Genomic DNA, 72089 nt, shown 5'->3' on the forward strand with positions numbered 1-72089 from the left:
TGCATGGAAAAGGGGGGAGGAGAGGGGAGACCTTTTGTTTTTTTGGCTCGGGGGAGTCCCATGGTCAGTCTAGGGATGGTTGTCCCCTCCAAAACGAAGGCTGGAAGTCTTGTCAGGGTATCAGGAGCACCAGGAACGAATTCAGGAGCCTCCTGTGGCAAGGGCTGCCAGCTGCCCTACCTGCTGATTGCATGGGCTGATGGAGTAATTGTTGCATGGAGATAGTTTTATGATTGCTTTGAGAGGCTGAATGAGATCATGCATGAGTTAGCACACTAAGTGCAATAAAAATGATTTTATTTGCATGTCCCAAAGCCTTTCCTTATTCCTTTACTGCTTTCACAGGCAACGTCTTCCCAGTGAAATCAAGCCAACATTAATAAAACATCCCTTCCATGCATCTCCACTCCTCTCCTCCCACATACTCTACGCTTTCATTACCATCTCTGGGAAAAAACTAACATTAAAGAAAATTCATCTGATCTTATCTGTAATTAATTTGTATTTTGATAATATAGAAGAAGAATTTTTGCATGTAATGACTTACCTGTTCATTATTTCTCTCCTTTGAACTCCTGTGACCGCTTAATAACTCATGCCAAAGCAGAACTGATTATGACATTTTCCCCACCCACCATCCAGGAAGGTTGAAGGTGTTGCCTCTCATACTTAGACAAATTGCTCCAAATAATGACTTTGTGCAAAATTAGTCATACATAATTGAGAAATTCTATAGATGAATAGGAAAGTAACTCGAGATGAAGTTATCATTTTAATGTTTTTAGTTAACGTGGGATTCGCCGCGCTGGTTCGGGCCAGCAGTCCACCCTGAAGATCCTTTTGTGGGAATGGGATCACAGCCCCCTCCTGCTGGGAGCAAGGACAGCTCCTGGTGGCACCAGGAAGGTCTGGGGGATCCCCTGGATGGCACCAAGGACCTTGCCAAGGATGGCACCAGGAGCATCCAAGGGATTTGCCCCTGGCTGGTCTTGGCTCTCAGGTGCTGTCCCTGCTCTGCCTGTGACAGTCTGGCTGTCCCAGCCTGGTGGCACTGAGACCCCACAGCCAGTGGTCATTTCTCACATAATTTGTGTTCATGTGAAAAGGTGACGTGGCACAAAGTGTCCACCCAACACATTGAGACACTCTCAGCACCAATCAAAATTTGTTATTTGGCTTAAAAATCATCCCTGAGCTTCCTGTGTACATAGAAATGGTGGTTTCAAACTCCCTTTTGCCGTGATTTATTTTATTTTTAGAAATTCCTGTCCTTCTTTCTCATCCCTGGGAGAAATTCAGCCTCCTTTGTGCAACTGTCAGATCCAATCAGCAGGTCTGTTATGAAAGACAGATCACATTTCATGATAAAAGTGTCATGGGCAGCACCAGAGGAATCAAATCTAAGAGAAATAAGAATCAGGTCCCAATCCTCCCATAAGAAGTGCAAACAAAACCTACAATATTGCATCAAAGGGGAGACACAGCTTCCTCTTTCCCCAGGGAAATCCCACATTACACCATGAAAGCTCTGCCTTTCCAACTGCCCAGGCCTGAACAGCAAGACAAGTGCTCAGTGATCAAAAAATTATCCAGTGCCTCTCTTTAAGAGCTGCAGGAGAAAGGAGGAGAACGAAATCAAAGTCCCAGCAATGTAAATGGGATTATTTATAGCTTTTTCTCTGCTACAGGAGGAGAACTATAAAGCCTAGGAGGAGGTTTGGGTTCCTCACACAGGGGTGAAGCTCAGGCTCTGGGGTTTCTGCTGCAGCCCTTGTAAAGCCCTGGGTCAGAGGAACAGGTCAACATCTGGAGGTGTTCAGGTTTCAGGAGTCTGGTTCTGGCTCTCCCCTTCACCTTCCACTGCTGGATTATCAGAGTGTGGCCTGGAGTTTGCCACACTTCAAACCCAAACACGCTCACTCCTTTTTCATTACATTTATGACTCACTCCGTGCCTCGGCTTCATTCATCAAAGGCCAATATATTAAACAAAGCAGTTCTTTAGCCTAATTTACATCTATTTTGTATGATCAGGGTTGCTGCCTCTCTCCTCTCCCTTGCTCAGATTATTGAACATTGCCTGTACCCCAGTATGACCCCTGGGGTCATCCTGAGGCAGGAAAACTGGGAAAGGGCAACACATTCAAGAAAAATCATGTTTAAAACCGAAAAAGTTGTGTGTTCAACGTGCCTCAAAGCTGCCAAGAGTGGTTTGTGGGATATTAGCCCAAGTCCTGCTGCAAATGGAAAGCCTCAGAGAGATTTTATTGAACTATCTGTGTTTATTGCAGTGTAACACTTAAAAGGTGCCTGCTTGCTGCCCGCAGTGCCTTTGGTTTTATTTAATTAGAAGGAGATAACAAAGATCAAACTATCATCTCCCCACCTGCCAATCTCTAATCCCAGCAGGGCTGCCCTCAGCAGTTTTTTAAACAAATGCTTCACCATCAGGTATTATCCTTACACCTCCTTAGGGTGATTTAACAGGTTGCACACAGAGAGTGGAACCAAAGTGCACCATAAATCAAACCAGGACAAAACACAGGACATATGAGCTTTTAATTCTTTGCCTCCATAGGATATTTTTTAACATAGGATGAGGGAAGCCATGAGCAAGGCCAAGTCTGTGGTTAAAACCTTTAATAAACAACCCAGGCCTTCTAATGATATTCAGATTTTTGGCTGGCCTTTATCAGTCATGGCCTGCATTGCCCATATGCAGCCTGGTGAAGGGAAGGAAATGGTGCAGGGGTTTTGAGGAGAAAATCCCTCAAATCTTCTTCACTGAAGCACCTTCTCACCATATTTTCTCACTTTATTCCCCCTGTGGCTGCCAGGAGGGAACGGATTCATCCAGCTGAGTGGGTGGATGGCCAGGTCCGGTGAGAAATCAGAGATTCATTGCTCTGCTGTTCCATCAGGCGTGTTCTCTGAGAAAACCTGTGTTTCTGATGCAATTTGTTGCACAAGTTCTGCTTTCCCGAGCAGAAATTCTCCCTTTCCACAAACTGAGCTGAGCAGAAATTCTCCTTTTCCACAGTTTGAGGTGACTGTGGGAGAGGTGATGCTGTGGTGAGGCAACACTTCCAGGGGTGTCAGTGCTGGTGTTGCAGTGGGGATCCAGAGCTCCTCACATCTTGGAACCCATTCTGGGGAGCTTGGAATCATCCCTGGGATTTGTAAAAGGCTCCTTCTTCCCCACAGCTCCCTGATGGGCAGCAAATTGGATGCCTGGAATTAACAGAGTCCACTCATAAATGCTTGTCCCACCTGCCTACAAAGCCACAGAGGGTTTTAGGCCTCAGTTTTCACCATCAGCGCGGGCAAAGGTGGGATTAAATGTTCTGTTAGAAAGGCAGAAAGGCCCTGTCCTGCTGCACAGCAGCACTGAATCACCTGCTACAATAAATTCCATGACATCAATGGCATCAGTGACACGTCTCTCCCTCTAAAACCAAAGGATCATCTGCAAATCTGTCCCAATGAGACCTCTGCAGACTGAAATCCTCTCAGTGCACAGGCAGTCAGGACAGCTCAGGTGATTTTCCAACCATTCAGGCACCAGCTCCATCTGCAAGAGCCACATCAGGGGGTGAAGGAATGAAACCTGGGTGCTGCTGTTCTGTGGGGTGGGACAGGGAGAAGAGAGCAGAGGAGGCCACACAATTATGTAAATTTTTCCTTCCTCTGTGGCTGGGGAAAGTACATGAGGTCCAAACTGATGCAATTGTGTTAATATTTGGCCCCTTGTCTTCTCTGAAGACGCAGCCCTGCAGTGAATGATTTCTTTGGGATCATTTCTGGGACTTGAAAGAAGCATGGCATGGATGGCAACTGTTCTTCAGTGTTGGCAGCTATAAAATTTGATTGAAATGATCAAAGCCAAGCCAATAAAAGGCCAGCAAAGACTAACTGGCTGCTTTTAGAGAAAGCTCTAAGACATTTTGTAAATTTAAAAAGGCCGCCTGTAGAACACAAAGGGCCTCTGTGTTGGTTTTCTCTCCCACTTGCTGCTGCAATTTGCTCACTTCCAGTCCCAGGGACGGCCATGCAGCCCCAGGGACAGAACAGTGGTTTCAGTGTGGTGGTTTCAGTGACACAAAAGCAGCTCCGGGTGCCCAGTGTGAGCCCTCAGCCCCTTCCAGCTCCGTGACTCAGCTGCACAGATCAAGAAGGAGTGGAAAAAAAAAAAAAAAAAAACAGAAAAAAAAAAAATTCCCACAAAAGGCTTCTGTAAAAATTGACAACAATTATTTTGCAATGATTAGAAGCTCCTGGGGGTGCTCTAATTGTCACCCTCTGGTGCAAGGTGGGGAAGGGGGTGACCTTTATTTGAGGTGCTGTGATCTCTGCAAGCACAGGGGGGAAAACTGGGAGAAAAAGGAACTGCTCAGACTTCTGAGGCTTCTCCCTTTCTCACTGGCAATGACCTCATCTATTTACACGAGGTGAGGAGACACTTGGTGTGCTCTAAGTACAGGTGCTGCTCAGGTCTTTGGCATCACCTTCTTTTTAGATCCTTTAATCCTGGCTGGGCTCAGGCCCTGCCTCTCCTGCTGCAGGGCACTGCTTCCCTCCATCCATCCTGCATGGAAAACATCTCTTTGGAGGGACTCCCTTCATTTCCATCTGCAGCTGGAGGACAGCCACGGTGTCCTGATGAGTATCTGTGCTCCAAGGTTCCTCCCAATGACAGCTATTAAGGACTGAGCTTTGTATTTCCTCAGAGCACAGCAGTCATTAAAAGCGCTCGTAATGAGCTGCATCCCAAATTAGACCATGCTCCTAATTGGAGATTTGAAGAAATATGGCCAAAGCACCTTGTAAAATAATTAGCTTTGAATGCTGTGTTCTGTGGAGTGGAAGTTCTTCCAGCCATCCCCATCACCATCACTCCAGACTCTAAGGTATCCATGATGTTTTTGATGCCACCTGAAAAAACCCCAAACTAAGCAGAAAGAGAGAAAGGGCCAAGGTTTTTCTTTATGCAGACAGGAAGGCAATGCAGAGCATCAGAACTAAGGAAGGGAATCCTGCTGAGCAAATGATTTGTGGCTATTTGTCGGGAAAAGTTTTCTTTTCTTATTTGCTTGTTGTCTTTTTCCCCCCTAAATTATCCAGGACTTTTTTTCACCACTTTTTAAAACAAATTTGTGCATTGTTTGATGATTAGAAACACATGCTCCCAGCAAATGTCATCCTGGATCAATCAGAAGCCCAGCAGACCCAGGGGGTGGGATTTCAGAAGTGCCTATGTGAGCTAAAACACAAATCCCAGAGAATTCCCACTGTACAAAACTCTCTCCAAACCCTTATTAGTTAGAAGTTCACATAAACCCTGAAGAATGTTAGGTTTATAGCTCTCTGAAAAGTTTTATTTATTTTTTTAACCTTGATTATTATACCTGGCTATTCTTGTTCCTGATACAAATATCTGATACCTTTTGGAATCCTCCAGAACTTCTGGCCTTGGGAAGACCTTGAGGGAAGGAGTTCCCCTGGGCTAAAGGTGCATTTGCTCTATGGATCCTGGTGGGATTTCACTTCTAGGGCCAGAAGAATGTGATGGACAAGAAGATGTCAAGGGAATGGGTGCAGCTGGGCAGTCTGGACTCAGCCAGGGACAGAAAAAGAAGATTAAAGAGATGAATGGCACAATGTCAATGTTTAAATTCTCTTTGGAGGCATCTTTGTCTCCCTCTTGGCTATAAAGGAAAGTCAGGAGCAGCTGGGCTCCTGATTTAAGAGCCTAAATTTAGGTAAGAGAATTCAAGTCAAGAATTCTCTTCTACGTTCAGAGTCCCTGAAGTGTCAGGACAGCATTCTCTGCTTTCAGGTAGAGGAATGAATAAATAAGAAGCAGCTCTACAAAGCTTTGCAAGCCTGGTGGGATTCCTCAAAAAATAAACCAAGGTTGCCTCCCTGGCTCCTGTTGTCCCTCCAGAGGTTCTCCAGGAAAAACCTCTTCCCCTCTTCTTTTGCCACCATCCTGCCATAGCCCAGTGTTCACCTTTAGAGATTTTATTCCTCTTAAAATAACCCCAAACTGCGACTTTCCCTTGCTGAGATGAAAGCTGAACCTGACTGGCATGGGGATTAGGAGCAGAGGTTAAACCCATGTCAGACTGAAGATAAAGATGCAAAAGGAACAAATGACTTGACCAAACTTCCTTCTTTCAAGTGTTCCTCAGCAGCAATTAAGCTGAACTGTTCATTTAGCATGAGCTGAGGAGCTCCTGCAGTTCAAATGAGATGTAAAGAAGAGGTTTTCCCCTGTTGGCAACTAAAAACCAGGAAAATGATTATTCTTTTTCTGACCATTTAACTGTGCTTTGCCTTGCACCAGGCTCTTTTTTTGTTTTGTTTTGGTATTGGGAGTCCTTGTGATTTAGGCAACTGGCCTCAAGGTAAAAAAACCAATTTATAACAGAGAGAAAGAAAACTTTTGAATATACAAACCCTCTTTCATTTCTCATTTTCCATAATGTTCCTAAACCAAATAATTATACATTTTATATTTGAAGTTTCCCCTCGTACCCAATGGCGAAAAAGGAAAGACAAAACCAAATTACTTGACTACGAAAATAAGAGACGTAAAACAATTTAGGCTGAAAACAGAAAGAAACAGAATGTCTGACTTGGGAACAATGGATCAAAGATAAGTAAATAACAGAACTCCCCTAAGCTCCAGCAGCAGTGAAAATAACCTTGAAAACAAATGAAACTGGAATATACAAGGTGAAAGTTTCCTCTAGGGTTGGGGAGGGTTGAGTTTTGACTCCAGTTGGCAGAAGAACCTTGCCTAGTGAGGTGTTTTTTGAGGTCAGGGCTCTCAGATTTGGTGTTTGGAGAAAGAAGATCCAGTAAAGGGAAGGATGGGAGACCTCAAGGAATATGGCAATTTTTCCTATGTTTGAAGTCTCTGACTGCTGGCAAGATGCTTTTAAGTTGAGTTGACACTGAAAACATGTTGAGATTTGACCATCATTAGCCCTAAAAAAGGATCCCTTTGGCTGTGTGTTAAAGCTTTGATACGGTATCTGACTGGAAAAGAGAGGGGATTTCTCCTGGGCTGCTCTTCCTCAGCCCTGTACCCCAGCAAGCTCAGGGCAAGGATGAGATTGTCCCCCTGGATTCATCCTGGTCTCATCCCAGCTCAGTCTGGGGACTCCCATTCCTCTTCCTGGGCACAGAGGGACAGCTGCTCCAGGTTGTTGTGCTTGGCTTTGTGTGAGTCAGAGCTACAGCCAAGGGCTAATTTTCTTCACAAGAAAGAACCTTTTACTTTGAGGAGCCACCCCCGGCCCTGCTGTCCTGACCAAACAGAATTCCAGCTCTGCAAACGACTTAATGAAGCTTGAAAGCATCCCTGCCTGCTACTGATGTGAATTCCCCTCTTCTTTTTCACCTCCCCTGTTTCTGCATGTTGAAAAATCCACATTTTCCAAACAATGGAGAGTTCTGCTCCTGCATTTTCCTTCCCACTGGTTCTGTGGAGTGATTCTGTCTCCATCCATCCATCCATCATCCATCCATCCATCCATCCATCCATCCATCCATCCATCCATCCATCCATCCATCCTTCATCCATCCATCCATCCATCCATCCATCCATCCATCCATCCATCCATCCATCCATCATCTCTTCAGCGTGCTGAAATGATGCCTCATTCTGTTTGCCACAACTATTTGAGCATTTATTTTGCACCCTTTCCATGATACCCTGCAGATCAAGGACTATTTTCTGCCTCTACAGAACCTGCCTTTGATTTGGAATAATTGTACCAGAGCTCATCAATGTGTGTGGGAAGTACAGAGCAATCACTTTACTTTTTTCTGGAATAAAATCACTTTTTGGGTGCAACCTCGGAGCACCTTTCAGCAATGGAAGTGCATCACACCCAGGGGGAGCAGGACAGGCAGAATGCAATTTCATTCTGATGAAAATGTCAAACTCTCCTCCTCTCCCTCCTCCAGGGCTCCCATTAGGAGGCTACTGAAGAAACTCATGGAAGTTTAAAGAACTTTAATGGCCAAGCTTTAGTTTGATTTCATTCAAAAATGCCTTCATCTCTGCCATGCTTTTAAAACACAAACACAGCTGATCAGACCTGAATTGATCCCAGGAGAAGTCCACTTGGGAAAAGCAATCCAAACTCTAAACTTAGTCAAAATTTCAGTGGTCTTTGTGCCCAACTGGGTGAATTTTACTCCTGGAAAGGAGCAATAGCAGAAGCTGTGCCTTTGTTGCTGGATTTGCCAGCCTGGCTCTGCCCATCATCCCCTTTTCTTCCTCAGCTGAAGAACTGACAAGGAAAGAAATTCCCTCATCCCTCATCTAACCTGTGCACTCTGGAGAGGGCACCATAAAGGTGTTTTTAGACTGTTTTATTGAAGTCTGATCACCGAGGAAGCACAATCCCTCCACCACACCCCTGCCCACCCCAGGGTGATGCATCCCCATGGAGAGGCATCATGTCAGAAGGAAGATGTGACATTCACCAGATAATGGATCTGCCTGGGAAATCAAAAAACTGCACTGACAGGGAAAAAAAAAGAGAGAGATGGAAACCTTATTACAGGGAGAGGGAAAAGAGAGATTATTTGCAACAGGAGTTTTGTTTCCAGAGACCTGCCTGGCTGAGAAAACAACTCCACCAAGTGCTGCTTAATGTACAAAATGATTTGTAGCTGCCATGGAGGGCAAAACAAGCCTTGTTTACCACCATTTATCAGCACTTATGACTTGTAGCAAATTCAGCACTTAAAAAGCAAGTCTGGGAAGTGAACTTCATGGCACACCTGTGTTGGATAAAGCCCTGCCTGGCTATAAATAGACACAGTCCCAATGGAATGGGTGAGTTTAGACTCTTCTTGCTTCACAGAGAGACAGGAGCTGGTCCAGCATGTTTGACCAAGCAGCTGGGACCAGCCCTGGCAAAACAAACCTGCTCCAAAGCAAACGTATTCCAGGATTCCCCATTCCACCTACTTTCTCCTCTCCTGTGTCACTGCCATGTCCCCTTTGCCTTCCCTTTTTATTTCCCACGTAGGAAAGAGAGTAATTACATATTTCATCACTCTTCATCTAGATTTGTGACCCTCAGCAAAAGATAAATTCTTCCTCCAGCGTGTTTTTAAATTATTTGGATTTACACAGGTTAGACAGAGGTCTAAATTACATCATCTAACCCTTTAGATAATTTGGGTTCTTTAAGACGCCTTAATGTATTCTGATTTGTTTTTAAACAGTTGGTCCTAACAATAGCCATGCTTAACAAAAAAAATTTTATTGGCAGGAATGAGAACTGAAACACATCATGCTGCCAACCTGAATGGTGAATAGAAACATCTTGAGTAACCCTAATTTAGTGTTGCCACTTGCTTTTTTTCCTTCCTCTTTCCCTTCAAACAAAATGCTACCCTTTGAAAACCTATTAGAGAGATGAAGATGACATCTTCCCATGACACAAACAAATCCAGAACTACATCTCCAGGCTGGAGATCAATGGGAGACCCAGGCAGAGCTGCTCAAAGCAGCCCAGCTGGCCTGGGATCCTCCGCAGGATGGGCCAAACAGGCTTGAGCATCTCCAGAAAATTGTCCCAGCCCAAGGGACGCCTCTGGGCACTGCCCTGCCCTCAGTGTGATGTGGAGATCCACTGTGGGGAGAAATCAGCCTGTGCCATCTCCCCAAGGGCATCAGCACCCACCTCCTGCAGAAACAGAGATGGGAGGACAAAATAACTGGGATTCAAAATGAATATTTGCCTCATAATTGGTACTCGATTGCTCTGCTCCCTGCAGGGCTCTCCAGCCCCCATCTGGATTCCTTCCTGGCCTCTCCACACAAACAAGTCATTAATGCCTCTGCTTTCCCTGCTTTGACTTGATTTTTAAATAAAGTTTATATGTTTAAAGTATAAACTCCATTCAATCTCACAGGTACAAATCTGGAGGTGCCCGTTAAAGGATTGCAGAATTTCTTACTCAGGAAAAGTTCTGGCAGTGCCTCAGTGCCTGCAGGAAAAAGCTGTGGCCTGCCTGCCCCCTGCCCCAGCTCATCAGACCCTTCCTATTTTGTTGATTTTTGACTCCACCTCAAGCAAACCTCAGAGCCTCACTTCTGATATTTCCTATTTTCAGTTTTTCACGTGAGAGTTCTCACAACTCTGCTCACACAGACAAGACACTGATTTTGCAGTCAAACAGAAAGAAGTAGAATTTTTCATCACAAATACATGAAGTTTTCATTCTGTTTTTTTGGCTGTGACAGAGGAGCTGTGTCCAGGGCCACACTGACTGCCTTGATCCTGTGTGGGTCACAGAGAACAGCTCCTGTCAGGATGGGCTGTGGTGGGAGGACTTTCTCCAGGTGAATTTTTTTAGTGGTTGGAGCTCTGTCTTAGAGCAGGAGGAGCTGTGGGGAGCCCTGTTCTGCTGCAGGAGTTTTGACCATGAGCATGAGAATCTCCTGTCAAAACCTGAACCTCCTTGTGCAATGTAGGACTGGACAGATACAACTTTAGTGCCCCAGAAGAACTGCTCAGCAAAATATTCCAGTATTTCACTCCCAGCTCCAGAGGCCATTTCCCCTCTATCTTTTTCCAGTTGTAGGATTATTTGGCTTGGTTGTTTCCATTTGAAAGACACAGAAAATCCGTGGATAAAGGGGGGAAAAAGGAACTTTCCAAAGCAGTAATGGCTCAATCCCTTATAAAAACAAAGCACAGCTTCCCATTTCTAACTGCAGCTCTTCCACCGAGGACCACGGTGACTTCACCTCCCAGAATTTTGGAAAACAACCTTTTGGGACCAAATCTTTGCTGGAAGAGCTGCAGTTTGCAGGCAGCCAGGAACACTCCAGCAGAGAAAGGCTGGAAACGGTGGGAAGGAGCCAAATTTGCCCGTGGAGCACCGGGATCCTTGCAGCCCTCGCACCAACAGGTGATGGTTGCACAGCAGCACCACAACACTTTTATTTCCTCATTAATGGCATTTCGGTGCGAGCTGCAGAGCACTCCCAGCCCCTTGAGATGCTAATGGAAATATTTGAATATGTTGTTCTCCTGACAGCACTCTCGGGGAGGGTTTAAAGCTGCCCAGCCGTCTGCCTGCTGCCCATAAATCACTGGCCTTGCCCTAGCGGTCCATTTTTCTTCTCTTTCGTGTCTATTTGCTGTTTGACACAGGAGCCTGTGCTGGAAGTGCTCATTTCATGCCAGACACTGTAATACCCCCGCAGCCTGCCGTGATTGTCAGGTTGATTTCATTAGCACGATAAGATGCATAGGCTCCTTTTTATCTCTTGTATTCTCCTTCTCTCTCTCCCTTTCTCTGTAATTTGGGTCTTTAAAGTCCCTGCTGTCTCCTGATCTACAGATAATTGTTTACTGTAATACTAGCCAGGAAAAGAGCTGATAAACTCCAGATGTAGCGAGGTCTTCGAATTCACTTTCCTTGCTCCATGCCCATGGCTATGGACCTCAGATAATATTTTGTTGCTGTCTGGGGTCCTTTAAACCTGCTAATAAAAAGAGGTTATTTAAGATGGACAATGATTGTATCATGTAAGATCTCATTAAGGTTTCTTTTCTGTTTGGGGGGTTGTTTTGTGGGTTTTTTTTGTTGTTTTTTTTTTTTTTTTTTTTTTTACAAGCTTCTTATTAGCCCCAGTTCTTGTTGCCTGCCTGTATCTGCTCTGCACTGTACTCTTTGAAGTCTTATCGTGCTTCTTAGTGACAGGAGCCAGGATGCTGTGTGTTAACCCCCATAGAGAAAAGAGATGAGACTTCTTTTCCCTTTTTATAAAAAAAAAAAACTAAGAAAAATACAACCACTCTTTATTGCTGTGCAGCGGTTTGTGGTTCATTTTTAATCTTTGCACAGCAAAATTTAGATTTCAATGGTCAGGGGTTCACAAAGAGCCAAATTACTTCCTCCAGCTTCAACAGCTCATGAAACAATTCCTTTTAGAGGTTTGATAGCAGTTCTCCAGTTGATTTTTTAATGACTCCTCCTGAGTTTTTACATAGCTCTGAACTTCTCCCTTCTCCCAGCACTGGAAGGCAAGGAGCTGTCAAAGAGGCTCCTATCTCCAGCCTCATTGTAAGGCCCAAAAATAGCCCCAAAGGCCCTGCCTACCTTTCCCTGTGAACCCAGTTTACAGCCAGTTCATGAAAAGGTTGCCTATAAATATTTGCTGTGCCCACACAGAGCGTGGTGGTTGTGACATCCCGGCCTGGCACAGGAGATCTTCCCCTGAACTGGTTTGGCACTTCTTTAATTCCTGCGGGGAATTGGAGACCACCTCGCCCTGCCAGTGGAACCAGTTGGGCTGGCTGCTCCGTGCTGGGCGTGGCAGGACATCCCTGGCTGCTGGGGCAGCCCAAGGTGGAAGTATTGGAGGGTTCTGGTTTGTGTTCGAGGGCTGTGGGGTGTGAGCCTCAGGAGATGTCCCTTGGACACAGCAGTGTGCAGCCCATACACCCTACAAACACCTCGTGCTCTCTCCCTGGACAAGCTGCCATGAGAGCGTAAGGAAATCTGTGCTTGTGGCACAGGAGAGGATCAAATCCTCAAGAACTATATTAAAAAAATAATCACAAAAAACTCAAATGAAAAAACCCAATGTGATCAGACTCACCCTCTAGTCAGAACCTGGGCTGTTCTGACCTGAAAGTTCTGTCTTAATTTTGAAAACATCAAAACTGGATTTGGAGCTGCCCGTTCCCAGTTCCTGGGAGAAGGCTGGAAACCTGAAGTTGGATATAAAATTTATGAAGGTGTGTTAGTAGAATTTATTTACCCATTTACATCCATCAGACCAAATTCCTTGTGTCTGACTCCCTCTGTAGCCCGAGATTTTGGGAGGCTCCAATATCCGAGGCCAGAGAAGGAGGCAGAGCATCCTCCAGAGGATGCCCCTTGCTCCTCTGCCCCAGAGGGAGCGAGATCAGCATCCAGCTGCCCTGCCCTGACAGGGCAGAGCCATGGAAGGGGGATTTTTCAGGAACAAGGAAGGAGCATTAATCTGCAGATCTAATCTGGGAGGTGCCGACTCTTATTTCTCCCTGCTCTTCATGTTTTGGATTCCCCCAAACTCCTCCTTGTTGCAGGCAGCATTATCAGACTCCACATCCCCATTACATTCCCGGAATTCTTACACAAATATTTTGTTTTCACTTGGTCACAAAGGTGATCAGACTTTATTATCTGAATGAAGCTTTTACTTTCTCTGGAAAACACCTTTTCCTCGCTTTTTCCGGGGGCTCTTGAATTTCTCTTCAGTCTTTCTCAAGGCAAGGAAATCCTGCTGGGGTGGAGGTCCTACCTGGATACTTCCAAGAGGAAAGACCTTTCCTCAAAAATCCAGATTTTGTTACCACCATGGACATCAGCAGAGCTTTTCAAGACCCACCTTCCCTACCCCATTATCACTGAACCCCGCGGATTAGCCATCAAATTAAAAAGAAATGGATTGGTGTAACTCTTCCCTCATAACAATGCTGTTTCATTGCCTTGTAATCCACTTTTAATTGGCATTTGCTTCCTGGCAACTGCGTGTAAACAAGGAGATGGTCAAAGGCAGCAGGGGGAGGGCAGGGAAAAGGCAGGAGTGAGTCCCCCCTCAGCCCAGCTTCCCCTCTATAAAATTCCACAGTCTGGGTCGCTTCCACCATCATTTTGGAAAACACCTTTCCTTTCCCTCCTCTTCCCCAGGTTTAAAAAGGGTCTGTTCTCCTTCCCTCTCCGTGTAAACATCACTTATCTTGTTCTATAGGCAGCATGACTAGCAAGAGCAAGTACTCACAAAGTGCAAATTAGCCGGTGACAATAAATTGTCAGATTGCCTCTGAGGCAGAAACAAATGAATAGCTCCGTTTATTAATCACATGGCACCTTCACCTTTGATGTCTTGATGTTCCAGTTTTGGTGCTCCATTAAGCAACCCCGAGTGACTGCTGCAGCAGCTTCCACTAAACCAGAAATTTTGTTGGCAGCACATTTCAGGACTTCAAAGGCGGTAAATTACCTCGAGATTGTTTCATTAAAGAGCCCTTCCCAGTGTGAACAGCAATAACAGGAGAATCGAGATCAAAGAGCATCCATCTTTCTAGATTTGTTACATAGAAAATTACATGCTGAGGGTGTCTTTTTCACAAATCATGTCGCCTCCCATTTCAGCAAGAATGGTTCTAATTAGAGCAGAAGCCTCCCTGGCTGTGCAGAGAGTTATGATTGTCATTAATACACCACTGCAAGCTTTTTCCTCTCTGCACTCCCCAGACCCCATCCTCTGTTGGTGAGGTGCCTCTGGAAGGAACCTAATTAGAAACAATTATGCTGATTAACTGATTGCAGGCAGTTCTTTACACATTCTTGGGAAGAGCTTTTCCTGGGATGTATATTTGTTTATTTGAAATGTGCTTTCATTTCCCTTCCCTCTCCACCCCCACGGCTGCCTGGCTTCGCACAGTGCTGGGCTTTGCTTTCTTCTGTGCAGCCAGCAGGGATGCAGTCCCTGCTGGAGCTGGGACATCTCCTGTTTGGTGGGATGGACCAGGCACTAGGCAGAAAGGACCAGGATCTATAACCCTGGTGCCTGGTTTGGTTTAATTTCCAGACACTCAAAGTTTGCTTCAGCCTCCAAGTCATGGGAAGGTTCTGTACCAGTAAAACCCCAGCAGTTCCAGCTGTAAAGGATAAAAAAACCAGAGACATCACCTGTGGATCTGGTAGCTCCTCAGAGCACGTGTGGAGAAGCAGAGGATGGAGGAGCCAGAGGCACAATCCCATGCTGGAAGTGCCTCTTCCCTTCTCCCTGGCTGGGCACCACTCCACAGCCAGGACAATCCTTGTGCATCCTGAATCATCACCTCACCAGAAATCCCTTTATCAGCAGCCTGAGGAACTTGTCCTCCCATCTCCGCTTCCTTTTCTGTGTCTTCTCCAACACCAAGGCGTGGCAGGGGCTCCCTGATTCCACAGAAATAACTCCAGCACATGGAAAATCCAACCCCTCCTTATCATGGCAACCCAGGCTGCTCCAGAGGAAAGCAGGAGAAACCCAGGAATTGAGGCATTCCCAGAGAAATCTCTCACAAAAAGGTTATTCCACAGAAATGTTCATCCCCCCCAGACATTTGGAAGCTGATGACTGCACCCAGACACAGCATTTTACATCTGCCCACTCTTTGATTTTATTCCCAGGATTTCCTTATTAAATCTGATGTTCTTGCCACCTAAGACACCTATCACGACACAGGGCTGGGAAAAAAACCTTAAAATGACCCAAGAGGAGTTCTCCTGGAAAGGGTTTCTCTTTCAATGGTGTTGCACTCATGTACTGCCTGGTTTTTACCATGAGAAGTGGAGACATCAGGTTGGTCAGAGTGTTTCAGGAAATTTCTACCTCTCTCACTAATGTCTTCTTTCAGTAAACAACTAAGAAACATAGGAAATTCATATTAGTTCTGGGAAAAAAAAAACCCAAAAAACCAAGGGAAATGCATCCATTTTCCTACAGATTAAGTTTTTAGAAAGTGAAAGATGGTTTCAAAATGCAGAGTTTGAGAGATGTGGTCATGTCATTTCACTCTTGTGTTTTATGAGACCTTATTGTCAAAGAGCACAGGGGAAGCAGAACACGAGGAGCAGAGAGCCGTGGGAAAAAGAGCCATGAAGATTTTGGTGTGAAATCTGGTGGAATCTCTGTCTCCAGCCCTGCTGCACTCTGAACCCAATCTGCTGGATACTGTTCCTCAGAGGAAGGATTGAGAAGAAAAAGCAGCATGCAATGATTTGTTGGGCTCTGGTGAAGACACACCACGCCTAATTTCATTGTAAAAGGAACCTACCCTGCCATTGATCAAAATATCTTTGTCAGTGCTGGCACTGAGCCAGAACTGTCCTGGTATTTCCAGAAGGATTCGTGTTGCTTTCTGTGATATGAGGTCAGAATAAATTAAGCAGGGCCTCTGACAGCTGATTTTCCATGATAATCTTTATGTTAGGATTGACCTGTTTATTCAACCCAGTCAATCTCTCATCAAAATGACAGCTCGAGAGCACCATAGATCATTATCCCCAAGGATGCATAAAGATCCTGTCACTTGAGACAATAAAAGCTTATTAGTACAAAATTAGACAACAAGGCTGATGGAGAAGAAAGCCAAAAAAGATCAGACTCTCTACCTCTGCCACATCTCAGAACATGTTGAAACCCAAACTGCAGATGTTTTGTGCTGTAAAAGGCTTTTTTATTGCTCTGCAGATTTGGGATATGGAACTATCCTGACGATGGGATGGGGTTTTTGTCCTCGTAGGGCTCTGTGCTGGGTGGATGGGCACTGGCTCCACCTGAAGATGATAAAATTGCACTCTAATAAATCATTTCTGTGTAGAGGCAACAGAAAAGGCTCAGAGCTGATGCCTGGGAGATGGAGCAGTGGGACAAGGCTGCAAGGCAGAGCATGAGCTCTGTGTGTAGGGTTAGAACAGCTGGCAGCTGCTGTCCTGTGGTTGGGGAAGTATTTCGGCACAGCTGTCGGTAGTAAAGTCTGAAGAGTGCTTGTCTGAACAGCTCCTGTAGAGACTGATTTTTGTTTATCACTCCTCTGAGTACAAATTTACACATGAAACTCAAAGGAAAAAGGGTAGTCTTTCTAATTGTGGTTGAATAGACATACTGCTAATAAGTGCACAATATAACTGTAAACAGATCACAAATCTGGAAACATATTCATTTATGTTACCTTTGTTCTCCTTCCAGGAAATACAAGGATTTGATAAGTTGACATTGATTTAATAGTCTGAAAACTGGAATCAATCTTTCTTTTCAGTCTTTTATTTTCCCTCCTGTTGCAAATTACAAACACATTTCTGCTTCCTGAAAGCCGTGCATGTATTTCTTGAAGACCTCTCCCCCTCCTGCCCCCTCTCCTGCCTAAGCAAGAAATATCTTGTTAATTGAGGCTGGGATTCAATGTTTAGAGAAGGAAAGGAACGCAAAGCACTTCAGGAAATTCAGCTTCACTCTGAGTTCATTCTGCAGGGGCTATTACTGGTGTGATGATGATGGTGATGATGATGATGATGATGAGATGTTGTTTGAGAGCTGAGAGAGACAGTGATTGGTTTTGATAACCTGAAATTAACAGCTGGATTTATAGCTTGTAAATATTGCTGGTGCTGGATTCTCGCATTGCCAGCATAATCCCCTCTTCCTGTGCAGACCCCGTTCATGAATCCCAAACCAGTGACATTATCCCCAGGGTGTAAGACAGGAGCCTCTCCTGGAGTGCACACTGCCTGTGCTGAGGACTCAATAAAGTGACATTCCCAGACTTTCTATGTGCATTTCAATTGTACATGAGTGTGACAGTTAAATTTACACCCCCGACCCACTGCTCCCTCATAAAACTGCGGGCTCCTACTTTGCCCAGGCTTTCTCCTGCTGTGTTTCTCCTTCACTTCCCCCTCTGTGGCAAGGAAAGAGCTCTTCTTTGGGGCTTTGGGATGTGGCACAGACACCCAGTGCCAGCCTGGTGCCATTTGCCTGGAATGCAGGGGTGGGATCACCCTTTTTTGGGGTGGGATCACCCTTTTTTGGGGTGTTCTCCATCAGCACTGAGTCAGAGTGCAGAGTGACATCCCTGACCCTCTGATGGCCTGGAAAAGTCAAGGATCCCTCAGGCTCCTTCATCCCAGCCTTGTGGGAATGGCTCTTCTGGGCTGCAGGCAGAAAAGGGCATGGAAAGATGAGAACACCTCACACACAGCTCCACCAGCCCCTTTGGAGCTCCTTTTCTGTTTACCAGCAACTCTTCCTGGAGCACAGGAATTGTCAGAGAAGGAGAAATATCCTCTCTTCACAGGATGATTCAGGGCAGGGGGACTGGATCCAGGTGATCTCTAAGGTCCCTTCCAACCCAGACTGTTCTATTATTAGATTATTTCATGTTTCCATGATAATGCAGATTCGTATTTCATTCTGTTGAAGAATATATTTAAATTCTGCTTCAGTTTTTGTGGCCACACTGAAATGAGAGTGCTAAACCAGACAGTGATGGAGCTGTCCTGGGGCTGGGCTCCCAAAATGATGGAGGGAAATCTGTGGTAGTGACTTTTGGAAGCATTTAGGCCAACATTTACAGCTTTATTCAGTAAAGTGCAAGTATGATTTGAATAAATAGTTCCATGGGTTTTGGACCATTGTGGGTCTCAAAGACCTGTTTTCCACATGGTCAAAGCAGATTCGTGGAAGCTTTTCCTGGATAGGCAGTAAGGAGTGAAATCTTCCATGATCCCTCTGTCCTCAAAGAGTTGGTCCTGCTTTCTAAATAGGCAACATGTTATTAATATTTTGCCTCGTTATCTATGGCTGTTCATACACAAATTAACTTGGCACAATCCTCACCAGGAAATGATGTAACAGAAGGGTATTTTTATAGGAGATGGAGGAACCCACAAGTCTGATACACTCAGTGGACCTGCAAATTAGCATGACAATAAATTTATCATCTGTGGAGGTAAACAGAAACCAAAGCCCACAGAGACATTTCTGTGTGGTGAGACCAGTTTGCCAAAACAAAGTTGGTCACATTCTTGGAGAATCTGAATACTGAAAGAGGTCTAGGACACAGTGAGGGGAATTTCCAGACAAGATAAATACAGACAGAAATATGAGAGTGAAGAATAGGGCTACTGTAGGAATTCTTGCCCTCAAAAATGGAGCGGGTTGGGGGAGGCACACCCAGTTGGGATTCTGGTTTTCACAGGCTCTTTGCTTGTCAGACTTAATATCAAGTAAAATAACCTAATTTGACTTGGCAAAGGCACAGAGTGTAGAGCCTTGATAGCTGTGACAGAGGCTTTTGAAGCTTCTTATAAACAGAGTTTCCCTTGCTTTGGAAGAGATGGTTGAATAATAAACAACTTTCCAAATCCTGACTCCAACTACTGAAAAGCACAAATTTAAGGAGGAGTTCATAAGGAGCTCGTCGGCCAAGGAAATCCCTCTGCACAGCCCATCTGCCAAAAAGGGCCTTAGCAGAGTGCTCAGACTTAGGCCTGGGTTAGGGAATGTCCCATTTTTGGGCTTTCTGGCACTTTGTTTCTGATCCATGATCTCATGGAAGCGTGTTACAAGACCAAATATTTGTTTTTGCTCTCCTGGATCTTGTTCTTAATCTCTCATGCGGGTTGGTGTGAAATCTGAATGTAAAAGGGTGAAAGGAGAAAGTATTTACCCATTTATTAAAATTATTCTTATTATTACTACTACTACTACTACTATAAGGAAACAAGCAGAAATAAGTTGCAGAAAGGATGGCAAGTTCAAATTGGAAGAAAACTTAGATCCAAGGCAGAAAGTATGAATATGTTTGAGATGCAGCATGGGATCCTTGGAAATGGAGCAGATTTAGCTATTGGTAAAAAAAAAAACATTAACTGGAGGGTGGTGATGGGGAAAACTCTCCACAAGAGCCGGATTCTGTCTTCTTCCATGTTGTCCCTGTTTTTTCCCTGGGTCAGATTCAGCACTGAATACAGAGGTACTGTTCTCACTGGAATTCATTTTCCAGTGAAAATTACTTTTGAATTTTCATTTATTGGGCATCAGAGCAAAATAGGAGTGGCACCAAAACAATGATGTAAACAAATGGTTCAAGAAAATCCCCCTCACCCCCAAAAGCTGTTTTTTCCCCCTCATATCTTCTGAAAAGTGGCACATCTCCACTCCTCCCAACTAGGAATAAATCATCCCCTTCTTGTTTCTTTCCAGAGTGCTGTCTCCTGTCATACTCTGGGCTTATTTTTCTCTTCTTCTGCCAGTCTGTAAATGGAATTTTGCTCAAAATAAGAGAGCTCCGAGTCCCCTTTTGAATCCCAACATCCAACTCCTTGCTTTGCACACTTTAATTCGCTCGATTCCTGCAGCTTCTCTCCTATTGATAATTGATAGACTGTTCCTTCCTCCCCAATTTCCTTTATTAGCCCCACCAGGAAGTTTATTGGTGTTCCTTGCGTGTAACTCAAGCCGACGGGCCAGTGCCACGCTTGTTTCCAGCCCTATGTAAATTAATCCTGCCCAGAAGTCTGAAGGCAAAGATCAGGGAGCCCTAAAGCAGGGCTGAGATCTGGTTACACGCCAGAGGCCTCCTGGCAGATGCAATGACAGGAATTTGGGGCTGCAGCACTTCCGCTGCCTCCTAATGACCTGGGGAGGCTCCTGCAATACCAACAGCTCCTCACCCGCCAGCCAGGCCTGCAGCTCGCAGTTTATTCTTCTTTTAGTCTTCATTTTTTATCCTTTTCAGCGTCTTCTGGTTGCTCTGCAAACATAAAAGGATGCTGGGGTTATAAACTGCCCACGGATGCTGCTGCTGGTGGCAGAAGTGTCTTTTTGCCAGAGTGGAAGCACAAATTGTGATCCCCTAAATCTGGTGTGTGTGTGTGTGTGTGTGGACAGCTTCAGCTGATTTACTTTTATGAACAGAACTCAGGAGGACTCCTGGGCTGGCACAGCTGGATTGGAGAGCTTTCCCTTGATCACCGAATCCAAACATTTTTCTCTTGACATTCCTGCTTTGCTGGAGCCAAGATGCTGATAAATGTGTGTGCCTTTGTACAGATAATAAATGTCCACAAAATTTTGTGATCATTTATCCGCTGTCCCCGGTCCTCTGCTGATAGCTATGTGAATGGAAATATTGATTGAGGAATACTACAGGGAATTTAAAGCCAGGCTGTCAAAAGCAGCGTTATGAGAGGTTCCCCTCTCCAAATGTGGGGGTGTGGAAGTCTGTCAGGTGTGACAATTAAATGCTAACATGGTGTAACACCATAATATGGGCACAGAGTGTCTCATTCCAGTGGCAATCCTAATTATAACACTACTTAGGACAGGAAATTGCCTCTTGGACTGCTCTGCCTGAAAACCTTAACAGAAAACTCTGCCTCTATTTGCTTACACAGTGAAATAAATGCACTGACCCCAAACAGCAAACCTTGAGCTCCCCTTCTTTCCTTCAAACCTCCAAAACCCTTCCAAACCTGCACATGGCAAAGGGAAATTCTGATTTATTGGCAGCATGAGAGTGAGGCAAGAGAGGTTACAAAAGCCATACAATAAAATGATGGCTCAATCAAGTGGCCACAACAGGCTCAAAAGCTGGCTGGAAGGGCTGTGCTCCAGAGGCAGCAGAAAAAGAGATTCCCTGGGAATAACCAAGTTTGGGAGCTGGAAGGGAGCTGCTCTACCTGGGTTTGCCAGTGTGGTTTTAAACTTGGAGCTCCCTGCCCTCTCTGGATTCTCAGGCAGCTTCCAGAAAAAAAAGAACCCAGATATTTATGAATTAAAATGCTTTCAATTCCATCTCTCCCAAGAGGGAGATAAATATCATTTTGATGTTCTTCCATGCTAAAGAAAAAAAACAATTTGTGCCTTTTATTTTGTTCCCAGAGAATGGACTGAAACAGACTTGTTTTCATGTCTAATGTAACACATTATTTACCCTTCAAATTGTGCAGTTTTCTAGGTAGTGAAACATCTGCAGGCCTCCAGCTTGGACTTGGGGCAATGGGATGCACTTTTCTGGACTCTTTCTTAATTCCTTCCCCTCCACCAGAGAAAAATCCTGATAACCACCAAAACCTCAGCTGCATAGTAACAAATCGAGGCACCAGCTCAGGAAAATCTTAAACCATGTATTAAACCTGTTTAATCGTGGCCAAAAAGAGCAGGCAAAGCACACAAAGAGAATAATCATGGACTTGTGAGATTCTCTGCTTTGGTGTCTCAGCTGTGAGTGTGCTCCTGTCACTGTGCTGACCTTCAGCACCCACAGAAATGCAGTTTGATTTATCAGAGATGCTGTACGAGGCTCTGCTGGGACTGGGAGTTCTTCATGACAAAAAATGCAGAGCTGAGGCAGCAGCTGGGCTCTGCTGCAGGAGGGGAGAGCCTGGCTGTGCCTCTGACAGCTTTATACCCAAAAGCATCCCAGCCAAAAAGAACCAACTTTTAAACACTCTTTAAAACCACTGTTCGAATAGGGCTGGGGACACCATATCCTTGTTCTGTGGCACCACTCTCAGGGTTTCATTGTCCTTTCCTACCACTCTGGTTCTTAAACCCTCTAGCAGCCATTTACTGACATTTGATTGTAATTTAAGCACTCCAGTCTACTCAAACACTTTGTAGTAGGGAGAAAAGCTACTGGCACTTGTCTAGGACATCAAACCTTGAGGTTTGCTTCCGTTTTACAGCTCTGCTGGCACTTCTTTCTGTTGATCTGATTGTGCCAAAGGTTAACAGTGCCCAGTAATGAACCATATCCATTTAATTGGGCAGATTAGCCCCGGGGAAAACTCTCACTTGTGGTGCCACAGGAGCAGGATCATCCTCCAGTGTGGCCACGCCAGGCTTTGTCCTTTGCAGAGGTGATGGAAGCTGAGGAATCTGGGGCACTTTGAAACTCTGCCACAGACAAACTTCCACTCACCCAAAACCAGTCAAAAAAATCAAGCGTTAAAGAATCTCATCAATACGTGCAGAAGGCTTAAAAGAAACGTTGTATTTTATTTGCTTTCAGTGTTGTCAGAGCATATCTTGTTTAGAGCACTCAGAATTTCACTCCCAGCTCAGAACCTCCAGGACAGATCATCCTGTTGGTGCTACGAGCACAGCTGAGGTGCTGAAAAGGGACGGGAGAGAATGATTTTCCTGTTGTTTCTTAGGGCAGTTTTATGCCTCTGTGACCTCTTTGAGAAAGAGATGGGAGTTTAAGGACATGGTTACACAGGAATGGCTGTGTGTAAATCCCATTTCTAGTGGTAAGAGATGAAATGAAACACCCTTGCCAGGGATAGAGCAGTCTGGATATGCACATTCTGTCTTATGCCTAATTACATTTTTTATGTACACAACTATTTCTCTTTAATCATCTCTGTCTCCTCCTTGCCTCTGCTCTCAATTGTCACAGTTCTGTTTCTTTAGCCTGCATCAGCCCTGCTAAATATGAGCCACGGCTTTGTTTATGGATATATTTTACTAATTCTTATTTATTAAAATAATTGCCTTAATTAATCCTAATTGTCCATTGTTAATCACTCAGTAATACGCTTCCATTTGCTTGTACATATATTTTGGTATTAGTCATTAGAAAAGCAAGACATAAAGCAAATGGTGTAATTACTCACAGAGCACTGGGAGCTCAACCAATAAAAATCAAAGGGGAGAAAATAAAATGCTTTCAACATTCCTATATAGTAACTGGGACATCCTGTGTCACAAATGACTTTATGAGCTGTCTGGAGGTGGGATTCCCTCCTAGAGCCTCAGGAGGCTGAGAAATGAAATGAGAAACCCTCTTAGAGCTGGGATGACGTGTCCAAATTTCCCTCTTGTTGTTTGCCAGCAAGAGCAGGACAGAAGGTGAAATACCCCACTGAACTGTGACAGACTCCCCAGGGAGAAGCAAAACGGGAATAAAAACAGCAAGAAACCTCAGAGCTTTCTATCTTCCATTTTTTGAATGGGAAAAGTAAAATCCCAAGCAGTTCCTATTCTCAGGCAAAAGCTCAGCCAGGTTTTCATGGGGGTGGCGACCCAAAATCACGACATGTCTGGTTCTGTTTGCACTGAGAGCCAGCCAGGGTCGGGACAGGAGCGTGGGGGCGAGGGAGGAGAGAGCCTTGGGAAGAGGGAATCCTGCTGGGAGCAGGGCAGAGCCATTGGGTTTGTGTCTCCTGCACCCCTGGCCTTCCCCTGCAGCCAAATATCAAAGTACAGGCAGCTGGGAGGGAGCAGTGGAGGCTCTGCACAGCCACAGGGAGGAGAAATGTGGCCCCAGGGCAGTCCTGGGTTGGCAAAGAGACTCTGCCAGCACAACCAGGAACTCCTGGGGCTGTCAGGACGTGGTGGTGCCTCCTCCCTGCCAGGGCCTGGCTCCTGGGGGAGAGCTCTTGCTGTTCCCATCAGCTCAAAAGGAACTTTTACATCCTTCAGAACTGGTCTCTGCTCCACTAAATAACTCTGATGCACAGATCAAAACAGAAAATGAACTCCCCAAGTGCTTGTTCTACTTCCCCAGCCCAAAGTGACAGAGGAACGTGGCCTTCAGAGCATTAAGGATGCCCTAAACAGTGCAAGGCTGATCCAGGCCTCTGAATATTGCAGGGCACCCTTTGAGCATCACAGGACACTCCCAAAAAGGGCTCTGAGCATCTCAGGACCCCTCCTGAGCATTGCAGAACATCTTTTGAACAGGGCTTTGAGCATAAAGGGTGCCCTGAGCAGTGCAGGATACCCTGGTCCAGGGCTCTGAGCACCACAAAAAGGGTTCTGAGCAATAAAGGATGCCCTGAGAATTTCAGGACTCTCTGGTCCAGGGCTCTGAGCATTGAGTTCAAAGTTTCAGTGAAGCCTTGCTCTGCTCTCAGCTGAGAGCCTGATCTGTGTTTATCTGGAACATTCTGATCTCTATTGCTTTGGGATATTATAATTGTCCTTAGTTAAATGAGATTCATGAATGATTTATTCAACAGTTGCAGTTCCCACAGTTCCAGAGCTTGTTGACTTCATATTCTCTGGGTAAATTATTTGTGGCTTAAGCTGCTGGCAAAGTCCCAGCAGTTTTAAGGAAGTTATATTTTGTCCTGAGTAAGTGGATTTTCCTCTCTGGCTGGCAAGGTTTAAACATCTGTTGATGCAGGGACAATCTCTTTTCTATAAGGAAATGATCCATTTCTCAACTCCAAACATGGATCTTCTGTGGCCAGGGAAGACCCTCTGCAAGAAATAGGAGCATTTTCTCCACACATCTCTACTTACTTTTGTCTCTGAGCCCATCAAGACTTCCAACAAAAGATGTTTAGTGACAATTTTTAGTGGCTCCTGTGACCTGGGAATCTGATTTGAACAAATCCATTTCGGGCACGTCTGTGGAGTCACACCACACGAAGGATTTCAGTGCTGTGTCTTCTCCTTCCCTTTTGGCCGTGGTTTTCCATGTCCTGAGAGACTCACGTTGCCTGTCCCAGTCAGGGAGGGCACAGCTGGTTTGGACAGCCCCCACGGGCAGTGAAATCCTGATGTCCCCTTGTTTGGGCACTGGTGGCAGAAAAGTCCCTGCAGGTGAAGGGCAGATCCCTGCCAGGGATCTGTGTTGGGAATGTGCCCCCTGAGGGCACCTTTCCCTGGAGCCACCCCTGGAGCCACCAGCCCACCCACCCAGCTGTCCCTGCAGCTGCAGAGGGTGGGCAGACCCCCAGGCTGGAGGGACACACATTGCCACCCCCAAAATCACTGCTCCCATCCCAGGATGTAATTCTCAACTTCCCTGTTTCTTATGGATCCTGTGTGATGGAGAGCTCTGCACTCTGATTTTAAACCTACAGCCCAGCTGCTGCTGAACGTGCCAGATGGAGGAAAAGACAGGAAAGGGGAAATTTGAAAGGAGTGAATTAATGGTTAAATTAATGCTGCAGCTCCTCCTCCAAATCCTCACTCACAAGCTCAGCAGGTTTTTCTTGTTCATCCACCCAGCCTGTCCTGGAAAAGCACCTCCCACCTCCTTCTTCTCTATTGCTGTTGCTATTAAGAGAGATTTTTGTAGTATACAAAAGCTCTGATTGTCCTCTCACTTATACTAATTTTGCAATTGTGTAAATCCATTGACCTGAGCAGAATTATTTTTGATTGACACTAATACATGCTGGAGGAGAAGCATGTTTTAAATATCTTTGAAGGCAGGCAAGCTTGGAGAAAATAGTTTTAAGCTTCATAATCATGACAATGTTGTTTTTGTGCTGTGCTGTTCGTTTGTTATTTGAATTATATTTGTGAAATGTTCATTCAGGTCAGATATTTGTTTGTCTGTTTTGTACTGCTGTCTGAATTTAACTTAGTTTGTTTTTTAAATTTTTAATAAATAACCTCACTTCAAAGCTATTTGAGAGATTTTAAAGACCATGAAGCCAAAGTGAACGCATATGAGTGGCTCCTAAAACTTCAATTTCATCCAGGATTTCTCTTACCATGGAATTAAATGAGTAATTTCTATCTTGCTGTGGAATGTGATCATTCTGTTACATGAGGTAGTCAGACAAGAGCCCTGTCAGTGATTTACAGCCACATGGGCTCCCCATAAATCCAGTTTCATATGGATCCTCTTCAGCTTAATCTCTTTTATGAAGCAGTCAGCTCAGCTGAGCTGTGGAAGTACTTAGTAACCACCAAATACAGTGCTAGAATTGCTCTTTTATATTTATTTCTATTTTCTTGTTGCCATCAGGGGCCTTGGGGCTTTTACAGCAACAGAGACCCCTCCCCTCTGAAACCTCTGGCTTTGAACTCCCCAGTGTGGCACTGGGCAAAGCCAAACACTCAGGAGATTTAATCTTGAGTTATTGAAGCAGCTTCCTGAAAATCCTTCAATAACATTACTTTTGTGGGTGAATTTTGGCCCCATGACTGGCCTGGCTTTGGGCAGGGTGACAGCAGGAATTGCAACATTTCTTTTTCCCTGTGCTGTTTGTGACAAGGATGGATTTCCAAGCCTGTCCAAGGCTGGGGAACCTTTTGCACCCTTCAGAGGCTGTGGGCTCTGAAAGAATGTGCCAAAATCCTTACTGATGAGCCCATGGATTCGTATATTGTGCATTACTCACATGAATTCTGTGTCACCTGGAAAACCCAAATGAAAATTCCCAAGCTGTGCTGCTCCTGTGACCTGCACTTCAAAAAGGAGCAGCTCACTTGCTCAGCCCTGTTAATTTTTTTGTCTGACCACTGCCCTTTCCTGCCAAACTACAAAGTCAGAGATTTCTTCTCTTGAGAATAATGGATGTTCTCACCTTGAAAAATAATGTGGCTTTAGCTGGTGTGAAACTATTAGCAGGGTTGACTTAGTGCTCACTGTAGTTAGAAGAGATTATGTTAAATGTGGCATCATCCCCTGGAAAAACACACCAGGGAGCATTTGGGGCTGTTCCAGCCCTGTGCTCGCCCAGCTGAACTTGCATTTAGCCAATATTATACATCAGTCTAAAATAACTGTGCAAATTAGGTGCATAATTACATCCATAAATTGTTGGAAAATTTGGCTTTTAAATTGCACGTCATAAACAATAATAACCCACTGAGGTGATGGTTGTCAGTTCACCTCACCTAAACTGCATTTCTCCTTGTCCAGCAGAAGAATTGAGGGACAATCTCTAAACTTAGCAGGGAACAACCTTCAAATCAGCAAGAAAAGTGCTCACAAAAAATGTCAGCAGGCTCTGGGTGTCACCGCTGTGAGGATGGCAGGGCCCAAGTCGTAAAAGTGACATTTTTGGTGGTCTGAGTCCATTAGCTGCTCCGAACCACCTATATTCAAATAACACCTATTATTATTTCTTATTATTACTGTTTATTATTATTATTGTTTTTTGAATTTCCATACCTAGAAATGTGTATTATAATTCCTTTTATTATTAGCCTGAAACGTTCAGAATGGGAAACTGATACAGGGAACAACAGGGAATCTCGCTGGGATACTCCCTTCAGCTCAGTGATAAATGTCAATGAAATAAAAAGAAACAATTTAAAATTTAACTGGAATATCAGAATCCAGCTGCTAATGATCCAGAATAGATAGCAATTAATTTAATCATTCATATAGAATCCACTTTGGAGGAAATTTGTCAGGGAGGGGCAAGAACAGATAGCTCTGATCACCCAGAGGAGTGATAGAGGATAAAAACAGCACTTAAAACACTCACCTCCAATTAGTGTAATATTGTCTATCTTTTAATAATGAGAACAACACACCAGGGAGGTACAGGAGCTTTTAATGACACTCAGTAAATGAGCTGCCTTGCAAAACACTGCTCATCCTTTTGTGCCTCTAATGCCTCAACAACATTTTGTCCAGAGGGCTGTGAAGTTTTCCTGGCCCGTTAATCTTAAAGGCAAATGTTGCTTTTCAGCCAGAAAACTGCTCAGAGAGAGTCTCCCTGCACTGCCACAGCCTGAGACGAGGGCTGGGGCAAGGGCTGCCAGAGCCCTGCAGCAAGTCACCCATTAAAATGAAAATGGAAATTGAAATTCATGGATCTCAGCAGCTCCTGAAAAGCCCAGCCTTGGTCAGGTGTGGATCTCTGGGGGTTTTGCTGTTCAGGAATTTGAGGATCCTCTGTGAAGCATCATCTGATACAAAGCTCACACTCAGGGTTTCTCTGTTCCACTTGCAGACTGTGCAGTGATTTTCTCCTTCACGGGTGGCGCTGGCTGTAGAGAAGGTTTTTTTGAGAAATTAAAAAAACCGAGGCCCCATTTGCAGAGAAAATTCCAGTTCTAGATAGGCTTTAGAGATTTAAACATGCACTGCTAGATCTGGGCTCCGAGGCCAAATCATGATTCATATGTATTCATGGGAAAGCCCATAATAGCATTGCCCTGGGTGTGTTCAGACTGATAGAAATTCTAATGTATTTTAAAATTAAACCTGACCTACAATCCTACTCCAATCTCAGATCTGTACAAAGGCATTAATTGGACTTATTCAACTAATTACTCGTTATTAAACCAGTGTAGAGACTGTAAAGACTTGGACAGGCAATTACTTTATAGAGACGACAGCCTGAGTTTTGGCAATATTATCTGAACTGGGATAAAAGTTCTGAAACCTTCAGAAGCTGAGCCTGGGGCAGCCAAGCCCGTGGAGCCAAGAGATCATGCCAGTGTTCTCATGGGGTTCATTTTGTTGTGCAGGATGAAATGAAGGCAGAATTTTGTGATGCTGGATCAGGAGCTGTGTGTATTTTCTGCGTATGGAAATACGAGGTTGCAGCAGCCCCTCCAAACCTGGGCTGCACTCCTCACTCTGTAACACAAATGCTGAAAGAGATGAGGACTCTGAGAGCTCCAGAAAAAGATTTAATTAACAGCAAAAGATTTAATTTATCTAGGGAATGGAAAAAAATTTAAAAAAAACCACCCAGTGTTTCCAGCTCAGGAACAAGGCAGAAATGTTAATTCCTTATTTTAACACGTGCTCACCGTAAGCTGCTGACAGCACTCCCAGGTGTAAAATAAAGTTGGTGATTTTGTGTTCAGATAATGCCTCTGCCTTTGGGGGGCTGTGACCACTCAAAGGGATGAGGACAAAACCTTTGGTCTGTTTTGGGGGTTAGTGACGGTCCTTTTGTCCAGGAAAAAAATCACATTTTCTTTTCAAGTGAAGCAGTATTTTAAAAGTGAAGTTTCAGCAGCTTTCCGGGATGCCTAATGGTCTGCACAAGGATTAAAAAGCTGAAGGACTTGGCTCTGATAAGATCAACACTGCCCTGACTGGTACAGCTGATAAATAAATGAGACATTTAACTGCACTGATACAATCTTGAAGTGTCTCAAAGCAAAATCTTTGGCAGATTTTCCATCATAACACAACAAAATCACTTCTCCACCAAACCTTTTTGGTTCCAGAGAAGCAGAATTTCTGAGAGGAGCCCATCCCAGCCGAAGGTTCTTGGGCTGCAGGGAGGAACACGAGTTGCACCTGCTGGTGATAAAGCCCTGCATTTCTGCAGCTCCATCCCTCCCTGCGTGCTCAGAAGGTGTTTTCTCATTTGGCAGTGAGGAAACTGAGTCACAAAGGTGCTCAGGGATTTTCCTGAGGGGAACAGGAAGTCTGTGAAAGGGGTAGGAACCGAATCCTGCCTTCCCAAGCTCATTAACTTTGCTCTTCAGAGGTAATGACTTCTTACTAAGTGGACTCAAAACAATTTCTGCCTCTCCAAGCTGAAACTTTGCTTTGAAAAACTTCAGAACTCTCTGACGGGAGTTTTAGACCCTTAAAAATACAAAAATCAGAACATTTAAAAGTGGAAAGCTTTTTTTTCCCTTTGTAGCCTCTCTTTCCTTTTTTTTTCCCTTCTGGAATTTAACAAGTTCCAAATGTTCTGGGGTGTCTATTTTTGTTGAGTTTTGGATTGAAAGTGTTGTTCTTGTACATTGCTACAGTAAAAGTGTTTACACAGAAAACAGACTTGTCTGGAAAAGTAACAATTTGTTCACAGGATCATATAACATATTTTCCCAAATGGGCTCTGGGGAACGAGAGCAACCAATCCGTCTTCTCCCTGCAGTGAATTTGCAATGTCTGATTTCTCTTTTCACCCATGAAATCTTCATCCTGCTCCCAGTGCCAGCTATAGCCTTGCCCTGCTATTAACAGCAACAGCAATAAAGGCAAAATAAACTCCTTTTAGTGAGCAGGGCCTGTGGAGAGCAGTGCAGAGCAAACAGCTCATTATGTTTGAGCGTCAGCTTCTGAAGGGAAACGTTGGCAGCCCAGGGAAAGAAGGAAGAATCAAAATCCCATCAGAAAAATATTCCTCGCTCTGTATAATCCTTCTTTGCAACTCCTGAATTTAGGCTCCTTTATTAAAGGGAAGGAGCAGAGCCCATGCAAAGCTGCCCGTGGTTTCCCTGTTTGTGCATCCAAGGTATGACACAATAAGGACAAATATCCGGAGGCAGCTTCAGAGACATTGAGTCTAGATCTTTAATTAATAGCTGGGCATCAATTACATAATACCTGAGCAAATAGACACGTGCATTTATTATCTGAAAACAAGAACTCTGCAATTATGGTCATCAAGAAAATGTCAGAAAACAAGAAGCAACAAATACCCATTGTGGAATTAATAAGAACAGTAGTTCCCCTCCAGTGGTCACTGAGTAAGCAAACATTCTGGTTAAATAAACTGAAATGGAGCATATCTGGGCAACACACTCAGGTGCTGGGTCAAAGCAGAGGTTAAATAAAAATTTGTTTTAAAAAGACCCAGAAGAACAGCCTGTGAGTCCCTGCCCCACGCAGCACGTGTTGTCCGAGCTTCCCCGGCCTGGGTGGCTTTGAGGTGGAGCTGTGTGGAAAGCAGGGAGCCCTCGTGTTTCCCCGAGCTCCTAGCAACTGCCCTGCTCACAATTCATCCCTGGCACCGAGGAGGGCTCGCTGCTGGGCAGCCAAACACCAGGGAGCCCTGCCAGCACCATGGTGATGGGTGACCCTGGCACAACACGCCGGCGCTGGCCGCTCCACCAGGGCAGCTTGGCGAGGGCTGTGCTTGTGCTTCTTGTGCTCCCTGTAAATCAGCCACCTGAGGTTTCTGAGGTGCTGATCCTTAATTGGTCATTACAATAAAAACAGGGCAGTAATTCCATATTAAACTGATGCCTCAGCAGGTATCCCCAATTTAGGTCACTTTGTGATGTTTGCGACTTCAAATGCGCGCTTGGGTGGTTGCTGCATAGTGAGGTGCAGCCAGCCACTTCTGAGGAGTTCTTGTTGCTGCATTTTAATAAAAAAAAAACCAACACAAACCGACCTCTAGCAGCTGAGTTGGGAAGATTTACAGCTCATCCTCTGCCAGCTCTGTGTGATTAATACAGAGAGAGATTTTGGGGGTCGCTTGTGCTCATGCGAGGAGGAGCCACATCTTGACTCTAGGTGCCCTCAGCAGGAATTATTCACAGAGGTTAAAAAAAGGGGGGTTTGTCACTCTAAAAAGGGCTCTGCCCAACCTGAGTGCCTGCTGAGGCTGAAGGGAGCCCAGCTGCACGCAGAGGTGTAAATTCAGGTGATCAGCCCTGAAATCAGCTGTTCTTTACACAGATTTCCCTCTGGATACTCACAGACATCCTGCACACATTAACAGACACTGAACCTCTCCTAACTCCACATCTCTTTACATTTCCAATATACTTAACTAATCCAGTAATTAACCATAAAAATAAATGACTTGTATAGATTATGTAACAATAACAAGGCAGCATGAGTCACTTTGCTTTGTTCTCGCTCACTAGCGAGCAACAACCCGGGCTCATTAAGTAGGTACCAGAAGTTCAATATGGAGAAAACTCAGATCTCAAGGCGAGATAATTTGGCCTCCATTTGTTTGCCTTTGTTCTCTTTTGTTTCCAGATTAAAAGGGCACCACGTACTTTTAGTTTCTGCAGGTAAAACAGACAGGGAGCTGCTCCTTCAGTGACAGCTGAGCAGAGATGGGCGAGAGCCACACAATAGCTGCTCGCCCCGTGTTTGCAGTCTCGTTTGGATGGCAGAGCTGGAATTTAATTTGCCTCAGGACAATTAAGAATCTGACCCCACTGACATGCAGACAATGAGAAACTAAGTCACCAATCCTTTGCCACAAACATCCCAAAGCTTTCATGAGCAATCAGGAACTCATTGTGCAAAGGGCACAATCTCAGGCTCTGTGACCACGCAATCAGGGCGATGGGCACTCCCAGCTCCGGGGTGATCTGACCAGCCTGTGGCTCCTCGGGATCTCTGGGCATGGCCCAGACCTGGATCCTTCATCCCTCACACAATCCTGAGTCCAGGTGGGTGGAAGCAGCTGCATGGACACAGCTGATCCTTCTGTTGGATCTTCTTTGAGCTCTTGAAGTGCTTCCAAGTCCTTTAGGACTTGGATCTGTCCTAAAATCTCCCGTTTGTGGATGAATGCAAGATTGCACAGCCTCAGGAAAACCTAAAACCTCCAAAGCCTGGGATATTTCTGGCCATGTCTGGCTGGTGTTGGGGAGAACTGTTGGACAGCAGTGGGACCCTGCAGAGTTCAGCACCAGGAACAGTATAGGCATTAACTCCTGTCCTTCCTCTTCCATCCCATTCCTCTTTCCCATCCTGTGAGTATCACCTTCCTCACTGTGCCAGAGCAGGTATTTTGGGACTTGGTGATGGAATTGGCAGACCAGGGAATTCCCTTGAATTAGGGCAAAACTGGGAAAGAATGGCCTTTTTATTTATTCTAGTCAAATATTTTCAGTTTCATGGGAGACATAACTGAGGAAGCTGCAGGGCAAAGGGATGAGTGTCTGAAGAAAAAGAAGAAGAAGAAAAGGTGTTCTAAGCCAGGATTTCCACTCAACCCTTTTTTCATGGTCTGAGGAGCCCTAATGGAGGTTGAAGCTCTGAACATTCCCAGTAAACCTGGCTGTGATTTGACTGCAATTTATATTTGTCTCTCTGTAGATGCTACTCCCTCAAGTGTTGCTGAGAAGGAGCCTATTAAAGCATAAATCCTGTTTCGAAATGAAAATTCCCAACAAAAAACAATCCCAGAAATCTTTCCTTGCTGTCACTGATTTATAAGAATTTAATGCTTGTTTGAGAAACCCAAGACAAAGAAGGAAGTGCTGCATTTTCACTCTCAACCAAAAAGAGAATTTATTTATATGCAGAGATGAACCAGCTTGGTCAGATTAAACATCTGGATCAACTTTCAGCGAAGTTTTCAAATGTCACTTCATATTCACTGAAAATGCAGTTCTTAGGACAGTTCATCACCAAGACAGCAAAAATCTCCTTGTTAGTTGATCCCTCAGGTTTTCCACCAAGGAGAGTCTGATTTTCAGGCTTGGTTTAATATCATCTATCAAATTCAGGTCACTTGAAGGTATCTTCATTTAATCATCTGGAAATTAAAGTGCCCAATGTAATTTGTTATACTGAAAATTATTGTGCTTGTAGCTGACTTGGACCGGAGTTTTACTATAAAATATCAGAGTTTGAATATCTAAACTCCAAAACTGAGAGATGTTATCAGAGAGATGTTCCTAAACCTGATTTCTTTTACCTTTATTTCATCTGCAGTTCCAGTTCTGTGAAATCACGGTTCTCTGAATCAGAATTATTCCATATTTTATGTAAATGAAATGACATTGTGGTGCCAATTGGCTCCTGAGTCAAACTGACTGGCAAAGAATTTAATTATACCCATTATTAAATGTTTGTACTCCCTGGATCCAGCTTCTTAAAAACAACAATGATGAATTTACAGATTCCTATTCCCATCTCTCCAAGTCTGGCAGGGGGTGGAAACTTGCTGAATTAAAAATATTGCTATTTAAAGTCTTCCACAATTCATTTCCTTAGAGAATGAACTTAGTGGCAAAGCCTTTTGGTCCTTGTAACTTTGCTGGCTGCTGAACTCGGAGCCATTTTGAACCATGCAGTGGATTCTCACAAAATGTATTAATTTTGTTTTTAAGCTCTATGGCTTAGCCACAGATATAAATGGGTAATTTTTTCCTTTTTATTTTTTTAAATTTTTTTTTTTTTATATGTGGGGCTTAGAAAGGAGACTTGCAGGAGTTAAGAGATGGGAAGAGGTGACTTTGCCAGAGTTTCTGCCTTGGCTGCAGTGTGGAGTTGTTGCCCGGGCGATTTTGTTCATGGGAGGTCTTTCCCTGGCAAAGCCTGCTCAGCTTCACAGGCGCCACTGCAATTTCATCAAAGTTCATTATGCTGGGGAGGGTACCACCAATAAAACGAGATTACAAGTGTCTCCAACCAGCCCTTAAAGACATAACTCCCCGTTTTACCTTTTGCCACATCCCTGTCTGTGGTCCTGTAATGCACAGAGAGATTTGCACCTAAGATAGGGACTATCCCACAGCTTAATTGAACTGGAAAACTCCTGGAGAATTTGATTCAATTTGTCTTGCGACAGAACCTTCTTTTGTTTTCGGTGGAGACAGAGTTCTTCATCTAAAACAGAAATCAGAACAGTTTAATCACATGTTTTCAGGGAGGTGGGAGTATTCAGGCTAAAAGAAATTAAGCCCAGCCTAGATCTCTATCAAGGCTGATCTATATTAAATGTTGATCAACGGTATTTAACGCTCAAAGCACTTCCAGGGAGGATTCGTTCCAAGGCGAGGGGGAATCAATAATCAGGGAACATTTATGGCTCTGGGTTTGGTGATCAGATCTCCACACTTTGCTTTATGAACTGACACCTCCAGCATTTTCCTTCTTTCTCTCTGACCCAAGTTCAGGATACATTTGGCCTTGATGTAAAATTATGGATATCCAAGACCAGATTTAGTGTGGGATCAGTAGTTTTGTGCCTTTCCATCATGTTCACACAAGTTTAAAGTACTTATTCCCCCAGCTAAACTACAGCTGGGAGAACCTGGTACTCAATTTCTGCTAAAAGTGGGATGAAACACCATTAAAAAGCATTAAAAATTCAATTTATTTTCACATCTTGCTGTATTTTGTTTTGGTCTGCATATCAAAGGTCAGATAACCACTCCAAATTTCACTCTGTTCTTAGGGATGAATACTCCAGAGAGGAAGACTGAAATATTCATTTCCCTGATACAAGAGGTACAGGAGTTCTTTATCTGGGAAGTTGGTCACTACTTCATTTATTGCAAGAAAAGCATTTTAGACAAACTTTAAACTGAAAAGTCAAGTCTTGGATGGTCATTGTCTTTCTACCTCAGGTTTTTTTGGCTTTTTTTTGATATATGACAAATTTTACACTCCAAAATAATGAGAAACAATGAACAACCTGCCTCTGCTGGATTTATTCTGCTCCAAGCTATATTTGTGTTTGTGTAGAACAGACCTGGCAGCAACAGATTGGCTCCCAGTTTTCCCTGGCAAGGCTAAGAGCACCATGTTACCTATTTTATGAGCCAGGTGAAATTTTTATCTAGCCCAAGATGTATAGGAAAACTCAGGTCACACCATCATAACAGCATCCTTTCACCCCAGCTTTCAACACCACCTCACAGAATTACATGGAACAATAATACAGAAGGAAAAAACAACTTCAAATGGCACTGTCTGAAACAATTTATTAACCCAAATTTTGTTGTGCTTATGAACTACACGTCTACAATGAAATTTTATCTGAAATACAGTTTATTAGAATGGATTTTGCATCTGCTCCAGGCAAATGCATGGAAATTTCTATTTTCAAATATATGGGCCTTTCTTCTTTTCCTTCCAGGTCATTAAGCTCCTCAGGCTTTTCTGAGAACTCCCAACAATCATGTTTGGACAATATTGGACAATTTATATCCATCAGGAAACACAGAGAAATCTCTGCCCTGGAGGGCTGCTGGTCTGAGGTTGTGATGTGATTAAAGGAAGCTGGGATCTCACGAGCAGCTGGAAAATAAGGAGCACCAAGAGCTCCAAGAGGGCACATTTGTTCTGAAAGCAGAGCACAGGTCTTTCTGTGAATGACTGGGTTAACCACAGCTATTTCTGGCTCCATCCTCACTGCTTCAGCTCCGAAATGCATGTCCAGGCAATGAGGCTGAGCAGTGACAGAGAGGGAGCTGCAGGCTGCTCCAGTGCATCCAGCAGCTCCAGGTATTCTTCAGGTGAGAATTAAAATTGGCATGAATTCCTGAGGTGCTGAATCACTGGCCTTGTGGGCCTCAGTGGCTGCTTTGAATCATTTGTTTACTAATATTTCAAGCACACTGGTATTTTCCCTTATTAGAAGGGTTTACTTCAGGAATGCTTTCTGTCCTGCAGTCTTAAAAAAGCTGGATGCTCTTTGTTCCAGTGGGCAGCAACTCACAATTATGTAGTGCCAGGGATAGGCCAAGATAAAACATCCCAGAGGTCACCTAGAAACATGAAAGCTGACCTGGTCTCACTCTGCCCTGTTTTACCCCCAAAAATGGCCCTTCCAAGATGTGATAAGGCAGTTTCTTCCTTAATGTCTGACATTTATCCCATATTTTATCCCGTTCTCCACTGGTGCTGTTGACAGAGTGCAATTCATGGCCTGCTCACAGTTAGGCCTTGTATTGAACAATAAATCTCATTTTCATGTACCAATAGAAGAGAAATAGCAGCTACAATGCTGCAACATGTTTTGGAAGGGTTGAGGTAGATTTCACCCCTTTAGTGCCTTCCCTATTCCCCTGTTGTCCCGTGTCCCCAGAATTCGGGGAGAAAGTGAAGTTTATTTCCCAGATAAATCCCCAAGTTTTCAGATGCATGACTCAGGAGATTATGTGGAGGAGATGACACTCTCAGACAGACACTAAAACTATTTGTGTACCTTAAAATACAAATCCAGCACTGCCTGACTTCCCAAAGTCAGGGCTCTGTTTTCTAAACATCTTGGCATTACTGCCCCATTCATTACTGGATGATTGTTTCTCACTCTGTTTTCTCAATGTATTTTTTTTTTTTTTACACAGTCTATAATTATTACAGCCCAGCTTCTTCTTTTTCATTTTGATCCTTTGTAAAGCCAGTCATTACCCTGCCTCAGCCTGGCTTCCCGAAATGTCAAGATTAAAATGGGGCATGAAAGCTTATGCAAGAGTGAGTCAGTGGAGCAATTTGAACCAATAAATATCAAAGCAGTCTCTAAGAAGTAAGCAATTCATTTGATACCACATCTTTCAACAAGTCTTTAGAGGATTTTCCTCTGCTGGGTTACACCCTGATATTTACGTCTTGATCTCTCCACTGTGCAAAAGTCAGAGTTTGCCTCATTAATGTGATGCTCTGTCAGGCAAACAGTTCTGTCTGCAAAACACATCAGCTCAGCCTCCCCTCTCAGGGCTCAGCAGCGCTATCAGCCATCAAAATCAATATTCCACAGGCCTGCTTTGCTCCTCCATCTCTGCAATTAGTGGTATTTTATTAGTTAATTAATCAGGTAATGTCAGCAACGTGCCAGTATCCATTTCTTACGGCACTGGAGGTAAATGAGTTGTCAGGACAGGAGCTTCGATATAAAAGTGCCAGTAAGAGGTGCTGAGTCTAACAGGGCACAAAAACAATGGCTCTGTTTTCACAGCTACGTCCTGCTGCTACTGCTTTTTTCCTCACTGCTTTCAATCTGATGAGTGTAACAACTCCTGCCTTTGATTTTTTGCCATGGACTCCTGCACCATTGTCTTTCCCTCTTACGTTATCCCCTTGCCCTGCCAAGGCCGTGTTTTATTTTGCTCCTATCCAAGGACCATTCAATAAAAGCCAAGACCCCCTGAAGCAAAGTTGCAGCGCTGGAAAATTCCAGCTCTTAAGAGTTCCTTCAAATCCCAATTTCTCAAACCGAGCTGCTGCCTACAAAAGGCCCAATTAAACCCCAGCTTAAATGCTGCTTACTTGACTCAGGATGAGGATGGAAAAAGATTGTTTTCCACATACCACTCTCTGTTTATTAATAAACAGCCCGTTCACTCAGCACAAGGTGTGTCCTGGGCCTCATTTGCACCTCACAGTCATTGACCTCAGGTGTTTTATTCTGTGTCTCACAGCTTTTACTGCCCTTTATGGGCTGCTCCTCTGCATCTTGAGGTTGGTTCAAAGGGATGACATTTTTGTGACCCCTCCTAATTTCTTTCTGCTTTAATTAATAGACAATGTAAAATAGTCTGAATTGTTTCCTGCTCGCACTTGGATGCCATGCAAGCAAATTACTCTAGATACACATGAGATATTTTATAATCAAAAGCAAGGAACGATTATCTATGAGAAAATCTATTTCCTCGAGTGGAAATGTTTGAGAACTCCTGACACAGGATCCCTTTTGCAATGTGTAAACTGTGATTTATCCCATCTAACAGTATCACACATTTAATTTCAGCCCTTTTCCACAAACATTTGCTTAAAATAACAAAAATTCCTAATTCACAAATCATTGCATTGCTTTCCATACCAAACCCTGCATCTCATTTAATGCTATTTGTAAATATTGCTTTCTAGGGAAAGATGTTCACAGTTTCTCTTCCTATGCATGTTTATCTCTGCATTTCTATTAATTGTTGAACACGTTAATTAATTTCAGATATATTTTACAGAAAGATGGAAGGCTGAAATGTACTGACCCCCAACAAGTATTGAGAAAGTGGATAACCAGGAGAAAATCCCTGTTAATAAAAAAAAGTCAATGTGAGCTTTCATATTTATTATCATTTAAGTCCCTGTTCTTAGAAAATGATTTTTTTTTTTTCCATGCTTAGAGGACTTTTTTGGCTAACAAATATTCCAGCACCATGAGGCTTTAGGATAAAAGAATATTCAATATCCAAGATTAAAGGCTGACAGAGCCTTACAACTGAGTAACCCCTGGAAGCTGAACGTGCCAGAATTTAGGGAGAAGTGTCCTGTGGACACCTATGAAGTGCAGCCATGGAACACTGGATGCTTTTTCTCGTTCTTTGTTCACTCTGTGCCTCACATCCCACCCAATAATTAGTCCTGGCAGCTTCGTGTTGGTGCCTTTGCTTTGCCTCTTTGTTTGCCTATGATGATATCACAAAAAGTGTGTACATTTCATCCTCTCTCCTTTATTTTTATGATTTGGCTCTGGGCCTGGGGTGCCAACACAAAATCACTAATTGTAGAGTAACAAGCCAAGGCCTTTGAAATGCACTTTGTAATAAAAGAGTTTTATTATTCTATTTTTTTTTTTTAATCATACAAGCAGAAAGAAATAGGAGAAACTGATGTGGATTTCACCAGTTCCACAATTCTGATAAGAGCTGCCTGACTTAACAGAAAATGGCAGGGGTGGAAATAATGCTGCTGCATTTTAGGAAAATCAATCCCATCCAGGGAAGTTAAATAAAATTGCACCTGAGCTGTTCTGAGGAAGGAACAAGCTTATAAAATCATGGAGTCATGGAATGGTTTGGGCTCTAAAAAGGAAAATTTGAAGACAGGAGTCTGTCCTCCCTTGCCAAATGTGGGACAACCCATTGCCCCAAAGATGGGAATATGTCACAGCACTCAGTGATTTCCTCTGTTTCATCAAGTGTGGAACAACACAGAGGCAGAGACTCACAGATATTTGTGCACCAAAACTCAGGGAGTTCAAGGAAGTGCAAAATATCTCAGCTTCTCCTATTAAATTTACTCCTGTCACAGAGATTCTTCAGGATGTTTCCTAAGCCTTTAAGGGGATAAAAAAGTAATTACCTGTAGAAAAGTTTGCAGAGAAAAAACCTCACCTGTGTCTGCCGTGATGCTAAAAGGGGTGAGTGGATTTCTCCTGGCTGAGAAGAAGGGCTGTGGTGTTCAGAGGGATTTTGGAAGGAACTGGGAGCCTCCCTGAATCCTGGATGGGCTCAGAACAGCCAACGCTCACTCACTGCTCTCTTCTCCCTTCTCTATATTTTTGGAGAATTTCTTCCATCTCACTTTCCTTTACAGCACTTGCTGTGAAAACAGGGGAAGAAATCCTTCTTGAAAACAGCAAGTCTGAAGGCAAATGATTATTTTTGCTCTGTATTGAGACTTAAAAAGTCAAGTGGGAAGTTCAGGGTCTCCCTCCTTTCATAAATGCCAGGAGCACTTAAAAACCCCTGCCATGAAAATGCTTTTCACTCTGAATTGATTGAACTTGGGTGCTTCATATGAGCACAGGCTCACTCATTTTCTTGTGCTTGTTAAATCTTTCTCCTTCTAAATTCAGCATTTACTTTTTGATGGCAGAATTAACTTTCCAAAAACTTACAAGGGAAGCAGTTAATCTTGTGGAACTTAAAATAAAGAAGGAATAGATTCTTCAATAAATCTTGCCTTCCACATCTGACTTCCCTTGTCCAGAAACATTTACTAGAACATTACAGACATTCCCCATTAAATTAAAATTCATAGAAATCTCACACAAGGGCTATATTTGAATGCATTTTATGGCCCTAATGGTCATTTTTTCCCATGTTTTTCTTAGTAACTGAAAGTTGGTAGAAGCTGCCAAAACAGCAAATACAGAGAATTCCCTTGGGAATGCCCCACGAATTCCAGCTCTCAGACTGGCTGCCATTTTCTATTGATCTCAGCCATGATGAAGTATTAATTTGTACACAGTTGAATGCCCACGGTTTTTTAAAAAATCTATTTCAAATAGCTATGAAGCCTTGGCAGCTCTTAACAGAGATGAATTCTTGCTTCCCTCTCCTGTGATCCAGCTGTTGGCATCAGTTTTATCATGGACAAGGAGAAAGATCTCAGAGGTCTTTTACCTCAGGTCAGGACTGTCACAGGAAACCCCTTAATATAATTTATTGAATGAATTTATCAACCTATACCTTAATAGTTATACTTGTAGCTTTCCCTTTCCAAATAGTTCAGAATATTGCTTATTTTTCTTTCCCAAATATTTCAGACTATGAGTTTATTTCAGGATATCAGTGCCCTGCCAGCAAGGATCCTCCTCACTTAGAGCTAAGTTCACTCCTGGATAATTTATTCCCATTTTTCTTTATTTACCATTGTGCTTTAATGCCCTTCCCTGTCTCTAAACTGTGATGTTTATAAGGAACAATCATATCCTCTGCCTAAATAAATCTTGCTTGGTTTACTCTGATTAAACATGGAAAGTTCTTTGACTCTTTTCTTGTATTAAAATATACTATTTTCTCTGATTATCCCAATATAATGAGAGTTTTTTTTTAGTGACAGCAAACTTTCTCTTGAGGGAAAATGATAATGATGTTTGATGATTTAAAAACCAGCTACTTCACATGAGAATTTCTTCTGAAGTTGGCAGAGCCAGGAATGTTTGCATGGAATTTCCATACCATTAATACATGTTTTCTTTTTCTGTAATTTTAACCTTAATTTTGACCTCTTGGATTTTAACAGATTTGCTGTGGTGATGCAGTGTTTTTAAGGCGATTGGTATTACCCTAAATTGCTGTTCTGTAAGGTCAGCCTTAACCCCAATTTAGCACAGCTCTTTTGGCTTGTGAAAAGCGATAATAAGGAATTGACATTTTGCCAATTACACATTATAATCCTTGGAGATAAACCCTGAGCCAGCCCCGTTGTCTCGGGCCTGGCAGAATCAATTGAACAATTTGTGGATTTCTGTTTAAGAACTTAAGTCAACGTATTATCATTGTCCACAAATGATTTTCTACATCAAACCTGAGAAGTGGAAGAAATCAGTAATGATGTCTTGTTAGTAACACGAGCTCCTGCTCCCTCCAGAGAGGCCTTTCTGCTCCTGCCTCAAATTGCAGCATCAGATCAAGAATTTCGCTTTACAGTGCCAAACTTGCTCTGGGATCTTCTTCTTTCTTCAGTAACCTGCAGCTGAGAGAGGGCAAAGCTGTTTTGTTCCAACACTCGAGTTTTGAACAGGCAAAATGTGGCTTAGGAGCTCTGCACCTGTGCCGGCATCACCAGCCTGAGCAATGGCTGACAGCGATATTTTGGGTGCATATTTAATGATCTGAGTGATGATCTGCCTTAGAAACAGGAGAAGGGGGTTCTTTCCTGAGATCTATTTCTTCAGCCACCTTTTCTCAGTCTATTTCCCTTTTTTCTTGGTCATGGCAGGGCAGTGAGGGAAACCTGTCTCTCATTATCTTGTTGTACCCTGGCCACCACCGAGGCCTTGATCTCAGCTGGGGCCTCAGGCACCACAGCAGTGCAAATACTAATAGCACAGGGGAGCCCTTTGGTGAATATTTTTTGTTATAGATTCTCTAAGATGCTTTAAGGACTCCTTTTCTGATGGGACTATTTTACAAATTTCGCCCGTAAATCAAATAAATATGGCAGTAGGGAAGAGGCTTTAAAGAGGACATTCCTCCGTTGTGGTGGAGGAGTCAGACAAGCAAGATGTAGGATGTATTCCTGTGAATACAATCAGAACAAAGCTGCTTTTTGAACTGCCTGGTTCTGAACTGCTTGTGAGTAATGAGAGCTCGGGGTGTGCAAGAACATTAGAACAAAATTAATCATCAATAAATCACTCAGCAAATCATTTTCCCTGTCTGACATCCCGATTCCTAATTACCTCGCTGTCTTTCATTTGCTAATGGCAGTTAAATCCCCAATCAATTTCCTAGCAGGAAAACTAGTGAAGAAAAAAAGTATCTGTGGAAAGAGGTTGAGAACGCGTGATTGCTGAAAGAAAAGAGTTTGAGGAAGGTTTTAGTGCTTTTTTCCTTCTTTTCACCCTTCCCTTTTTTTGGATTTCAGTGATTTCATTCTTCACTGATCTATTCTTTGCTGCACTGTCCTAGGGTATGAGAGTGGTGGAATTGTAGTGGCAGAAGATAAAAAGCACTTCATGGATCCTACTTTCTTCTTAGCAGTGCTTGAATGTAGATAAGCAAATTTTTTTTGAGGCTCACTGTTGAAAATATTGGACTGTCAGGGCAGAGAGGCACTTCAGCAAAAGGTGGGGGGAATTCTTGGGAGCAGCAATTTTATGAGTGATGCTTCCTGCATCCAACATCTTATTTTCCTGACTTCATATTACATTGTGCCCTGAGGCAGTATCACATCTGGCAGCTGCCTGCCTGCAACAGCTTGAGGAAAGGGGGAAATGCCCTGATTGAAAAGGCATCCCAGAGCAGCAATGGTTGTACTTGTGTTACTCTCTTTTCACACTCCCAAATCCTGCAGAAAAGGTGCTGCACAAGGAAAGGAGCTGTAGTAAAAGTGGGGTGCTTTTCTTTGGGCCAAGCACATGCTCACTCATTAAAAAACTTTCCTGAGTATTGAAAAGACTTCCTTTGCCTTCAAAATATCAATGTGCTCCTCCTACTTCCTATCTGTATGGTAGAAAAGGAATCAAGCAGATTTATTATAATCAAAATCCCACTCCTTTCTTTCTCCCCAGGTGCAAACTGCACCGTAGAGATCTGCTTCCTTTCCAACTCCCTTAGGATGGCTGCCCTGTTTCTGTTGGTTTCTAGGCACCTTTCCACCTCAATCTGCCTTGCCAAAACCATCAGATATCTCTGTCATGTGAACTAGGCAGCGAGCCAGCAGGTCAGGGCTTACACAATTTGTGGCGCCTACTTAAAGTGTCTGAGATTCTTACCAAGCAGTCTGAACCTGGGGGCAAAGTGTAATTCTTTCCCTCTTGCCCCTGTTTATAAAATCACACAAAGGTAAACCATGGCACCGGTGGGTTGACCTGGCTCTTTATTTTTCTGTGGTGGGGAACTCAGAAAAATCCTGCATGGCTTTGACTGCAGGTTAATCCTTGCTTTGTGGTAAAGGTGCAAAGAAGCTTGTGTGAAAAACTGAAAAATGTAAAAAAAAACCCCCAGACTGGGTTAAAAGAAGCTGTATCTAGAAACAGGGTATGAGAGCCTTACCCAGGCTTTAATGACTTCTTTCTCAGGAAACATTTTCATTGAGCTTCATTGGAGATTTCCTGTCACCAAAGAATTTTTTAGACACAGTGCAATACAGACTGGCTACTTTGCATTTAATTACAAATATACACATTTTCCTAAGCATGAATGGTATTAGAATGCTTTAACCAAGGTGAACGTGGAAAAATTGAGTTGGTCAAAAAATGACCTGGGGAGAAAGAATTTTAAAAATAACAATTCTTCCAGTTCCTGTTGCATTTTCTCCCTCTTTTTAGGTGCTGTCTGGTTCCACATAGTTTTGCTGTGCTCCTCCTCAGAGCATTGCCACACCATTCCTGCTCTGACCCAAACACACCCACGCCCTCAGCCAGGTTCTGTCTGTTTTCCCAGCCTGAATTTTTACATTTTCTCCCCTGCAACACCTACCAGCCCGTTCACTCATGGCTTGCAAGCAGAATAAAATCAAAGAATGACCCTCTGCCCGCCTGTCATCTTCTGAGACCACATGGCCACTGGACATCATGTGCTCCCTGATTATTCTGTGACCTGCCCATGGCAGGAGCTCTGTGAAGGCACAGTGCCAGAATTTAGCACTGGTGTTTTATTGAGTGTTCCAGGCACGCTGGAGCTGGCTTTTGGTGCAGGTGGAGCCGGGGTTTGCTGAGGTTCTGAGCAGCCCCAGCCTCGCTGCTCCCTGCCCATGCAGGGCTGGAGCTGTACAGCAGCAAAAAATGCACCATCACTCTCCTTTTCTCCTGCCAGGAGCTGAAACACAGGGCTTGACTTGGGCAGGGATCTTCCCTTCCTCCCCTTCCTCCAGGATAGAGCTGTGAGACTTCAGCCTGGGCCTCTCTTCCCATTCCAGAGGCAGCAAAATTTGGGAATCGCTGCCAAGTCAGGGAGCCCCACGATGCCCCTGGGTTCCCATCCCTAATGTCTCTGGATGGTTCCTTTTCCTCCTGTCCTCACCTCAAACACTTTGGGTGAAAGTGAATTCCCATCTAGCAGCCACTCAATAATTGGAATTTCAGCTGCTGTACATTGCCATGCTCTTACACATGCTCAATTCATTTAATCATAAAAAGAGCTCATGTATGGAAAACACATGCCCACTGTGGGCAGGCCAGCCTGACAGCTCTGAGTCAAAGAAATTGTGGCTATACCCCACAAAAAATTCCAGGAAACTTTTTCTTTAGGATACACACAGAATACATAAATGAAGTTATAAAAATCAGCTGTGCTCTTTTGCTTCATGCTTTAGTTGTTTGGGTTTCTTTCACCCCAAAATGAATATTTCCCCAGGCCTCTAATAGTTTATCCCTCAGAAATACATTTTTTTTCTCAGCGGCATTAATTCGTGCACCAGAGCTGTGTTAGTATTGGGACACTGGATGGAAGCCACAGCAGACTTGTAAATTGGATTTTTCAGACATCTGCAGGAAAGGATCACACTTCTTCAGTTTTCTAGGAACATTTAACAGCTTTTATGAGTGGAAAAAACCACCCAGAGATGGTGAAACTGGGCCTGCATGGGCTGAACTTGGACAAGGGTCAGGGTGTGGGGGCTGCTGCCAGGACAGTGTCAGGGGGAGCAGAGGGGAAGATTTAGATGGAGTTTGTGTAACTAAAATGGGAAATTCAGCAGGTTGATATCCAGCACGGATGATTTGCTCCCCGTTGCTGGTTGCTGGCACCTCGTTGTGCCTTGCCAGCCCTCCCTGTGCCAGGGCTCTGGAGTTCCCAAATCCAGCCTCCTCCAGGCTCCCATTCCTCCATCCCGGGATCAAGTGGCTCGGAAAAGATTTACTTGTCTTGTGCAGAGGTGTTGTGCTGCCACAGACACTCTGCCCTGAGGGATTTCAGAGGCATTTACGGGCTAATTAATAAGGAGCAAAGGCTGGCTGGTAGAAATGCCAATTTAAAGCCTATCCCTGAGCCCCGGATGGGACAGAAAGCTGCAGCACACGAGGGATGGCTGCACACAGCATTTTTGGGCTGCTCTGTCCCTCAAGCATGGCCAGAATAAGAGCATAAATAAAAGTTTTACAAACTCAGCTCCAACCGGAGTGTTCGGAGCCAGCAGTGCAGGCCCGGAGTTACATCATCTCCTCTCATGTTTTTCTTACTCATGCCCAGAAGTATGAGGAAATAATCTTCTTCAAAAGAATATTTTGCATCTCAATAAGCTGCTCCATCCAAGATCTCAAAGGGCTCTATATCCAGTCATTAAGTGCAATTCCTATCACGCTGATGCTCATGGAGGAGTTGGTAACTGAGCTCAGGAGGATGCACCCAGGAGACCTGACCCCCCCTGCACTCCTTCTTAACCTGCAAATTACATTTTCCTTAAAAACAAATAAATCCTAAAAATCCCTAAGAAGCTTTAGTTACAGAAAGAATGGCAAGAAGCACAGCCTGGGTCAGTGATACCACAAACGCTCACGCTTAGGCTGGAACTGTTGGAAATATTCAAGAGGTTGTATGGAAATATAACTGCAGCCATGTGGCTTTGGGAAGTCAAATCACATGGCCAGCCTGGTAGTGGCTTCAGGAGCTGGGTGCAACTCCTTCAGTGTTTATAGAAACAGAAAGCTGGCTGGGAAACACGGCTGCGTGAATTCCTGGGAGTACAACGCTTCTCCAACGTCTGAGATTTCCTCTTTGCTGATATGATGATATCTGAGGCTGGAAGCCTGGAAAGTCTGGCACATGGTGCTGGCAAACTGGCAATGTATGACAGTATTCTTTTGATTCTGAAGGCAGATACCTTGATAGTGTGCAAGTGTTTTAATCTTAATAATAACTCAGTGTGTGAGGATGGGAAACCAGAGCAGAAGAAGGAATTAACTGAAGTCAGAAAACTCTCTCTTTTGTTCCAGTCCTGCTGTTTTGGTGGTGGGAAGGAGTAGTAAAATTCCTTCCTGACAAGGCTGGCACATTTGCAACAGAGAGTCTGGGAGAGGAGGGAGTAGAAGCCTGAGAGAAGAAGTAAAATCCCTGTGTATGGCAGATGTGCTCATCCCAGAGGCTCCTTGGGACAAGGTGTGCCCACCTGTCAGTGTTTCAGCTGCAGACAGAGCAGGACACTGACCCTAATGAGCCTTTATGATCCTAATGAGTCTTTGTGACCCTAATGAGCTTTTGTGACTCTAATGAGCCCTTTCCAGGACCTTGGGCTACAGCTCTGAATTCAGAACTTCAGCCCAAGGGTCTGCCTGTGTTCTAGTTCACACGTGAAGACTGTTTAAGATGATGGCCTGTCAATGCTAAAATTCCCGAAAAATGCAGGTAAGAGCACCTGTTTGTGTCTGAGGTGTCCCAGTTTGCCTCAGCCATGAGAAGGTTTTACTCCCAGATCTGTCACCATTAGCAGCATTTGCAAACTCTTTGTCTTTTTGTACATTCCCAGAGGACTCCCTGGAAAACAAAATCACCACATTTATGCAGATTGCAATCCTGAACACTTCCAGTTCCTTTGTTTCTGGATTTCAAGTGAGTTGGGTGTCACACAGCAATGGAAGGATGTGCCATATTAAAATAGATATGCACTTAAAACTTGTCTCCAAGCCTTCTTCAACCAGCAATATGATAAAGGATTTGATTACACAGGCATTGCAGGAACTTCAAGAAGCTGGGCTCCCAAGCCTTCCCTTTCCATCCTCAAGGGGAAAACAGGACATTTGTCATCATTTTAGTGCTACAACCTCTCACTATTCTAAGGGAGAAGGCTCTGCTTGGGGACCACGGTATGAAAAGCATCTCCCGGGCCTTGAAGCTCAAACAAGATTTTGAAATGCTCCTCCTAAAGAAAGAGCCCAGATTGATGTTATGATGTCCCTGGCAGTGTCTGATTTTTCTGATACCTGACGCACCCATGAAATGAGTAGATAGGGGAGATAACTGAATGCAAATGTCACGTTTAAATCCCAAGTGAATAATCCCAGAACCTGGAAATCCAAGTATTGATAAAGGACTTGTATAATGATTCCAAAATCTTTGTCCTGGTGCCTGGCTAGAATCTTAACACTGAGAAAAATGACATTTTTTTAGTTCCACTGGCCTTTCAGTGCCCTCTTTGTCTGCTGACCCTGAGGACTTTCTTTTCATTTCATTGGTGTTAGACACAGGTTCCAGTTTCATTCTTTCATCTTCCAAACCCACTCCTTATCATTACTTTATATTCCAGCCCAGACTGCTATAAATACAGTTTTGGTCTTATTTCTCCCCTTTCTTTTTTTTTTTTAACTACAAAATTCAATCAAAGCTTGACAAATAAAAGTTTAGCTGCTTGATTGATGCAAAATATGACTCAGTGGCAGATCTTAAAATGAATATGCAATATTTCAAGCAATTTTCAAGGCTCCCCCTTTTTTAATGCAGGAAACTAGAAAAGAAGCAAAGTGAAATGAAATGGTGCCTTCATAGAAAGACTCCCATCTGAAAATTGTTTTAATTCAGGGCAGCCGTGGGTATAGTTTACATAATAAAAAGCAGTTTTACTAAAGTGTCTGTGGTTATACTTACCCAGTGTAGAGGTCCTGATCAAAGCTGCCTTGCAGCCAAAGTCATCAGCATGCTCTGCTGAAAAGGACTTTCTTTCTCAGCTGGGATGGCTCAGACCCACTCCCAAGAAACCCAAAGCTAAGCAGAAAAGATGGTGTAAAACCAGACACCTTTTTTTGCCGTTTCAGTCTCAGGAATTACAGACAGGGAGAGCTGGGATGGAGATGTGGATATTTAGGAAAATAACTGAGTTTCATCAGCAGGCAGAGTTGGGGGCTTGGTGTGAGCAGCCGTAAGATTGGGGATGGTCTCTGCTCCTGTTTCCCTTATCAGCTGCAGGGAGAGACAAGGCTCAGAGGGAGCACGCCTCGATCTCTGCTGAATATATTTCAGAGCTGAGGATACAAAGACAGAATGAATTCTCCTCATCACACAACTGGTTAATTCCCCAAGTAGTCAGCCTGTGTTCCCTTCCCTCATTTCCCCAGGTGCACTCTGCAGGCCTTGCAGAAAGGAAGGTGCACTATTTATGTTACAGGGATGTGACAAAGGGAGCCAAGGAGGGGCAGGTACTGAGTGGGCAAAGCTGCTTCCCCAGGTGATCCAGGACTGGCCATATCTCACCCCAAAGGAGCCTTTTGGTTTTGGGTTGCCCCTCGCTCTTTTCATGTTTCCTCCCTCCCTTTAGGTATGTCACTTCTAAACATCAACCAAATTCTTCTCTGGGCACAAAATGAGGCCGCTACAGGCCTTGTTCTTTTGAACTGGGATCCAGTTTGATTGGCGTCTCCTGACTTTTGGTAAACTGTGTGTTCTGAAGTGTGAGAGAGATCCCTGCAGCAATAATGTCCATATCAAATCATAATTAAAAACAGCAGTGAGGAATGTGCTGAGATTTGAACTGTAGACCTCCCAGGCCTAAAGCCCAAACTGCAAAACAGGACTTAAAAGGCTCATGGAAGCTTTAAACATCAGACATTTAATCACAACGAGTCTGTAGGGATGATTTCCAAAAAAAGAAACAAAATCGCACCACCACAGAGAATAATAACAAGATCTGAGCGTGTGTTAGAGCAGAGAGACAGTTCCTTCACAAAGGGGTCACACGCTGTGCATCTCCTTTTCCATCTACCAACGACAGCTTGAACATTTTCAAAGACATCTGCAGTGGGAATCACATCGAGCCAAACCTGGGGGAGAGGGAAGGAGGCTCTGAAGCAAGAGCATAATGTGCTTGTGATGCAGTGGCAGCCTGCCATGAGTGGGAGGGCTCCACCCAAAAGTATCAAAAATAAATTAACACACCTATCTTTTCTTAGACTTCTTGGAACCTCTACAGGTACTGCTGTCGATTTCCTTACTATGAGATGCACTTCTCCCAAACTGGGTCAGCGAGGGGGTGAATGAATAAAAAAGGTCAAGTCTCTGGTCTGCCTTCCTCTGTTCCTAAGAGCAGATACCCAGGGATGGCATAAAAATGGGCAAATGGCAATGAAATGTCCTGCTCCTCTTTAGAATTGGGCATCTCTGGCTCACCAGTGAGACCAATGAGTGGAAACAAAGTGAAAAAAATGTTTGAACTGTTATTTTTCTCATGGACCACAACGGGATTTGAGAATCCCCACTGATGCCAAAGCAGGGCTGAGTTGAAAGTGTGGGATTCTGATGAAATGTTGATGACAAATGAGCTGGGCTCTGAATGGAGTGCTGCCTGTAGGTTGTGTGTCTGCTTCACTGGCAGGGGGAACCCACAGTATTGAATAATCCCAAATTCACGTCACGCTGCCCAGCAGGGATCAGCCTCACCCTCTACCTACAGGCACAGGTACGTGGCTGAACACTGGTTTTCACTCAGCACTGTCAGTGCTGGGGAAGGATTTTCATTTCTGTGGGTTTTTTACAGCCCTGCTGATGTGCTTGGAGACCTTCAGAGCTCACTGTGACACTGAGCCTGTTTTAGTTCACTGATAAACAGGCTGATCACTCTAATTTAAGAGAGCGATGATTTTACTGCATGTTATGAGGAGGAGTTGGGTTTCTGGGGTTTCCTGGCCTCTTCCCACAACATCTCAGCATTGCTGATGGGGATGGATTTTTGACTGATTCTTTCTACCAGCAGACGTGGAGGGTGGGGATCAGGAGGACTCCCCTGGTGCCTGCATTTGTCCTAACACCTAAATACAATCATATTTCTATATTTAAGAGATTTCTTTGATGTGGTGGACATCTGCTGTCAAGGGTTCCATTGACTGAGGCAGTGATGCTGAAGTCAGAAAAAAAGTGGAATGTAACCTGGGAGAAATATAATAATGGAGTCAATGATGGCTGGAAGGGACCTTGAATCACATCTCCACCACCCCACCATGGACAGGGACACTTTCCACTACCCCATGTCCAACCAGGGCACTTCCAGGGATCCAGGGGCAGCCACAGCTTCTCTGGGCACCCTGTGCCAGGGCCTGCCCACCTTCACAAGGAAGAATTTCTTCCTCTATCCAATCTAAACCTGCTCTCTGTCAGTGTGAAGCCATTTCCCCCTGTCCTGTCTTGTAGGAAAGAGGAAAAAAGCTTGGCTTCTGCTCCATCCCAAAAAGGAGGGATGGGCTAACTATGGAAATTGTAATCCAGATTTGAAATCAACCTGTAACCAATCAAACATGCACATCCTGCAAAAAGAGTATGAGACCAAGGATTTTGTTGCCCACAGAGACTTTTTTGGTCACTCAGCTGTTCTCTGTTCTAGACTGAAGCACAGAGCTCCTGGCATGGCTACACTGAATGAGAAAGTGATGAGAAAAGAGAGACAAGGGAATGCTAAAGCTGACAAAATGGAAGAAGTGGATCATGAATATGGCTGTGAGAGGCAGGGAGGGAGAATGGGCAGATGGGTGTAGCCACATTCCTTGTACCTGCTCAGGTTAACGCTGTTACGGGAATCCCAGCTGGAATTTCACTGTTTGGAAAGGTGATTTGCAGGCCTGCTGGGGCTCCTGCTCCAGTCTCTGGTCAGTGCTATTATTTAAGAACTTATTTTGGTTTCTAAAAGGTTCTCTTTCATGCCCTTCAGCATCAGATCTTCCTCACTGTTATCTTGTACAGGATCTCACACTTGACTTTGTGTAGGAAACACCTTTCAGCTTGGTCTGGCCCTCTGGCTCCTCATGATAATTGGGAGAAAACAGAAGAAACATCTGGCAATATTCCTTTAACACCTGAGCTAGGATCCCTGTCCAGCTGAGAAAGGTGGGACAAAGACAGGAGAGGCGGTACCAGGACTGAAGGTCTCACAGGAGCTCTGTGCATTAATGAGAGGCAGATAATCTCCAGCCTGATCTCTTCACGTGGAGGGAGGAATGCTGCTGTTGGTACACGATATCCCCAAGCTGCTGGTGACATAATTGTTGTGCCTTTACAGCACCTTGGAGCCACAGCCAAGATCAAAGACAAAATCAGGCTTGTGCTCTTACAGCAAAAACAAGCACAAGGTGACAAAGAGGATTACAGGAGTGAGGGAACATGGAAAGGGATCCCACATGTGGCTTTCAGACTTCTGGGGCCAGGGTTCAGAGCAGATGGCCCTCACCTCCAGCATTCTTCCTCTGGCACTATTGTGTTGCAAAGAGATATTTATTCACCGGTGTGTGTGTGTGTGTGTGTGTGTGTGTGTGTGTGTGTGTGTGTGTGTGTAAACACTGATATTTGTCAGGAGTTATTTTTTCAAGATCTTGGCAGTTTCTGATTTCCAAAACTGTGTGCAGTTTGGAGGTACATATGCCAGTATGGAACTTGATCCAAAGGTGGAGTTTTGTGCTCTATGCCCTTCTCAAATAGTTTGAAACAGAAGTGCTCAAACTGACTCAGACCACCTTGGATGGCAGGACTGGTAGAGCTTCACTGCTGTCCAACATTCCCCCTGGTCCATTTGGACTCGGAGAAATGGGATCTATTCACCCAGAAGAGAGGCACATTAAGGGTTTGGGCCAATGTTCAAGTCAGAGCTTTCAGGTCCAGCTGCTCAGGTAGAGCTGTGCCCTGCAGAGCTCACCCTCCATCCCTGGAGGGAACTGGGACAACAGGATGCCTCCCGTACCACACCAGGCTAAAAATAATGCACCAGAACAACAGGCAGCAGAACTTCTGCGAGATGTGTCTGTCCTCAGCTCTTGGCCAACTTCCTTCCAAGGCTGCCACGTTGCCCAGCCTGTCTGAATCCCATCTCCAGCTCCAGGAGTTTCCATCTCATCCTGTGCTCAGGCCATGAATAACTGCCTTGTTATGTACATGCAGGGTGGAAGGGTGGGGTGGAAAAAACCTCTGGTAGGAGCCTGTCTTGAGCTTGCAGTAAATACTTACCCAACAGAAATGAGATTTGGCAGCCGTGAGGAGAACTTCTGGAAAATCATTTCAGGTTCCTAGGAAGTGAGGGAGGCATTTAGTAAAGGGTGGGGACAATTTTCTTTCCCTTGATATTTCTTGTCTGAGAAAGGAGAAGATCTAATGCCTCATTAGTGATCTAAGGAAATCCCCTGCACCTAATAAAATATCCTCTGCACCTTGTCCATGCTTGCCCTGGCTTTAGGGAAGCCTCAGCAGGAACCTGGAGCAGGGAAGTGCCAGATCTGTCCCTCTCCACCAGTCCCAGGAGCTGTGAGGGTCACCCAGGCTGCCTGTCTGGGGATGCCAAGCAGAGGAAGGCAGAGAGCACAGGAAAATCTGTCAGGAGACATCACTTAAAATCACTGAAAAGTTCCTGTTATTCTAAACCTTTTGACTACTGGGGAATACAAACAAAATAAAGTAATATTTTGTTTTGCTTTTCTTCATTGTGTTCAGTTGTCTCCTTGGCATTGGCCCACAACCATTTACCCATCAGGGAATAAATTTTGAGGATTAAAGCTACTGTTTTAATTCATAATAGATGAGCCTTCAGTGCAATATATTTGTTTTACTGTATCATTTATAAACACCTGGTCTCACATCTGCACCTTACAAGGTACCAAGTATTCCTGTTCCAATAATTAATGGCATCACTTAACCTGGGCATTTGACTGATGAAGTACTTAAAATTTATCAAAATTAAAAATTCATTGTTTCACAGATGTTTTTTAACCAACAAAGTCCTTCAATATTTAACCACTTGCTCATAGATATACACATGTGAAGTAATTGTTTCATTACTGGGACTATGACTTAAGGCAAAATTTGCACCATCTTGGAATAATTTATGGGAAATATGTGCATCTCAATCACCTGAATGGGCTGGAGATCATTTACATGATTTGTAAATATTTTTATATATTATACATATTCCCTGTATTTTATACATATTCCCTATATTTTATACATATTCCACGTTAAATTAAGAAATCCAGCTCTGTAATGCATAAGTTATGTGAGCATATGTAAGTTATGTATAAGCATGTGAGTGCACTCCCTTTAGAAGGAACATTTTTAATATGAAAGTACTCTATATATATTTTTATTCCTTATTTCACTTTGCTGCATCTTTGTTTTTATTCTTGCTGCCACAATTATTGCTAGAGATGGACCCGAAATAACACATTTGTCTTTGTTTTCCTCCTCCAGTCAGAACAGTTGGTTGTCCAATCATGGAATGACCTTTAAGTGATATTCCATTTGCTTCTTACACCACTGCCACCCTTTCTGGTGTCCCTCCCGGAGGGTGGGAAAGTCCTAAATATTAAAAAACCTGAAAAGCAGGAGAACACAAATCTCCTGTTCTCCCTGTTGTGGGGCTGAGCTCTCACACCTGCACCAGGCTGGGAGGAGATGAGACAAACTTGGAAAATTTTGACTCCAAGGAGCCAAACCCTTTTGCTCAACAGCTCAACTCTTCCCAATCCACAGAAGGAGCCGCACGAATTTTCACTGCTGGAGTTCCACCTGTGCTCTGGGTGGTTGGAGTTTACAGCTCCCCTTGTTTTCCTCACAGCTTTTTGGTTTGCTCCGAGGTTTACGCGGCGCTTCCGTCCTGTTTGCATCTCCAACATCTCGCTCTCACGCAGAGGGTGGAGGCACCTCTCCAGACACTGATTCCTGTAAACTGATGGCTTTGATTAGTTTAGATGAAAGAGGCTCTTATTATAAACCAGCCCATGCTGGGTGCGTGTCTGTGGGTGGATGCTTCACCCCGAAAGGAGAGAGGCTCCCGACCCAGTGCTGGGGTTTGGTGCTGCAGCAGCTCCATCTGGAGACTTCTGAGATCACCCTTTTCATTATCAGCTGCCTCCTGCAGCACTGATAATGTCTTTGAGGTAAATAGGAACGACCACTTTGATTTGGCCATCCCAGAAGGGATTTTGCCCTCAGCATGGACTCAAAGGTTATCTTCCATCCTGAGCTGAACTCTGGGGATAATCAAACCACCAAGCAAATTCTCTGCAAATATAAGGATCTTTATTTGGAACAAATGATTAATTTCTTTTGTTCTCCCCCTTTTTTTTTTTCCATCTTGGCTGTCATGAAGGAAGAGAAATGTAGACAATTCTGGGATTACTGACTGTGTGTGATCCTTTGGGGAGCTGTACAGGTGGAACCTTTAATAGGAGGACCTTCATCAGAAACAGGAGCAGGATGCTACATCTGGCACTGTGCTCCTGACACAGAAGGAGGGTTTTTTGTCAGCTGGATAATGAGGGAGTAAGGCCTTGTCAGGCTTTAATTTGTGTGAGCAGAATGTGTTTAGACTGGGTGAGGAGGATGTTTTGGCATTGGGCGATGAGGATGTTTGGTTAAGCTGCTTGATAAGTTGGGTAAATCTGACATCAAAGACTTTGATAAGGTATTTCAGAGATCTTTGTGACTTCGGTGATGTTGTTAGTACAGGAATTATAAAAAGATAAATGAACTGACACTTCACCAGCTAAATAGGCTTCCCCCCAAGTGTATCAGGTGGGGTGTAGGGTGGATCAGTGTACACAGCTCGGGGTGAGCTGGGGAAAGGAATGGTTTCCCAGAACTCTTCCTAGCAAATTGAACAACCACCTGCTGGTCATTTCCTTCTGCTGGGCAGGAGAGCTGAGTACAGGAGGGATAATGAGCTGACACGAGCTCCTTGGATTCTGGCAGCAGAAATCAGGAGACTCGCTGAAAAACAGCATGTGATGACTTGCAGGGCTCTCAGTGCAACCAGAAAGCACCAAACCCAGCAAAGGCAGCAGGGCTTTAATTACATCTTACCTAAACAGAAGGCCAGCGAGGGCCTTTGGCAGCAGAGCTCCACCAGGGAGCTGCGAGGAGAGCAGGAGACCCAAAAGATGCAGGGATGGTGTGAGAGCCTCACCCAGAGCTCTGTTTTCTGCAGAGAAATCCCTCAGGGTTTATAATCCAAACCCTCTGTGACCTCCTGGAATTTCTGCCTCCTGGGGCAGGACAGCACAGCCCCTTGGGAGAGCTGAGGGAGCACTGATGGGGCTCAAGGCTTGAAGTTGTCCTGGAAATAACCAGGTTATGGGGCAGGGCTCCCAGGGAATGGGGAATGCCCTTTCCAGAGCACTGAGGAGCAGTTCTGCCCCTGGGTGGCCCAGACAGGGGGGAAAGTTTCTCCTTTCCCACCAGCACAGGGGGTGAATCACCCCAAAATCACAGGGGGCTGCTTTGCTCGGCTACAAGTGGTAGGTGATTGTACTCAATCTCAAATTTCCTACCTTTTTCCACCACAGAAAAAGGTGATTTTAGTGCAACTAAAAGCAGAGATTTTTGTGGAAATAAAGACAGTGATTTTAGTAGAACTAAAGGCAGTGATTTTCATGGACAGAGGAGGCCAGCAATGTTCTTAAGTTTAAACCCTTAAGTTCAAATTCTGTCCCAGGCTGTCTCCATTGTGCTGGCCCAGCTTCTGCAGTTGTTGCCCACCTTCCCCAAGGTCAAGCTGGTCAAGCAGCTCAGGCTTGGAACTCACCCAGCTGTCCCCAGGTCTCTGAGAAGATTTTCTTTCACCTCTGTGGGTATTAGAGCATGAAAGCAGCAGGAAGGGCAACCCTTTTTGGGGTTCTCCACTTAATTTTGTCATAGGGTCATTTGTGGATGTAGATTTTTTATTCCTAAGCTGTGACTGGTTAGGGAATGAAGGTGATAGAAAATAAGGAGGAAAGTTATTGTTCTTCTAAATAGTAAAAGAGATTTTCTGCTCTGAAGTAAATCCCTGTGTCCTTTATTTTCCAAGGACTCAATGCAAAACATGGGCCAAACCCAGCTAATGAAATTCTATTTATCCTAATGATCCTCTGGGCAGAGGAGATCCTTGATGATCAAACTGAGTTGACACCTGCCACTATTAAATTCTGCTCCTCAAAACTCTGAGACAATCCCAGCAGATAAACAATACTACATGGTTCCCATTATGATATTACCATAAAGCCAGACAGCCTCATGTTTACCCCATAAATAATTACTCACCAGGCAAATCAGAAAAAAAAAAAAAAATCCCACCATCACCTTAAATTACCTGTCAAACATTTACCTCTGTTTGTCTTTTAGGGCATTTATTTTTTTGCCGTGTGGTCCTGGGCCTTGATTAGTTTAACAACCCCCCTGCATTTTGACAGCAGAAGAAAAGAAGAGGTGATTATTACAGTTACTGCTCTTGCTTTGCCTTGAAAGTCCATTCTAAAGAAGGCATTAGAGGAGGCTTTCTTGTGGCTGAGAGATCAGATTACCACAATTAAAGTAAAAAGGTGTGGTGCTATTTACTCTGCATGTTATGACACATGAAAGAAAGTGATTCAGGCAAGAAAAATAATTACACATTAATTTGTGTTTGGCAACTTCGTTTCATATACGTGGCCCACAGAGCTTAGATAAAAAGCTATTTTGTCCAGCTTTGTGTAAACTGGGAGGAGGGTTTGCGAGGAGGTGTCTGTGTGTGAGTGGGGATGAGGAAATAACCTCCTGGTCCTACACCACGGCTGCATTTTCCACCACGAGGCCCCACAGTGCCCACTGGGTTTCACCCAGCTGAGAAATGGTCCTGCAACCCTAAAACTCAGCCTGGGTTTGCCAGAATTCTTCCAAATTTGAGGATTTGAGCAGTTCCTGAGCCTTGTGCATGATTTGGTGTGAATCCCACACAGGCACGGGGGGATTTTTGGGGTGTCCTGTGCAGGGCCAGGAGCTGGACTTGGATCATTCCTTGGGGGTCCCTTCCAGCTCAGGACATTCTGGGATTCTGGGAACTCTGGAAACCCAAATTCACACAGGTTTCTGTAAATTTGGGGTAACTGCAGCGCGGGCTCAGCACAGCTCAGGAGGAAGTTCAGCCTTCACGGCTGAGCAAAATGTGTTCAATAAATTGTATAGCAGCTCCTCTTGTGCCTTGAAAATATCCCCTTGATCATCCTGGTGATGACACAGGGAAGAAAACACAGTGAAGAAAGCTCCAGAACACCCAGGAGGGAGTCAGGGGTGTCCTAGAGAGGCAGGATGTTAGAACTGGGAAGAATAATTCAATCTGAATATGACCAGCACAACCACAGTCCTGCTCCCATACTGTAAATGATCCCACAATAAACCCTTGACAAACTCTCAGGCAGTGCAGTTTCTGTGCTAGGCAGATGTTAATTTTACAAAAAACTATCTCAAACTGGCATTCCTGCAGCTTTTCATAAAGCGAAACACAGACATTTGTATCTGTGAGCGCAAGAGCCTCTTCGCTGGGGAAACCACCCTCAAAAAATGGAAGAAGCAGCCAAAGAAGCTTCAAAAAGAAGGTTTGCCATCTTATTTTCATTTTATATTTTCAGCAGAATTTTGTGTAAAAGTTGTGGAGTCCTATTGACTTCAGGACAACCTGAATTTAATGGGGCGATGACAACAGAGAAGGTTTGGCCCTCAGAAGAATCTCCTCAAATCCCTGCAGGACTAACTGAGTTCAACAAACAGCAGGAATTCATAACATGGAGAGGACAAATGCATGAAATGCAAACCCACAAAACTTCATTTTCCCACAAAGTAAGCTTTTTGCATAAATCATCATTACCCATTGCAGAGAGGAGGTTTTAATATTAATGAAAGCTTGGCCATCCTTACATCAATATGTATGTTGGACTGGCTGCCTGGGTATGGAAACAGAATGTATTTACATTAGTAAATAAAATTTCTGAACCTACAGGGGGAAATCCAGCCAATGGAATTGTGCTTGTTTCCTTGTAAAAGTTTGTGGGACATTTTTTACAGCGCAGTCTAAAATGGTATCATTTATTCTGCATGCTGATTAACAATTATATTGATTTAATTTGGCAATTATTGTCCCTTTTCTTACTGCCAACCTATTTTTAGCCTTCCAGACAAGAGACACTGAGCTTTTTTACATACCACTCCAAAGCATTAATTCTAATCTGCGAGCTGCAGAGTGGAGGGAACTCAGGATCCTTTGCAAAATCCTTTTCTTGGCATGGCCCTGGCATGGCTGCGTGACTGGCAGAGCTGTCAGTGCCTTCTGTAAACTCCACCAGTTCCTCATAATCCCCTGACACTTCTGGCAGTGGTTTATTCTGGGTGTTGTGTGGCTCAGTAGCACCAGCACAGCTGCACCAGGTGAAATGGGAGTTTTTTTCCTGGTTGTCCATCCCCAGCACAGCTCAGTAGCAGATTTTTGTGGATTATTCTCCAGGATTTGCTCCAGCTGTTTGTGGCTCAGGGGTATCACAGCCAGAGCTGCCTCCTGCCAAACCAAAAGCTCTCAGAACATCAAACATACAGAAAGGCACTTTCATGTGCGGGACAAAATGTGTTTATGAGAGCTCCAAAATGTCCATTTTGAACCAGCAGCTGCTTCTGAGGAGAACAAATCCAAAATGTTTCTCTCTAGAAATATAAACACACAAGTGGTTCATCCCTTTATCTATTTACTGGCAGGTGTCAGCACTAAGAAACATAATTAAGGATGGATAGTTCTGGATCATAATGGTACCTCTGCCTGGATGCTTCAGTTCCTTAACATTCACCTGCCCCAAGGACTTGGAAGGTGACCAGAGCCATTGACAGGTTCATAAAATGTAGGTGCACCCTCTAAAGCCTCAGAAATGCTTTAAAAAAAAAAAGAAAAAAAAGAAAAAAAAAATAAGTGTGGTGTTTCCATTGTGCTTCAGAAAACAAACCCTTCAGGAAGAAGAAGAAAAAAATAATGGAAACATATGAAACGTAAATTGGATACACTCGAAGTTAATGAAAGGAAAATCTTTTTTCCATTTTAGTTAATGTCTTAAATTAGAATTTTGGTATAAAAGCTGGAAAACAGATGGAGAGGATATATATAATTTTTTTTTTTTATTTAAAGAATAATTTGTTAGTGAATTTGAGGCTTGTGAATGAGAGTATCCAATAATAGCATTGGCTTGAGCAAGCCTTGGTGTAGACTGCAGCTACTTTGGTTCCTCCACTGGATTTGTCCCACTGCACTGCAGGAACGTGTCTGTGTCCTGCAGCCACATCTAGCACCTCCTGTGGGTCTAATTCAGCCAAAAACTGTCCAGCTCCACTCTTTCCCCAATATTCATGACTTGTTTGACATTTTCCTTTCTTTGTTTCTCCATTCTCCCTTTGATCCCAGCACAACCCATTTCTGACACTCTGTGTGGAGATCTTTTATCCCACCTTGCTCAGTTTGATGTAGCTTGTCTTGAAAATACTAAATTGTTCTCATTTTATGCCCTTCCCAGTCTTTGCCCGGCTTTACCTGTGGGCATCCTATCATATTATTCAGATTTTCCACTGCTCCTTCCAATGCTTTTGGTAAAACTCATCAAGCTGTACATTTGCAATTTATACCAGAAAAAAAAAAAGAAAAAAAGAAAAAAAAAAATCCTCATTTTGAAATTGCCCATTAAATACTGTTTTTCTTTAAAAAAACCCTATAATTATTCCTCTTTTTCCATTCCACACAGCTTCCCATATATTCCTTCCTGTGTGTTTATCAGCCATCCTGTTTGCATAGCTGCTCCCCAAGGGATTTGTCACGGCTGGCTCACAGCACACTCTGCTGATTTACAGCAGCAATTAATAACTCCACATCTCTTGGGAGGGGATGGATTTCTATCTCAGGAGGAAGAGCAGCAGATGACACCCACAAAATGCTGATGAGCCTTTTTTCCATCTGAATCCAAACACAGGGTTCACGCACGGGTGACAAGGTGGGGAGGGAGGTGTTGAGCGAGTCTGGAGGGATCAGAGCTCCAGGGAAACCCCAGCCAGGGAAGTCCCAGGGAGTGGGGCTGACATCCTGCCCTGACTCACTGGGGTCTGTCCCTCCACCCCTGTGGCTCCAGCTGGCCCTGTGGCCACCCCAGGCTGGGACTGGCTGGCCCTGCAGGTCAGCAGCTCCGGAGCTGGGAGCGGAGTTGTGCAATTAAACTTGCAAAGCAGCAGCCCACACTCAGACAGCCCTATCTGATCCTCCACGAGCAACCAGGCTGACACACACCATTGGTTGGTAGGCAGAGGGAAGGCAAAAATGACCAGGTTTGCTGCTTCCATTAAAATAATTTTGGGCCTGAATTTTGGTCTCTGCCCTTCTTCTCATGCCACGCTCACAAAGGGGAATTTGAGCCAAGGGAAGCTTTCCCCGCAGAGCAAAAACCAGGGGTTTGTACCCACACAAAGCACCAGGAGACCCTTCCTTCATCCTGGCCTTTGGTTGCACTTCTGGGCATTGACTCAGCTTGGAGAGCACCAATTTTCTCAGACAGTGGACTGTGAAAAACCTGTGAGTGCAAGAGGCACGCAGACCCCATCGATAATAACAATCTTATTCAGCAGTCGTCCATAAATTTTTCCTGCCTCAAACACTGTTTATTCCAACGCACCTGAGTGTTCCTTGGCAACAGGAAGAGTGGACATCTCAAAGCTTCCAGGGGTGTCTTTGCCCTGATCTTGCCTGGCGTTTAAACCCCTTCACAGCTTAGCACATTTTTGACCTTGCCCCACGTAGGCTGTGTGGCTTTGCCTTCCCTCCCTGCTAATCCCTCCGCTCTCCTTTTCCAAAGCTTTCCCACAAAAACACTGAACCACAGCTGGGAAGCAGCAGGAAGAAGAACACTGAGCTAAATCTCCATGTTCAGCCCAGTCTCTGTGTTGGTTAGTATTTCAGGGGAGAGGAACACCTACCAGATGAGGACAATCTTTGGGGTTTTGACTGTCCAGTGCCGAGCACACAGCCAACATCCAAAATGCTGAGGATTGACTGGAAACATCAGCATTCTCCCAGGTCTTTACAGGGATAAACTGGAAACTTGAGGAGGCACAGGCAGAGGAGGAAGGGAGAAAGTCTCCTTGGGCTGCTTTTAGTCATTTGAAGTGACCCTAAAAGCTGAAGGCCTGAAACGTTGGCTTTGCACACACATCCAGATCCGCTGGATAACCTGGATGTGCACAATTGCCTTTCAACCTAGAGCATTATATAACACTTCACATGGTTTTGCAAGGAGTGTACCAGGGAGTATTTGCAAGGAGCTGAGCCAAGAAGCTGTACAGACAGCAAGGCGTCTGTGTTGCCACTACAAAGTGGATGTTAATTACCTAAAACAATACATGTAATAGGCGAAGAGAAAAATGCTCTGCGCTGCCTTGCCATACCCACTCATCTAGTGCATCTCTAACTGCACAGTTATTTAGCCTGCAGGGATCATAATTAGCTGCTTCATAAATTAATAAGGGAAAGGAGGAGGGAAGGGGGAAAGCTACCAGTGCAAGAATGGTGGGAAACTTTAGATAGGATGTTTCTCGAAGAATGTCGTTAGCAGGCATAATTGCTTCATTAAATAAAGGCACAGACAAATGCACAGGGATCCTCTGTCCCTCGAGAGAGAAGGGTTGGAAGGATAGGCACTGTGAGGATCTGAGTGGAAGGACACACTGGAGGTGCCACCCAGTGCCCAGCAGGACAAAATCTTCCCAAAAATCCGTGAAAAAATGACGTGTGCCTGACAGTGATTCATGACCCCCTCTAACACCTTCCATCCACAGCGCTCAAAGCATTGCAAACAACAATTGGGGAAGTTTTGCAGGGTCTGTCATGAGCAGGGTGAAGGCACTGTCCCTGTTGTGCAGCTGGAGAAACTGAGGCAGGCAGAGACACATCCTGCTCCAAATCCCGTGGCAGGTCAGGATCAGGCCAGCTGCACCAACCATCCTGGGTATAATGAACCTGTTGGAATCCCATTTCCATTGCTTCATTAGGAGTTCATAAAAACAATGGCGTTTATTTCCTCTATTATGCAAAGAATTTACAAGGTGGGAGAAGCTTCTCCCCGCGTTGCCATCAGACACCAGCCCCATTTAGGTAATTAGCTGGTTCCAGGCTGGCATTCACACATCCTCACACACCATTACCACAGCCTGCTGTGGAACCAGAGCCTCTTGTGAGGCAGTGGAAATAGCTCCAAAAGCCCAGGAAAAGGGACAAAGCTCCTTCTGACTGGAGGTGCTGCACCACATTCCTCCTTTTGTGAATTTTATCTTCGCAGACTTCCACACTTTTAATCTCTTAATCCACCACAACTCTTCTTGGATCCAGAGCCTGCCTTTATGGGCTCTTTCTGCATATTTTTTTCCCTTAAAAGCCAGGCTTCTGGAATCACAGGGAGGTGAGGGATGTGACTTGACTGTGCTCCAACAGCAAGTCTCAATGATTCAAAGTCAGGAGTGGAATTCAGCTCCCAGGCTTCAAGGAAAACTGGGCCAAAAGGAAACTCTGCTTTTCCCATTCTCCCTTGGCCAGCCAGCTAAAAGTGAGGCAAGTGGGAAGCCTGTCCCACCCTGAGCAATGTGGAGAGAGTGCTTTTTAAAACTGCAGCTGCTCGGGTTTGGTGGTGAGCAGCTTTCTCCAGGAATATGTGGGATTTTGAGAGAAAGGCATGTGGAGTATTTTCCACTTGATTCTGAAGTATCCCCTGTGTGAGCTTGTTTGCATTCATCCTTGCTAAACACCTCATCTCCTGAGCTTCCTCCTCTTCCCTCAGTGCTGGCCTTGGGTTTTTTGCTGTTTTCAACTGTCTTTATGCTCTTCCTTCCTTTTCTCTTCCCAGCCAAGGCTCTGGCAGTTTCTCTAATGAAAACAGTTGCTTGCATGCAGAAAGTATTTTTGCTGTACATTTAAACCTTACGTTCTTTTTTCACTCCCCTCCAGAATGCCCATTTTAGGATCGTGTGTCCCTTGTGCAGTCTTGCTTTATTTCCTGAGCTCCCCACCATTACTTGGTTTTATCTTTCCACTTTTTTCTCAGTGTCTAACCATGGCTCTGTTCCTGAGTGTTCTTTTTTTTCTTTTTCCTCCCTCTTGGAGTTTCCTCTGCCTTCCACAACCCATCTCGAGCTTCCCATTGCCCTGTAAACCCAGGACACAACCTCACGTTTTTATTTGCCCAGAAAAGCAACTTTCTTCCCACGTTACTGAATTCAGCACAGCCATTGGGATGTACCAACCTGCCCATGAGTTAAACTTGTGGAAAGTGAATGCTGGAGTCTTATTTGAGGAAATTTCTTAAAGTCTCACTCTCTGGGACTGAATTTCTGTGGCTGACTCTGCCAGGTCCCTTCCCCAGGGAGGATTTCCATCAAGGACTTAGCTGGCAACAACAAACCTCTTCCCTCCCACCCCTTTTCTCATTATAAATTTCCATGGCACAATAAAGCATTTTCCAACCAGGACCAGTGCTAAACATTCTGACATACCCTGAGCCGTTTAGATTTGGGGTTTTCTGCTTGGTTGGCTTCCTCAAATTGTTGACTTCCAGTGGCAAAGTTCCCACTGACTCCAGAGGGCCTTGGATTTCAGCCTGTGTGTGGCTGGAGCATCTTGGGCCCTGCCCTGTGTGAGGCACATCCTGATCAGGTTCCTAAAGGTAAACAAGCACAAGTGGCAAAATAAAACTTCCAAATCGTTCCATCTGCAGTAATTCAGTATTAATTTCTTACAGTGCTGTAAAGTGTATGAAGTTTATAACTTAAAATAGATTTTTGTACTCTTATTGATGTTTTTCCATAAAGGATCTGCTTTTTGCCCTGAGGATATTCAATCTCAGGCCTTTCACCCACTAGAGAAGCAGTGCAGAGAGCTTTATGATAAGCAGGAACTTTTTCAAGATTTATTCTGCCTGAGTTACTCCTTGACAGCAATGATAAGAAACCTATAGTTTACTGGGGTTGGAAAATCTCCTATATATAAAAGCCTTGCAGTGGTTTAGGTCTAAGTAGCTCAAATTCCTGACTTCAGGCCTCATCTTAATTTCATATATTTAACTTAATTGATTTCAATGGGCTTATGATGACTTGCAGTGGGGGAGGTGGGTCAGGCCTCTCATTTCTGTTTTGATGGTGCAGTGAGATTCCATAAGCACCCAGATAAATCCAGTTTTCTCTGTGAGCGTGAGTCATTCCCTGGCTGGTGAGAAGGTGAGCTCTGGTCTTCTCCTGCCATTCCCTGCATGCCAGGGGGGAGCTGGAGTGAGATCAGGAGCTGTGGCATTGCACCAAGGGCTCACAAGACAAAGGGAAAAGGGAGACACACGTGGGATCACCAGAGGACAAGAAATGACCTTTCCTGAGCTGTCCCATTCTTTCATCACTCCTGGCAGGAGCTGGGGATAGCTCTGGCCAGGCCCTGCTGATGGAACTCCCTCAGGAAAAGTGGCAGCTCAGCTCCCCAGGGATAAGAACAGCCCCATGGGGATGGGTTAAGGTTAGTGCATGGTCAGGCACTAACCTTAATCTTATTTAATATTAACAATTAATAATTCTGGTGCATGAGGCATTTGATTAATTTCCAGCAGTGAGGGGGATTTCAAACCCCTTTTCCCATGGTGGCTGATGGCCTCAAACTGCACTCAGTCCCAGCCTGCAGCAGCAGCCAGTTGTGCCTCCCATCAGTGACAGAGCTCTTTCCTCAACAACATCCCAAGCACCTGAGCATCACCAAACCTATCGCTGCAAAAATCACCCAGCAGGCAAAGCCTCTGTCAAATATAAATCCAAATTAATTTCAGGAACTATGAAATACTGATCTGTTGGACTCAAACCCCAAGCATTTTATTTGTGCAAGCACAAGAGTAATTAACTCCTGCAAGTCCCAAGTTCTTGTGTGTGCAGCAATTCCAGTTGCTCTCAAGACAGCCACATGTAAGCATGGATTTCTGCCTGCTGAAAGTGCTGCTGGAATCAGGGAAATGGGCTTTGATTCCAGTCCTGGGGCTGTTCAGGGTTTGCAGTGTGCCCCTTCTGTCCCTTCTTCAATCCCTGCAGCCAGAGCATGGCCTGAGTCCTCCTCCCTCTGCTGCCTGCCTGGGGATGTCAAACCCTGTGATGTTTATTTGGTGATATCCCAAAACACTCCTGCAGTGGGAGAGCAATCAGGGACTGAGACCATGGCAGAGGATTCTGCATTTGGGGAGCATTGGTGCTTTCCCAAGGGGAAAGGCTGATCCATCCCATTCTTCTGGGATAACCCTCAGCCCTTCCATGGGAGGGTTTTGTGTTCTGCATCCATTTGGAGAATAAGGACCCTGCCAGCACAGCTCTGCTCTCAGCCCAAATGTCGAATGCCTCTTTCCACCCTGGAGAGTGACTTGCTGCCTCTGAGATCACAAAAACCAGAGCTCTTTGCATTTTTTTTCTCTGCTGCCTCTGCCTCAGTATTTTAAAGCACTTTACAAAGCTGCAGAGGAGCCTTCAAGTCCCCCTCCCCAGGGAATGTATGCCTTGCACTGCTGGGGCACTGAAAAGGTCATGGATTGAATTTGAGTCAAACCACATCCTTGGCAGAGCTGTGGAAAGAACCTGGGAGACCTGGGCAGGGAACCCCTCCTCACTCTGGGGGGTTTAAGGGAGATGTCAGCAGCACAGAAATGCCACTGGACTCTCATAAACAACTTCTGCATCTCCCTTGGGAGATCCAGCAGATGACAGAACTACAAATAGGGATAAAAACCTTGTTGAGGATGGGATTTCAGTAATGCCAGGTGGCAGCTGAGATATTGGGTGATTATATTGCAAAACAGGGGGTTTGTCCTTGATGGTCCAGAATTGCAGCACACAATTTTCCCAGTTCACACAGTTAAGGGCTCTGTGTCTCTCCCTCAAAAATGTTACTGAGCTTGTCTTATAATTCAGATAGATGGGTAAAAAACCAGAGTGGGAGACCAGAGAAAGGGAACTGATGAGTCTCCCCTCATGGAAAATAGAAAGCTTTGCTCTTGTAACAATTCTTGTAAAAAAAAAAGGAAAATAAAAAAAGAGAATTGCAAGGCTGGAGAAAGCAAACTTTAATCTGAATCAAAATTTGAGCAAGCAGGACTTGAAAGAGAGCTTGTTTCTTCTTTTTTTTTTTTTTTTTTTTTTTTCTTTTTTTCTTTTTTTCTTTTTTTGCCTCCTGGAGAGCTCTTGGGTAAATAAAGCTTGGCACAAACCCTCCTGCTCCAGAAGCACGTTTTGAAGAAGGGTGAAATCAACACATTGAGGTGGTATTTATGCATTAATTAGTCAAATTAGCTGAACCAGAAGCAATCATACAGCTCAGAATGCCATTTGTGGCTTCTTGTGCCAGCCATGGGACACCTATCTTTGACACTGAGCAGCCTCACACAAGGCTCTAAAAGGAGAAAATCACTTCCTTATTTTCCTTTCTCTGGCCCAGGAAACTATATATTTTTTTTTGTCTGCTCTTCTTTCCCCTCTATTCTTTTTTTCCTTGTCGCCAAGATTTCTGACTCAGAGCACATGGAGAGGGAATTAGTCACAAGCTATTTCCTGTTTTCCAGATAACCTCATGGGCTGGGGCTTCGTGGTCAACAGCACAACCAGGTGGAGTGCAAGGTAGATGAGAACCAAGCTCTGGCATAAAAACTCCACAAAACTGGTTGTTTTATCCTCACAGGCATCTTTTGTGTTGTTGCTGTTTTCTACAAATGAATGGCATTTTAAAGTAATTTTAAAAGGTATTTTTAAAGGCATTTTAAAGTAATTTCAAAGTTCTTTATATTCATGGATTTGTCTCTGTGAGGTTTCTCAGGCCAACACACCAAATATGCCTTTGCTTGTGCTGCTCTTGGAGCAAATTTGATCATCAGCTGGTAAAGGTGAAGCTCCTGCCTTGTTGCAACCTCTCAAGGGACAGGACCACGCCAGGAAAGGTTCAGAATAATTTCCTGCATCCAGGGCAAAACCTTTTATCTGCCACACCATTCCTGGTGGAACGTTTGCTTTGCACATGCCAGCACAGAGAGGTGACATTCCCCCACTCGGGGAGGGTTTCTGTGCAGGCTGCTTCAGCCCTGTGCCCTCAGCTACTGCCGCAGAAAAATCAGATCCATCCCATGCCAGCTCAGCAGGCAGGAAGGGGATTCCATCCCCATCACCAAGGGTTTGGATCAGGGAGAGCCCTGAGCTGCAGTCAGAACTGCCCTGAAATGGATCCATGTGGGATTTGATGAGTGCCAGTGGGCACTGAAGGTGCTGGATCAGCTCAGCTCCACCTCTTTTCCCCACTCCCTGATCAGCTCCGACCTTGTGGCCAGGCTGGCAGTGCCCAGGGCTGTGATCACACCTTGGGCAGTGATCCCTGAGATTTCTGACACGGAATCCAGGCTCCCTGAGCTCCTGCTGCCCACCCAGGCAGGAGTCCAGGACTGCAATCCAGGCTGTCCCAGCCACCAACTGCAGCCAGCAAAGCCAGAGCTCCCCAAGGAGCATTGGCACCTCTGACTTGCACAGGGAGCTCTGGGGAGGAGATGCTGGCTCTGATTTATTGCTGTGCATGTTGACAGCCAGCCTGTAGTGCTTTCTTTCCAAAACACCTTCATTTTCAAGTGTCCCCACCCTTGGAAGTGCAGCTGGCTGGGGGGGAGAGAAGATGTTGCCGTTTTCAAGCGAGTTGCAGCATTAAACAACCACCTTGGATAAGAAGACAGCAAGACTTTAACCTAAAAGGAACTGCAGGAGATCTGAAAGCAGGAGGCAATTATGCAAATTGCAATTGGAACACGATTACTCGGGCTTGGAGCCATTTAGTGCAGCACAGGCTGGGAGGTGGGATGTGCCAGGGGCAGTGGGGCTGGACATTCCTGGGATCTGCCACTGCCTGTCCCTGGAGATGGCACAGCTGCAGGCACAGCAGAGAGGGAGCTGGCACCAGCTGGGAGCTGTGCTCCTCATCTCCCTCACCATGGAAGGACAAAGCAATTCCCAAACGTCCATAAACCCTATGGCAAGAAGAGAAAGAAAAGGGTCAGGACTGTTGCTGAGCCAGCCAGGACTTGGTTTATTATATGGAAGGAAAGTCGCAGAGTGTTTTCATGGCTATGCCCAGGGAGATTTAAAGGGTTTTGTACCACCCAGCCCTGCTCAAATATACTACTCTATATGGAGAAAAAGCTCCACTGGAAAGCTGGGTTCATCCCAGAAGGAAAACAGCCTGGTGGTTGTCATCTCTGGATGTTGTTTTTGGTATAGCTCACCCAGCATTCCCACAGTTGCTCACTTGGGGATTTAATCATGATGAATCTTCCCAAACATCTCTGGGTTTTGAAGAAAAAAAATAAATATCAATGAAAGGTGACTTCATAGCTACCTTAAAATAGAAGGAGTGGATAGCAACTCATTAAGCTCATAAATATGGGATAATATGTGCCGAAAGTAATTGTTATCATTGAATGTGGTTAAAATTAGTCACCAGCAAGTTAAAACTAAGCCTTACATCCAGGTTCCTTGCTGAAATGCTCTTGCTGCTGTGTGAAGTGCAGAATAAGAGAGTGAGTACAGGAAGAATCTTCCTCAGTGGTTTGGATTTCTTGGGACAATGCTAATGGAGCAGACAATTTCACTCTCAGGCATCAGGAAAGGTCAGTGAAACCTCAGCTTCTGACCTCGGCCAAAAGCAGGGAAAACAAAATGAGGATCTTCAAATCTTGAAATGCTGATGACAATTGGGCTGTTCAAGCCATCTATTACTGCCTCTGTAGTCTGGAGCTCTGTGCTTTGAAACCTTTTCCAGAATCACAGAATTATGGAATCATTTAGATTGAAAAAAACCCCTCATGACCATCAAGTCCAACCTCTAACCCAGCACAGCCAACCCCACCCCTGAACTCTGAGTGCCACAACTGCACAGCTTCTGATCCCTGCAGGGATGGCAACGGCACCACTTCCCTGGGCAGTCCATTCCAGAGCTTGACAACCATTTCCATGAAGGAATTGTTGGTGAAATCCTATCTAAACCTCCCCTGGCACAGCCTGAGGCTGTTTCCTCTTGTCTTGTCACTTTTTACTTGTGACATTACCCAGCTGTCCCCTCCTGTCAGGAGCTGTGCAGAGCCAGAAGGGCCCCCCTGAGCCTCCTTTTCTCCAGGCTGAGCCCCTCAAGCTCTCTCAGCTGCCCCAAATCCTTCCCCAGTGCCAGAGCTCAGCTTTGGGTCAGGGGTGGCTCTGTGTGGTGGAAAAAAATCTCTCATCCAACCCATGCTTTCAAAGAAAAACTCAGTAGCTTTCTGTTGTTTGGTCTCAAGGTAGTTTATTGCAAGTTATCTAAAAGATTTTCTCCTGGGGCTGCTGTGGTTTGCTCAGAGCTCAGGCAGAGGCACACACACACCCTGACATCCTCTCTGACCCCGACTGCTTCTTCTCTCCCACCCAGGGCTGCTGCTGTCTTTTATATGGGACATTACGTGTGACATGGTTACAGTTTTCCCCAATGCCTATTACCTGTATTAAATGGTGATTTTCTATCTTTTATATGGTACATTACGTGTTACATGTTTACAGTTTTTCCCAATGCCTATTACCTATATTAAATGGTGCCTTTCTACTCTAAACCAATCTGTGAGTGCCAACATCACCAAGAACATGGAGGCAAGGAAGAAGAAAGAGGGAGGACGGGGCAGGCCCAGATCCTAAATCCATCTTAAAACTTCTGACCCCCATGTACAAAACCAAAACCCCCCTGTACAGCACTCAAAAATTCTTCCCTCTACTTTGTGACTACTCCTACTATAATATCTAAACTTTTGTGACTTCTTGTTCTTCCTGCAAGGTTGGTAAATGATTCCATGGTTCAAATCCAAAATCACAGCTGTTTGCAGCTGCCTGCCAGGGTCTCAAATGCTTCTGACCTGGACCTGGAACATCCAAAAATGTCTGAGGGACGTTTTGAGTTCCGACACCCCAGCTCTGTTCCCTTCCCTGGACAAGCTCCAGCACCACCTGGGACACCCCATCAGAGCAGGTCAGAGCTCAGTCCTTGGGGTACCAGCTGCAAAAAGCACAACCCAAATAGTTAGAAAACAGGAAAAGTGACTTTTATTGTTTGGTCCAAGACATCCCACCTTTGTGAGATCTTTGTGAAGATCCTTTGTGATCCTCAAGAGTTTGAAGGTTTCATTTGTCACGGGTTTTTGTGCAGGTGCTGTGGTACGTTTGCTCTCCCATCCCTTGACAGACCCGGGCACACCTGAGGCTGAGCTCACTGGAAAATGAGACTGTTCTGAACTCTCCCTGCCAAAACGTCATTAAGTTAAAAGGGGTACAATTAGAGCTTACCTTGCACCAGGAAGGGCAGGTACAAAGCTTCATCCTGCAGAGTTTTGGATGGGATCCTTGGAAATCTCTACGTTCTGAGTGGAAATGACTCTGGGAGCTTTTGTAAGTAGTTTTGCTGTAAAAGAGTGATTTGCACATAATCAAAGCCTCTAAAACACCCAGACTGGCTGCCCTGAGGAGGCTCATTTAATCTGCTGGGTTCATACCCTGCTCAGGAGTGGACAAACCAAAGCCCCAAATGATGAATCCAGTATAATGTGAATATTGACAGACTCTGCTAATTACTCATGGATGCTTGTCACCTGAGGCTTAAAAAACCCAACCCCCCCGCCACAAACATGATTCCCCTCAGTCCTCTCCTGCCAGAAAGTTTTGTCCTAAGTGAGGAACAACTCCCCAGCTGATTTAAGGACTCCCACACAACCAAGGAAAATCACTGAGGTTTTGTGATAAGTTCCCTCCTGGTGTTCCCTCAGCTGAAAATCAGTGTTTGCAGTCCCAGGAGTTGGCACCAGTTTTTCCTCTGGTGTCCCCTTTAAATTCCAGCAGCTAAAATTCTGTCAAACTCAAAGCACTCAGGGCAGCCACTGAGTGAGGGTAAAATAAGTGTCAGAGAAAAACAGATAAAGCCTCATTTTTAACCTGCCCAAGGAAAAGTGGGATCCCTGGGGAAATGCATCTCTGAATTCTGCCTGTGACACTCTGGTTGAGGCAAAAATCTTCTTAAACTCACAAACCCACTCAGAGCCCAGCAAGAAAAGCAGCATGGTCATTGTGTGATGGATAATTTCAGAGTGTTGGTTTTGTAGGTAGCAATTTGCAGTTGTACACTGGAGTTCTACAAGTGAGAAAAATGTTATTCTCCCTCTCCAAAAATAATCTTTTGCCACTTGGGGTTAGGTTGGTGTAGTCCTAAATCTCTGTGAATGTAGTTGCAATTCCTGTTTAATAAAACTCCAGAGGTGATCTCGTTTTATCAGCCTTCATCTGCAATTAAGGCATTTAATATTCAAACTCTTTGATGTCATGTCATCTTTGAAACATAAATAAGAAGTTTGTCTCCATCTTCAAAATTAAGATAAATGAGTTGGAAGGGCAAGTCCCCAGAGAAACTTTTAAAAGCTATT

This window comes from Lonchura striata, chromosome 13 (genome assembly GCF_050655825.1).
Source record: "Lonchura striata isolate lonStrDom1 chromosome 13, ASM5065582v1, whole genome shotgun sequence".
NCBI classification, from domain to species: Eukaryota; Metazoa; Chordata; class Aves; order Passeriformes; family Estrildidae; genus Lonchura; species Lonchura striata.